Source organism: Neofelis nebulosa, chromosome 2 (assembly GCF_028018385.1).
Source record: "Neofelis nebulosa isolate mNeoNeb1 chromosome 2, mNeoNeb1.pri, whole genome shotgun sequence".
In the NCBI taxonomy this organism is placed as follows: Eukaryota; Metazoa; Chordata; class Mammalia; order Carnivora; family Felidae; genus Neofelis; species Neofelis nebulosa.
Window position 1 is genome coordinate 107,266,838 of NC_080783.1, and position 72,089 is coordinate 107,338,926.

The window sequence follows — 72,089 nt, forward strand, 5'->3', positions numbered from 1 at the left end:
TACATTTAGGTTAAGTAACCAGAATTTAAATAAAAACTTAAAAATAAAGCAAATCAGGTTGGACAATATGTAAATTATAGGATTCAAGGGGAAAGAAGGGTGAAAGAAGGTCTTTCATGCAGAAAAAAGACAGGCATGTGCTGCAAACACTCAACTGAAGAACATTTCTTTCTAGCATTTAATAGATAACCAAATAAATTCCAGGTGTATATGTATGTGATGTGGTCATGCCGCAAAAGCAGGAGGGATCTGTGCTCAAAATTTATCAACACTGACAACACACATGTACCAAGGGACTATGGAAAGTTTACTACTTATGTAAGTGAGACCTTTGGGGAGAACAGGGCAAGCCTCTCAAGCCATTCCAGAATAGCTGGAGAGGGCAAGGGAAGGAGACTGGCCTGGGTGCCTACTGTGATTGGGGGTGGGGATGGTGTGAGGGTTCTCGTGTGCAGTCAGGGACTTGTGTTGCTAGAATCTTCCACTGGCATCGAAAGAGTGAGAACTCTAAATAAAAAAACAAACAAACAAAAAAAAAAAAGGGGCGCCTGGGTGGCGCAGTCGGTTAAGCGTCCGACTTCAGCCAGGTCACGATCTCGCGGTCCGTGAGTTCAAGCCCCGCGTCAGGCTCTGGGCTGATGGCTCGGAGCCTGGAGCCTGCTTCCGATTCTGTGTCTCCCTCTCTCTCTGACCCTCCCCCGTTCATGCTCTGTCTCTCTCTGTCCCAAAAAAAATAAATTAAAAAAAAAAAAAAAAAGAAAAAAAAAAAAAGAAAGAGTGAGAACTCAGGCTTTCTTACCAACTTGTCCAGATGCGGGACCCAAGGAGATGAGGAAGGGGTGAGAGTAAAAGCTGACGGCAGTCACAATATCAAAATATGGGGTTGAACTCTTCAGTGTGTTATGTTGGTGTGTGTTTGATTATCCTCAACTACTGTCAAGTGCAAGTTCTCTTCTATATACTGACAAGTAACTCTCACCTTTGTGAAAAGGCATTGTTTGCTTTTGGCTTCTGATTCTGTAGCTGTAGCAGCCAATTCTTGGTTTGCCTCCTCTTTCCAACTTCCCTTGGTCACAGGCGTCACCAATGCCCTTGAAAACCCTTTTCATGTTTGCTTTTTTTTTTTTTTTTTTTTTTTGAGTCTGGCAACTCTCAAAAATTTTGTGATGCTTAGAGTTTTTCTAAAGCTCATATCCCAAAAATCTAATGAAATGTGCTTTGCCTTTAAAAATATAAATGAGTCATTTTTGGGTCACTAGCACAGAGATGGTTCCCAACTCCAATTTCTATTACTGGTTCTAGAAATGTCTGCCTCATGGAGATGATGTTGATGGGGTCTGCTGAAGGCAATCCTAGGTGTCTTATGGATGGAAGACAGGGTTCTAAGATAGCGTCTAAGATTCCTACCCTGTGGGATACACACCCTGCATAATCCCTAGTTTGTCAATATGAATGATAATCAGCTCCGCCTGGGTGGTTCAGTCCATTAAGCATCCAACTTTGGCTCAGGCCATGATCTCACGCAAGGTTCATGGGTTGGAGCCCCACGTCAAGCTCTGTGCTGACAGCTCAGAGCCTGGAATCTGCTTCAGATTCTGTGTCTCCCTCTCTGCCTCTCCCTCATTGGCACTCTGTTTCTTTCTTCCTCAAAAATAAATAAACATTTTTAAAAATTATTAAAAAATACAATTGATAGTCATTCCCATGAGGAGGTTATGTTCAATGACACAGCAGACATCAAGAAAGGGAAATTAGCCCGGGTTGACATAACCTAACTAGATATGCCTTCAAAGGGGACCACGGTTTTCCTAAAGAAGGAGATTCTCCATTGCTGGCTTTCCAGACAAAAGGCCTACAAGCGTCTAAGGAAGTTTGTGTAGACAGCTCGCTGGATCTCCACCAATTCTTCCTGCTGCTCCCCCTTCTCTGACTGTGACTCCAGTGACTCAGAACAGTTAGTGTTTACTGAGAGACCCTGCTATGTACCATGAACAAGGCTTTAAATAGCCACAGTAAAAGACTGAGCTCTTAGTGAAATATTTTTGTTATGGTTGAAAATGTTCTCAAACTCTTTAAATAACTTCAGTCAGGCGAACCCAGGCATACATTGTCCTCTTTACTTTAGTCAAAGCCTCATTTGTTTCCCCTAAATGATATGGCTCAGTTGATTATTTACCATATCTCTCAAACTTGTCCCCCAAGGTAGGGGCCAGAAGGAAGAAATTTGCCAGAGCAAAGAATCTGTCTGATCCTATGAAAGAGAAGGTATCCAGAATAGCTTCCAGCATCTGAATATTTTAGAAACCAGCAATACTCCTTAATTCACTGGCTTTCAAATATACGCTTCCTTGGATTAGTGAAAAATATTGATTTCATGTCTTGAGAATGGTTAAAAAGGTATGTGGTTTATTTACCATAAGTCTCCTCTAAACTGCTGAAAAAGCAAGGGTCAACCACCAAAAAACATAAACTTAAATGCCAGCTAACATTTTATGCTTTTAACGTATTATTAACTGTATCTCTGATTCTGAAAAGGAAGTGTGTATAACTTTACTCCTTTCTGCTTTATAATTGTCCTAGCAATTTCCATCCAGGTTAGACCAATGCTTGTGTCTTTTTCCCCAGCCCGAACTCCTCTCTGTGTGTGAACGTCAGTGTTTCTTACATATCATGGAGAGAGAATTAAAGAAAATACATTTGCACTGTCAACCCATGTACTGTGCCTCTGGCATTCAAGGCCACATATCAATACTCACCAAAATGTCTTACAGTAGACATGAATATTACCATTTCACAGGAGCAGAAAAAGAAGATCAAAGAGGCAAATCACTTGCTTCTGCATTGATTACCCCCTTCTCCCCAATTATCCATTACTAAATGTCAATTATAAGTAGCCACGGGAAGAGGATTGCTCCTCTTCTGACTTTGGGATGGGCAGGAAGGCTTGGTTTTCGGTGAGAGGGAAGAATTTACTTCCATAATCCTACCTAGGCATTTCTTCATATGGATTGTGCATATGAATTGTGGTCACCACAGCAAAACCACAGAAGGAAAAAGATACCACCACGTCCGTACCAATTCACTCCCTTTCCAAATGAATTAATATCTCAGAAGTACTAAAAGAGCGAAAGAAGAAACTCGTAAGTTAACGTCAAGCACTGATGAGAATAAACAAAGGGGAGAGAAGATGAGGTTAGCGTCATTTGGTTTCTCAAACTGAGACCGCATGATTGAGGTGACAGATGACATACTGATAAGATGCCGCGTGAAACTTGAATCCAATGTCAAATGGTTCGTGAAGGCAGGTGAAATCAGTGTTCTTCCCTCGATGTGGTAAAAATAGAGCCAGACTTGAGCAAAATCTACACAATTGTTTTTATTTTTTTAATGTTTATTTTTGGGAGATGGAGAGACACACACACAGAGCATGAATGGGGGAGGGACAGAGAGGAGGAGACACAGAAACGGAAGCAAGCTCCAGGCTCCAAGCTGCCAGCACAGAGCCCGACGCTGGGCTTGAACTCACAAACTGCAAGATCATGACCTGAGCCAAAGTCGGACGCCCAACCGACTGAGCCACCCAGGAGCCCCATCTACATAATTTAAAAAAATGTTTACTTTTTTTATTTTAGTATATATATAGAGAGAGCAGGGCAGGGGCAAAGAGAGAGGGAGAGAGAGAATCCCAAGCAGGCTCTGCGCTGACATGGGGCTTGAACTCACAAACCCTGAGATCATGACCTGGGCTGAAATCAAGAGTTAGATGCTTAACCGACTGAGCCACCCAGGTACCCCAAAATCTGCATAATTTAAGCATTTTTTTATTTGTGAGATATGAATAGATAGTCCAACATAACCCCTTAAAATAAGGGAAAAGAATTTTTTTTCTTATCCAAACTCTGCAGAAGTGTCCAAATCTCATTTTAGCATACATTAAGCCAATTGTATATTCATCACTAATTTGGGACTTTTTAAAATTGCAATTATTAGAAAAAATGGAATTTTGCATGTGTAAAAAGGTATCTTCTGACCTTTGGAAACCTTTGTTCTTTAGCTAACTAATTGTATGCAAATGAAAAATCAGCTAGCACATTTAAATGTTAATTTTACATCTTTTCTCTCATTTTTTAAAAGTAGTTCTAGTTCTTTCATTGGTCTTGTGCCAAGAGCTCAAGAATGTGGTTTCTTTATGTTTCCATTTATTTCTGCTGTGTACCTAAGATGTGAAAACAGTTTGCACCATCGTTAAAAAGTCATTTTAACAAATGACCGTAGAAAGCCTCACTGCTTCCACCCACCCTCAACTCTCTCTCCAAAGGAGCCAAGAGCACTTGGGTTCACACTTCTGCGGAAGCCAAGGCGCCCTGCATCCAAATCTGACTTGCTAATAGTATGATCTCCACCATGCCCTCACCACCCAGCAAGATCTATGAGGCCTCCACCTACAGACACCACTGAGTCTGTCTAGTTTCTGTGTCAGCTGCACAATTCTCAGCAAAGTCGGCTAGGAGGCTGATACCGATGCGCTGGACAGAGGGGCACAGGGAGAAAAAAATGAGGATACGTTCCTCCTGAACGTGTGGTCTGTGCCCCACGCTGTGCAAGTTACTTTACATGCTCGGTGTCATTAAATACTCATAACCCTACAAAGTAGGCATCGTTGGATTCATTTCCGAGTGAGAAATATTAGTATCACATCGGAGTAAAAAAAATAGCCCCAAGTAGGAATAGAAAGTAAGAGGATTCGATTAAGATCTAGGTTTTTCTGAATCCAAATTCCTTAAGGGTGTATGATTTATTTTCATTTGTCTGCTTGGTGGTTTGTTTCAACTACCTCTGTGGTACAAGCCCCTCCCTAAGGAAGGTGGGGGAATAAATTATATAGAAAATGCTCTTTCTCATGCTGAGGGTGTATTCATTGAGTTTAGGCATTGTATTGTTGTTAGAGTACAAATTCCATTTTAACATTAAAAATTGGCTGCGACCATCCCATAGGATTAATTAGTCAATATCTATCTAATCAAATAATGAAATACACAAAAGACAATTAGTAAACTAACAGATGCATATCCGTTTGTTAAATGTTTAAATAGTGCTTTGCACATAGCAACCATTGTATATAAATATATATACATATATTTATATATATGTATATATAATATATATATGTATATATAATATATATATATATACATATTTTTCTAAGTTTATTTTGAGATAAAGAGAGACAGCACAGATGAGTGGGGTAAGGGCAGAGAGAAAGGGAGAGAGAGTATCCCAAGCAGGCTCAGTGATGTCAGGGCAGAGCCTGATGCAGGTCTCAAACTCACGAACCACGAGATCATGACCTGAGGCAAAGTCAGACACTTCACCGCCTGGGCCACCCAGGCATCCCATGTCACTTTTAAATTGGAAAAAAGACTGTGAATTTTGTCTCTTGCTCTTTCTTTGAGCTTCTAGCTTGCCAATTCTAATGAAGCCGGCTGCGGTGTAGACAGGCTCATGTGGCAAACATTTGAAGGCAGCTGACGTTTGGCAGCCAAAGAAATAAAATCCTTAGTTCAACAGCTCCGAAGAAACTACATCTTGTGGATAATCACGTGAATAATCTGGAAAGCAGATCCTTTCCCAGTCAAGCCGTACTATGAGACCACAGTCCCTACTGGCATCTTGATCACAGCCTAGGAGGGATCCTGAAGCAGAGGGTCACAGCCCGAACAAACCTTCTGTACACCTGATGTACAGAAACTGTGAAATAATAAATGTTGTCGTTTCATGCCTCTGCATTTTGGGCAATCACATGAATAGTGATAGATGACTAATACATTGTGCTATGAGAGTTTAAACTTCACTGAGTTTGTTTTATACAGGTACACACACACACACACACACACACACACACACACACACACACTGTAGCGATCTTATTACTTTTCATGATTTGGATAGACCTAATCAAATGTAGGTATATATTGCTGAAATAAGACACATCCTCAGTTGTTGAAATGAGTTGCATACTCTCAGGATTTAAAACAGAACCTGGATGTAAAATAACCTTCATGTCTCACAAGCACTGGAAGGCAGATACTTATAAAATTCTAATTCCCACTGGAAAGAGAACCCCTGAAAATCAGACAAATAATTTTTTAAGACATCTATTTGTATTTAACCAGGTACTTGTAATCCCACTTAATATCCAGCCTCAAATCTAGATTGGGACTCTTTTCAAAGTTTGGCTAATCTCAGGCATTGGAAATGAATTATATTCTGAAGACAATATGATACACAATCATAATATCTTTTAATAACAACATTGCAGTGTTGATTCAGTTTATTCGAGAATAATATGATGACATTTGTTGTTATTTGGGCACCGAGAGGTAGTGACAATATTTTCTCTTTCTCTCTCAAAATGCCCAGGGATAACATTCAGTATCTTCAATTAAGGAGATTCAAGAACCATCAACTTGACATCTCTGAGAAGACATGAAAATAACAGAAGGAACAACGGTAACTAGTCAAACAATAAAAAGAGAAGCTAAAGTGTCAGTGAAGCTTTCCCAACGTGCTATGTTTTAAAGACATGTTTATTTTAACAATCACATCTCTTTTTTATCTCTAACTCAAAACTTTACATTGAATTAGAGCTGAGAAATGGAACTTGAAACCACATAAGATGTGGCTATGAAACCAAATACTTCCAGAGAGTCAAACTCACTCATTTCTTCTCAGGGCATGAAGCACAGACAACAAGGTATGAGGTGAATTGTTTCCAACTGCACAGTAATAGCAGCACAACAAAAGGAATTTCTTACCAAAAGATAAAGAGATGAAATTGCTAAATCCAAGACAATAAGTACATTCAAGAAATAAACTTAAAAAAAATACATCTTATTGGAACTGATTGCATAGCATTTTACCACAGACCAAAGTTTATGCAACTCTCAGAAAACATGAGAAAATGCCATATATACTTACAGGAGCAATAGCATAAACACCATAAAAATAAATGCAGTGGGATGTAAAATAATGACACTGTTGACAACTTGAAATGAGGGCTTTTTCTCTTTGAGGAAACCATGAGTGTTCTAGTGATGCCCAAAGAGTGTCAGAAATTCTCAGAATGCAGCCTGAAAGACCCTTCAGACACAGTTGGCAAGCAGTGCACCAAACCCAAATGCTCACAGAGGCAGATAATCCAATCAATTTTAGCAGGTTGGTTGGAGTAAGGTAAATGTAATGGAATCAAATGAGCTGCAGGATACGTGTTCCAGGTGTAAGGGACCACCCCCCACTCAGCTCTGGCCAGTCATTATCACAAAGGTCTTCTGTTACCAGACTTTCTCTTTTTCAAGAGAAGCTGGAAATATATATTTAACGTGAACTTCCCTGAGTTTATGTTGGTAATTCATTTAGGTGCAAAATTCTTTTGTAAACCCAATTGCTCAAATCAGATGGGACAGGCCCATGAGTCGGATTCAGTTGAGAATAACTGGTTTGTGATTAATCATTTACTCCATAGGGCTTGATTAGAAAAAGTGACTGGTTGTTAGATACAAATGGACTAGGGGAAAGGTGCGATGTTGACAATGTTTTAGAGAAAAGTATTGAAAAATAAATCTAGAAGCAGGGCAAGCAAAAAATAATACTGAGACAAGTTTCCAAGGCCTACAACCTTAGATTAGAGATATCAAACTAAATGTTTGCATTTAAGAGGAAGAGTTAGACAGTAGGGAGGAAATCAAGGAAAAAGCTAAAGTAGCAGAATTTAAGGTAAATCTTAAATGGAGAAGGGTCCCCTTATATAGCCCCCTGAGAAGGACTATTGAACTAAGTAACCTACACATGTAGTTCTGCTGCTTAGACAAAAGTCTTGTGAAATTACTTTCAGGTTACTTGGTTGTAAACAATAGCTTCCAAAAAAGGATACATATTTTACGAAATAGAAGGTCAATTATTAAAATGACCCTATTATTTCTGCTTCACATAAATATTTTTCTATTATCACACTAGTTAAATAAATATACCAAGTATAAAAATTTTGACCGCACCCCCCCCCCCCCAAGTATCTGCTACAGATGCCTTTGGGATTTTGATAGGAATTGCACTGAATGTATAGAAAGTTTTGAGTAGTGTTGCCATCTCGGCAATATTGTTTTCCAGTCCATGAACGTGAGATGTCTGACCATTTATTTATATCTTCTTTAATTTCTTTCAACAGGATTTTGGGTTTTCAATGTGTAAGTTTGTCATTTGCTTGGTTAAGTTTATTTCTACATATTTCACTTTCTATTATTCTATTGTAAATGAATTGTTTTCTTAACTTCCTTTTTGGTTTGCTTATTGTAAATGGATAGAAACCCAATTAATTTTTGTGTGTTGATTTTGTATCTTGCAAATTTGCTGAATTATATTTATTAGTTCTAGTAGATTATTTTGGTTGTTTATTTTGGTGTGTAATTTTTAGAATTTTCTACATACAAGATCGTGTCATCTGTGAACAGGGATCATTTTATTTCTTCCTTTCTCTATTGGGTGACTTTTTTTTCTTTTTCTTGCCTAATTGCTCTAGCTAACCCTTTTAGTGTGTTATGAAATACAACTGAGAAAAGCAGTCCTTGTTTTCTTATTCCTGATCTTAGAGGAAAACCTTTTATCTTTCATCACTGAGTATGATATTAGCTGTGGTATTTTTATTTTTATTTTTTTAAATTTTTTTTTCAACATTTTTTATTTATTTTTGGGACAGAGAGAGACAGAGCATGAACGGGGGAGGGGCAGAGAGAGAGGGAGACACAGAATCGGAAACAGGCTCCAGGCTCCAAGCCATCAGCCCAGAGCCCGACGCGGGGCTCGAACTCACGGACCGCGAGATCGTGACCTGGCTGAAGTTGGACGCTTAACCGACTGCGCCACCCAGGCGCCCCAACTGTGGTATTTTTATATGAGGACTTTATCCAGTTGGGGAACTTTCCTTTTTTTTTTATTTAAAAAAATTTTTAATGCTTATTTATTTTTGAGAGAGAGAGAGAGAGAGGGAGAGAGAGAGAAAGAGAGAGAGAGAGAGTGAGAGAGAGAGAGAGAGAGAGAGAGAATGAGTGGGAGAGGGGCAGAGAAAGAGGGAGACATAATCCCAAGCAGGCTCCAAGATCTGAGCTGTCAGCACAGAGCCCAACTTAGGGCTCAAACTCATGAACTGTGGGATCATGACCTGAGCTGAAGTCAGATGCTTAACTGACTTAGCTACCCAGGCACCCCGAACTTTCCTTATATTTATAGTTTACTGACTGTTTTTTAATCATGAAAGGGTTTTGAATTTTGTTAAATGTTTTTCTTCTTTTTGTTAAGATGAACATTTTTTCATTCTACTAATGTAATGTATTACATCAATTAATTTCTATATGTTGAAACTTCTTTGGAATAAGGGAATAAATTCCACTTGCTGAGGATTTATAATCCTTTTACTAAGCTTTAAATTTGGTTCGCTAGTTTTTAAAAATTTTTTAATGTTTATTTATTTATTTATTTATTTATTTTTGAGATAGAGAGAGACAGGGCAAGGGGTAGAGAGAGAGGGAGACACAGAATCCAAAGCAGACTCCAGGCTCTGAGCTGTCAGCACAGCACATTGTAGGGCTGGAACTCATGAACCACAAGATAATGACCTGAGCCGAGGTCGACGCTCAACTGACAGTGACGCCCAGGTGCCCAGGGTTCGCTAGTTTTTTTTGTTTGTTTGTTTGTTTGTTTTTTTTGATGATTTTTGGAATCAATAGTCATAAGGGGTATTGGTCTATCATTTTCCTTCAACATCTTTGTCTAGCTTCGGTATGAGGGTAGTGTTGACTTCGATGAATGAGTACAGGGGTATTTCTTCATCTTCAACTTTTTTTAAGTTTATTTATTTTGAGAGACAGACACAGAGCAATTAGGGGAGAGGGAGAGAGGGGGAGAAAGAGATAATCCCAAGCAGGCTCCCTGCTGCCAACGCGTAGTCCGACACACGGCTCAAGCCCATGAAGCCATGAGAACATGACCTGAGCCGAAACCAAGAATGGGACACTCAGCTGAGTCACCCAGAGGCCCCTTCATCTTCAATTTTTGAGGACAGTATGAGAAACATTGGCCTTAGGTCTTTTTAAACACTTGGTAACTTTACTAGTGAAGTATGTGCTCCAGGGCTTTCTTTGGTGGACAGTATTTTATTGTTAATTCAATCAACTTCCTACTTACAGGTCTATTCAGATTTTCTATCAGTCGTGATTTAGTCCTGGTAGGTTGTGTGTTTCTAGGAATTTGTACATTTCATCTAGGTCACTCATTTTATTGGTGTATTATTTTATAACATAATAATAACAGTATTATTTTATATATTTAATATATAAACATATTTTCATATTATTTTCTAATCATTTTATTTTTGTAGAATTCAGAGTATATTTTCATTTCTTTCTTTTTTCTTGACAAACTAATAGTTTGTTTATGTTCTGGAATTTTTCCAAGAGCCAACTTTTGGGTTTATTGTTTTATTTTGCTGTTTTTCTATTTTATTTTATTGAACTCTGCTCCATTCCTGATTATTTCCTTCTTTTTGCTAGGTTTATGTTTGTTTGCTATTCTTTTCCTAGCTCTTTAAGATGTAAATTTAGATTGACTTGACATCGTTCTTCTTTTTTAACATTACGTTTTTCTAGCTTTAACTTTCCCTCCCAGCACCGCCTTCACAGTATGCCATAACTTTTTGTATGTTGTGCTTTTGTTTTTATTTTTCTCTAGGTATTTCCTAATTTACCTTGTGATATCACCTTATCTTTTTTATGAGCAGTGCCCACCACTTTTCCTTAATGCTTTTTGAGTTATGCAAAATAGAGATTATTACCTTACTTCAGTCCTTTAGGTATCATGCACTCCAGTTAGAACAGACACTCACGATAATTTTCTAATAAGATCTGTTCTGCTCTCCAGCTCAAGGTGGGCATTGAGACCCAGCTACTGCTGCTAAAGACCAACATTGTCACTGCAATGGGAGGAAGTAGGGTGACAGTGGGTAAAAATGCCAGAAAACATTCTGTTTTGAAAACTGCTTTCCCTTGATTGGGCATTTGCTTGGTTGCTGGAAAGTTCTGGATGTTTTCCAGACCTCTTTTGGTTCGGACAGCTTCTGGTTGTTCCTTTGATATTTCTGTAGGGAAACAAAAGCTGAGTTTTTTAGTCTGCCATTTTTCTGAATCACTCCTCAATTGCAGACATCTATTTTTTTTTAATGTTTGTTTCAAATAGTGGATAATAGCATGTCAAAATTATTGCTTTTCGATGGTCAGTGACAGTCCATAGGTTTCATGACTTTATCAAGGAGGTATACTTTACATTTTAAAAGTATTTTGTTTATTGAATTTGCCTCCTCATGTATTAAAAAAATTCTATTAAATTTAGATACATATTACAGGGTAAAAATATTAAACATTCTTATTCTGTTTTTCGTATTGTTTTAAGCTTTCATGAATGAGCATAGTTTTATTGTCTAAAATGTATGATATGGAGCATATGATTAATAACCGATTATAACTTCGCAGAAATTTGTTATCCCGAGAGTCTATATCTTCAGGAAGTACTTTCAGACTATAATATATAGGTTTTCATGTTTTCTTTTCTCATCCTAGAGAATATTAAATTTCACTTTGGTCTCTCTGTTCCTATTTCCTCTATTCTTCTACTGAAGAAGTATACAAATCTATTTGTAAAGAGTGGAAGTACATTTGCATGTTTATTGTTTTCTCCTCTCCATTCATTACAAATGGATGGATTGCTTTTGTGCAGGAAGCATATAAGCTCTTGCAAAGGCTGATAACACACTGTTCAACACCACTGTTCTGGGACAAGTTTGTTGACCAGCATACTGACCTCCTGATTTGATTACTCTTTCTGACATCCTGACCTGTTGAGTCAGAAGAGTTTGAAACGGCAACCCCAAACACTTAATTCATTCAGATGATGTTCACACGATTATATTTTTATAGAGCCCATTTCTATTGCTATTTAGATAAACAGAAAGGACACTTTCAAGGTCCTAAGAAATGTTGGAATTATTTGCAATTTCAAAATCTTGAATCAGAAAATTTTGGAAAAAAGGAGGAACAGAGTCAGAATGCTTCTATCAAGTTAGTGCTGATCAGACCGACCGCTCATACACACCGAGAGTTTTGAAGACCCGGAGAACATGAAGGAGTGGGGTGGTTGCAGGATACTGAGTTCACACTGATCAGAAAGAAATGTTTTGAAGCTATTATTATGCTCACAACTGTCTTACTCACATAAACATGCGCTCACTTATACTTTTATTTATGTCATGCATCTACGAGAAGGTCTTCCTCTCACCAGTTTACCCTTCTCCAGGGTCACCATCAAACTACCAAGAACTAGATTTTAAACAACTGGATAAAACGGTCTCTCGTGTCACTTATTGAAGAGACTATAACTCACTTCAAATCTAATACGTGTTTTATAAATACTAATTTTTTAATTGAAGTGCAGATAAGTGTGAACAGATGGGCAACTAAGGTTTATGATAGACTTCTTCAATGTTACACTAATAATTATATCCACATTTTGAAATAATTTGCAGCTTACAACACGTTTTGATAGATTTCGTATCATTTATAGCCTCATAATAGCTCTGTAGAATGTATGCTACTAATGTTTTTGTTACATTTTCATTTATGACTAAGATTAATGAATTTATGTATCTGATCAAAGTTTAGCAGGTAATAAATCATAAAGTCTGCCTCAAGCCATACCTTTTAATTTAACTTCAGATTTTTTTTCAATACAGCATAGGTCCTTAACAGAAGATGTTATATAGACAATCTGAGATGGAAAGTTTACCAACAATGTTTTCCAATAAATAGTGGAAATAAACTATGGTTACAATAAACATAGATTTCCCATTCTATGTCCCTGCCATCATTTGATGGGTTTTTAGTAGCAAAGCTTTTTGCCATAAGCAAAAATAGGGGAGGACAAAGGGATGGATAAGATAAAGAAAAATTAACCTCTAAGATTTTGCTCAAAATTTAAACCTTTCATAACCAAGATGTGTGTAATTTCTGATGAAATATGAAATATTTCTGTATGTAATGATATAAATGGCATATCAGATACAATCGTGGTGCATAAGTGAAAGTGGCAGTAGATTTTGTAACCTAGTTTGGAAAGTGACAAATTTTTTCTAATAACATTTTCTCTGTAAATGACAAAACTACATAAACATAAAGGAAGGAACAGGGTTTAAAAAGCCAGAATAAAATATTTAGCAGATAGAGTCCATTGCAATCAGTGAAATATTTATATGCATAATCTGTTTTCCTATTTGACTCAAATACATGTTTGTAGGGTATACTATTTTTAATGTTCTTATTTCTTTTATTACAATTTAGAACTTGCTCTGCAGTTCTCTGTGTTCTTGAGTTTTTCTCTTCATCATCTCCTCAAAATAAAATAAAATATGGAGTCTCTGATATTAAATGCCTCAGTCCACCATTTAGAAATTTTCTCTGGAGTGCCTGTGTGGCTTGGTCGGTTAAGTATCCGACTTCTGTTCAGGTCATGATCTCGAGGCTCATGGGTTTGAGTCTCATGGAGGGCTTTGTGCTGACAGGTAGGAGCCTGGAGCTTACCTCTCTCTCTGTGCCGCCCCACCCCCCCTGCTCTTTCTCAAAAATAAATTAGGAAGAAAAAAAGAAAGACAGACAGAAAGAAAGAGAATTTTTTCCTAAAGGAGAAGAAAGAAAGAAAGAAAGAAAGAAAGAAAGAAAGAAAGAAAGAACTTTTTCCTAAGGAGAGAGAAAAAAATAAAGAAAAAAAAGGAAAATCAAAGTTTTACAGAAGTGTGTGTATATTTTCCCCTGAAATTTAATGGAACAAAGCTGACAATATGCATATATAAGATAACTCTGATCTCTTAAGATGCAATTATTCATGTATTTGTCTACTATTTCAACAGATTATTATTCTGATTTCCAATTCCTACAACTTGCAAACCCCTCACAATTATATCTAACACCTTCCAGTTTAGATGCTGGTGTGTGTTAAGAATTTGCATTCATGGGGCGCCTGGGTGGCGCAGTCGGTTAAGCGTCCGACTTCAGCCAGGTCACGATCTCGCGGTCCGTGAGTTCGAGCCCCGCGTCAGGCTCTGGGCTGATGGCTCAGAGCCTGGAGCCTGTTTCCGATTCTGTGTCTCCCTCTCTCTCTGCCCCTCCCCCGTTCATGCTCTGTCTCTCTCTGTCCCAAAAATAAATTAAAAATGTTGAAAAAAAAAATAATAAAATAAAGTCTTCTTTAAAAAAAAAAAAAAAGAATTTGCATTCATTCTGTATTAAATAAAAACCTGATAAAATATGATAAGGTATGTCAAACCTCCCACTATCCATCTCTACAAAATCCCATAACCTCATTAGACATGTTTAAAGGTTAATCACTGATATTCTATCTACCTTAAAATGCTAATTGATAGTTTTATTAAAAAATTTTTGTTATAAAAATAATATTTCTTATGCATACTTTATTCTTTTTCAAATTCTTTTTTTAATGTTTATTTATTGATCCTAAGAAAGAAAGAGAGAGAGCATGAGGGGGAAGGGGTAGAGAGAAAGGGAGAGAGAGAATCCCAAGCAGGCTCAGCATTGTCAGCAAAGCGACCAACATGGGGCTGGATCCCACGGACCATGAGATCATGACCTGAGTTGATATCAAGAGGCAGATGCTTAACTGAATGAGTCACCCAGGCGCCCTCCAAATTCTTTTGTCTGATTCACCTCCACAAACCACTATCTAGGAACTAGAGAAAGTATCTCAAATCCCATTTGACAGAGGCAGAAATTGAGGGTAGGAAAGGGAGCCAGGTCTGTGGCAAAGTTAATAACATGCATCCTGGTATCAGGTTCAATGTATAGCAATCAGCTTGTGTATAAACTATTGGAATGATGAAGAGAATGGAGAAGGAGGAAAAATACTGACAAAAGAAGATGCTGAAATGGATGCAAATGATGATGAAAATTAATTGGAGCTCTCAAATAACTGGTGGGAAAGCAAACTAGTATGGCCACCATAGAAATCAGATGGCTTTCTCTTATGTTTGACTCGCAGTTTCCATATGATCCAGCAAGCCCGCTCCTGGGTGTTTACCCAAGAGAAACGGCGACTTACCCTAGGACAAAAACAGGTACATGAATGCGTGTAGCAGCTCTATTCTGAATCATCCTAAAGCGGAAGGAATGTAAATGGTTTTCGATGGTTGAAAGCATAAACTATGGTTGACCTATACAATGGAATACTACCAAGGAATAACACAAGAGCGAACTATTGTTCCGTGCAACTTAGTTGAATCTCTAAGCCGAGTGAAAGAAGTCCATTTCAAACAGTTACATATTGTGTGTTTTTATTATGTGACAGTCCCCACAATACAATACCCGTATTATGGAAAACACATTAGTAGTTTTCAGGGATTATGAGTGGGAAGGATAAGGCAACGATTAAGGGATAACAGGAGGAAGTACGCTGGGGTGGTAAAAATGTTTTGATTCCTGATTGTACTGGTGGCCACAAGAATCTATAGGTGTGCTGAAATTTATCAAACTATATAAAAAATTCAGTTTTACCCTAAGAGAAGTTAAAAACTATACTTAAAAAATAAATACATTTTTAAAACTGTGAAGGGGTGACGCAAGTCAAGGTAGATTTAACTGATTTTCTAATACCCTTTGCCAGAGTAAATGCCTGTACAATATAAATGACAAAAACAAATTACAGAATTTTTCAATTAAATTTGAAATATTATTTTAAAACAGGAAAAGGAAGATTACCTAAATGAAAGATTCAAAAACATATTTTTTAAATGCGTATTTATTTATTTTGAGAGAGAGAGAGAGAGAGCAGGAGAGGGGAAGAGACAGAGAGAGGAAGAGAGAAAATCTCAAGCAGGCTCCATGCTGTCAGCACAGAGCCAGACGGGGACTTGATCTCACCACTGTGAGATCATGGCCTGAGTTGAAACCAAGAGTCAGATGCTCAACTGACTGAGCCACCCAGGCGTCCCCAAGGAAGTACTGTTTTTAATCACAACCAATATTTTCTTGATATCTTACGTGACTCCAATTGTATCTTTTTAACCTAGATGACTATCACTGTAGGTGTTATACATTCAATAACCCACATTTGGAGGGACTGTGTCCTTCACTTTTTAAAAATCCATAGCTGAACAGTTTTAAGAGAACTTATTTGTCATTGATGCCTGGGGATAAGCCGGGAATAATATTCTTGAAGAAACTGGTTCATAAAAAGAGTAGAAATGCTCTGAAAGACTGTGGACTGATTAAAGAAGAATTATCCCCTGTTCTCCCCTCTAGGATTCTGAAATTTGTAGCAGGTGCCCATAAATATTGAAGACAGATTCATGAATTCCTCAGGGGTCTCCATTCACAGTTCTATATTATTTCCGATTAACATGCTAATGAAAAGTGATCTAATTCAATAGTAATATGTTAACATTCAGAAAGCAAGCTGATAATATTCTGTGGATAAATCCAGATTTCATTTAAACTGTTGCCTTTCTATCAGATTATTTTGGGTCAACAAATTCAGATGGAAGTTGTTTCATTTGTGACTTTTAAATTATAGTTTTTAAATGCACAAATAATTGAGGTGAACAAAATCTGCATAATAATATTGGGTGTTCAACAGGATAGATATTTAATGAATAGATTTAGTAATAAATGATAGAAACGAGTACCCTACCAAAAGGAAACCTCTGTGGTCTTAACAGTTTTATTAAAATGTAATTTGCATGCCATACAATTTACCCATTTTAATGTGCAGTAGATTTTAGCAAACTTACGGACTCCATCACTACAGTTTCTTTTCAGGACACTTTAAATGCTGCAAAAAGTAATGATATGCTCATTTGCTGTAACTTTTCATGCTCCCCACCCTGAGGAAATAATTAATTTACTTTTCATCTCCATCAATTTGCCAGGTTGCAGGCATTTCATAGAAATGGAATCCTGTAATGTATGGTCTTTTATGACTGGCTTCTTGCACTTGGCGTGCTTTTGAAGTTCATCCTTGTTGTAGGAGGTATCAGTACTTGACTGATGGACATTTGGGTTTCCACTTTTTGGCTACTTTGAATAATGCTGTTACGAATATGCATGAGTTTCGTCTGAGCATATGTTTTCGCCCTCTTGTGTGGATACTTAGGAATGGAATTTCTGGGCCTTATTATAACTCCATGTTTAACATTTTGAGATAATGTCTAACTGTTTTCCAATGTGCCATTTAAAATGCTGCTATTTTACAGTTTGCTAATTTGCCAGCAAATTCTAAGGGTAATAATTTATCTCCACATCTTGCCAACACTTTATTATTATTATTATTATTATTATTTAAAATTTATAGCCATTTTAGTGAGTGTCAAGTGGTATCTTATTGTGGAATTGATTTGCATGTCTCTAATAACTACTCATATTGGATATCATTTTATTTGCTTATTGACCATTCGTATAGGCATTTTTTTTTAAATTGTGTTATACACTTTGATATTGTTAAGTTGTAAGTATTCAAGTTGTAAGCATTCTGTATAGATTCAGGATATAAGTTCCTTCATAGATAAATGATTTCCAAATGTTTTCTACCTGTCTGTGGACTGACTTTTCACTTTCTTGTGCTGTACTTGGGAGCACAAAAGGTTTTTATTTTGATGATCAAGAAACTTACGTTGCATGCAGAAAATGCACCTTATGAGCATCATGTAGATTCTACCACTCATTGTAATTTCATATTAGATTAAATTATGAGCGCAAATGTCTAGTCTTTAATACGGATTTTGTGCTGAGCTAAAATGTAGTGTGCAAGCAGTAGTGAGTTGTGCTTGCTAGAGAGCTGATGAGGTTCTAGTCCAGCTTTCTGGCAGCTTTGATTTGCCCCTATGTATCTGTGGGTCCATCTTAGGGAGACTCCTAAAATCAGGGGATGGTGGAGAGAGATGTGGAAATATTTATGGCTCTTCATCCTTCCACAGCTCTGCCCGTGTCACAGGAACAGAAGTGGCTGTTGGTGAATCGTGATTGTCAAGCATGTTTCCTTTTGCCATGGGGGTAGCAGTGTTCCACAGAGATGCTGTGCTCACAGACTGCGTTCCAGAATGAAGATGACATGGGCAGAATTTGACATGACACGTGAGTAAGGAATAATCCTTTGTTGCTTCAAGAAAACTGAAATTTCACACCTGTTTATTTCTGCAGCATGACCTAGTTCCCTGACTTAGCAGTAAGCACCTATCTCCCATGCCATGGACCATATACTTCTTACGACTAAATCGGTATTTTGTCTCCATTTTGCAAGTAAGAAAACTGTCTTCTTACAGGCTATAGTGCCTTGGGAATTTTAGCAAAATTCCCTTAAGCCTCAGAGTTGGGATCCAAACTCCTTTCTGTCTGAATTTAAAGCTTATATTCCAACAACTCTGCTTTCTGGGCCCACAAGTATTTATGAAAAATAACAACAACAAACAAGATTCATCATAGTTGGAAATTCAGGAGCTGTTGCTAAATTTTGTTTTATCTAGTTCTATCTCTTAAAATAACATCTCTGCTACAAATTCTTTAATTAATTTAGATCCAGGTATTTCTAAAACTGGATTTCATACACTAGAGTTATGATCCTCTATCCAGAAAACAAACAAAAGCCAATGATATGAAATAAAGGTTGTGGTTTTATGGTCTTTTTTGATGAATAAAATATTAGATTTAAATTAAAAACACACGAGGGCCTCCTCAGTGGCTCAGTCAGTTGAGAATCCAACTCTTGATTTCGACTCAGGTCATGATCCCAGTGTCTTGGGGATCAAGCCCTGAGTCAGGCTACACACAGAGTATGGAGCTTAAGATTCTCTCTCTTTCCCTCTACCCTTCGCCCCTGCTTGTGCTCTCCTCTCTCAAATTACATATATACATATACATGTGTATATATATATATATATATATATATTCAGTCAAATATATATATTATATATAGAAATACTCAAATATATATATTTTTTGGCTGAATATTTCATTTGCAGACAAATTAAAAAAACATAGAAATTTAGAAGTAAGAGGGCAGCACAAGGAATTAGAGAGACCTGAATCTCATATGGATATAGGAAGCAAACAGAGAGAGCAGGAAATCAAGGACACTTGAAGGATTGAGGCAAAATATTTTGCCGCAAGAAACCAAGAGCAGGATCTATAACAGTTACACAGTTATGCCATGTGATTTGATAAAATAATATTATTATCAGAGAAAATTCTATTACCTGTGTCACGGGACTTTACCGTATCCGGAATTAGATTGTGGGATCTGTGTTGATGTTCGTTTGTTTTTTGCTTATTTGTTTGACAATATTGAAAAAGAAGCTGTGAGGCTGAGATACGTATAAATGCAACAACTGAGCTACATGGGAAAAGGAGAGAATATTCTGTGCATGCGTGTGTGTGTGCCTGTTGTGTGTGTACGTGCGGACATGTTTTCTTAGATACACATTTGCATGCAGAGAGATAAAGACAGAGAGAGAGCACAAATCTAAAGCTATCACTTAAGGCATACACTGGGGATGGAACAGATGTGGGAAACGAGGTGGGAGCAGTTGCCTTAATCCTGTTATTATATAGTTAAGAAGAAGCATGAAACAGGGAAAAAGCATGAGTTAGGAATTTGGCTTACTTAGTCTGAATCTTTTTTGTTTGTTTTTAATTCATCTGGCAAAGTAGTTGACCTCCTTTGAAAGTTTGTTGTGCAAATTAAAGGAGTTCATCTTGTAATATGCTTAGCGTAACTCCTGGCACACAGACATGCACAGAAACACTTGGGCAACCATGACTATTATTCTCGAAGAGAGGACAGTCCCATGGAAAGTTTCATCTCCTCCCCTATGAAGTAATGAAACAGTCTCCTGATTGTAGTGAGAACATTGAGTAATATGTGTAAAACAGCAGACCGCATCAGCCACTTTCCTTTTAGGAACACACGCACACGCACAGAATGTTTTACTTTTTTCCCACATAGCTTGATCACTGAAATGATTCTTATCTCACAGATAGCCACATAGCTTCTTTCAACTTACTTAAGTGTTGCTCCTTTCATACAACAACAAGGAAAAATCCTTTCTGAGGTCCATATTCAACTTTCCATTGCAAATAAATAGTTAGGTCTTTTCTCAGTTTATTGGTAAACTCAAATTTTTTGACAAAACACAAAACAATACATAAATAAGTATGCCTTCTTAGAATAATCTTGGATTTAAGAAATTTTATACAAATTCAGCCTTAGCATTCTGCTCTCCTTCTTTCCCTTTGTGCTAAACTCTGGTGTGAACTTTTATTATCTTTTTTAATGTTTATTTATTTTTGAGAGAGAGACACAGCACGAGAGGGAGGTGAGGGGCAGAGAGAGAGAGAGGGAGACACAGAATTCGAAGGATGCTCCAGGCTCTGAGCTGTCTGCACAGAGCCCGACGTGGGGCTGGAACCCACGAACCATGAGATTATGACCTGAGCTGAAATTAGACGTTTGACCGACTGAGCCACCCAAACACTCTTCCGATCTGAACTTTTAATCCTACTGGCTATGTCTATTTACCTTTCTTATACCCATTGGACCTCAGAATGCAAGCAAGGCTTTGTTGTGCTCTACCCTCTGTGCTTGTAAAGCTCTTGTGTATTTCTGTTTCTTGCTCATTTGACTATACCTTATTTCCCTAACCAGGGAGGGTATGAACAACAGTAGAAACACAGTCACCATTGTATCCTCCAGAGAATGTAGCACAATAATTGACATAACCTACGTGATGAAGATATGTTTCAATATAATTTCATTTTATTTCTGGATGGGGATGCATATATGTTAGTCCTTGTAAAGTCCTGATTACAAGGACTTTGTAATCAGAAACAACTGGGTTTGAATCCCAGCTCTGTCACATATTAGATGTGTGGCTGTGAAGAGTTGCGGAAGCCTCAGTTTACTAATCGGTTAAATAGAGATACTAGTCTTTAGCTCAGTAGTCTATTGTGAGGATTAAAGCATGATTTTCTAAGGTGCCTAGCATGTAAAGTACCATTGAACAATGTGGAATTTAGATTTTACAGAGGAAGGAATGATGATTAGGTAAAATGATTTGGTCAAGGGCACACATCTTGTTATTACAAAGTCAGAATGAGTTTTCTAACTCTCTTCTAGTGACTTATGTGGCTATTACTGACTTTACAAAAGCGAGAAAAAAGATTTTAAAGTCAAATAGTCAGTTAAGAGTTAAATCTTTGAGATTTAAAAATCACAAAACCCAGGGGCACCTGGGTGGCTCAGTCAGTTTAGCATCCAACTTTGGCTCAGGTCATGATCTCATGGTTCGTGGGTTTGAGCCCCACATCAGGCTCTGTGCTGACAGCTCAGAGCCTGGACCCTGCTTCAGAGTCTGTGTCTCTGTCTCTCTCTGCCCCTTCCCTGCTCATGCTCTGTCTCTCAGAGTCTCTCAAAAATAAATAAAACATCAAAAAATTTTTTTAAAAAATCACAAAACCTGTACATAATAAAATCCAGTATTAATAAGGATGAACTAAAATAAACATTATTTCAAAATTATACTAGCAAGATTAATTAACTAACACACTCACATCCACCCTTGTGGGATATATCTTTTTCTAGAAATCAGACGGACATAGGCTTCTGCCTGTGTTTCCTCATTGATGAGGACTGACCCAAAGTCCATCTTACTCATGGTCATCCAAGGTCTTCATCTTGAGAGGCACTTATGTATTTGTTAAATGTGTGAAGAACAAATAAATGAAGTGGGTAAATTAACAGAGCTGCAGTTCCAAACCCATTCCCTTTCCTGTGTAGAAGTTGGATGGGAGTTGCCCTGTGAGTCAGGCCCGAGTTTCTTCACTGTTTTGATTACTCACTAATCTAAATTCACCATTTGTATACTCTTCCTGAACAAGTTACACCACACCTATAGCAACCTATCGCCTGGGCTCTGGGACATGATCTATTACAGTTGGCACTTGTCAATTAAGCAAAAAATAACATACATAGTTTGTGTTCAAGACACATTTAATTGATCCTTGTTTGAAGGAAGGAGAAGCAAAAGAAATAAAATTGAAACAATAGAGAAAACACAAAAGAGCAAATTCTTATGTGACAGGACTTTTGTATATATCATTTCAAAAAATCTTCACAAAATATTATATACTTTTATAATCCTTTTATATATTCAAAGTTAATATTATAAAATATGCATAATAAACACAATATTAACACACTATAAATTCAGTAATCTTCATTTTACACATGAGAAAACTTGGAGTCAGAAATGTTAAGTGATTTGCCTAAGGTCCTGTGCAAGTTTACAATATATAGAAACCATATCTGTCTCATTTAGGGTTCAGGCTGTTATCAAAATCCCACTTTGCTTTTCCCAGGAAAAGGCAAATTGTAGATTAGAAGTACTGGAAGCTTTGGAAAGTGTATGTAAAATTGGAACAACTAAAAGAACAAATGGAGATTTATTGATCTGTCCCACCTGATCCCTCATCTTTTCACTGACAGCACACAACTTGGAAGGTCAGGCAAGATCACTCAGAAAAATAAAACATACATCCATGTGTAACTTTGGGAAGTAATCTCTGTAACTGTCTTTTGTATACATGTATTGGCAATGCATTTGTAACCTGAACAGCTATAATATTTTAAGCTTTATCAAGTTTTGCCCCCCACCAAAAACAAACAAACAAACAAACAAAAAACAAAAACAGATGAAAGAAGGAAGGAAAAAAGAAAGGAAAGAAAGAGAGAGAAAAGGGGGGCAGGCAGTAAGGAAGGAGGGAAGGATGGAGGGAAGAGAAGGGAAGGAAGGAAGGAAGGAAGGAAGGAAGGAAGGAAGGAAGGAAGGAAGTTTCCACTCTGGTATTTCCTGGTTTCCTCCAGAACTTGGAAGCCTTTTTTTCCAACATCTTATGCTTTTATGTTTTCTGCAAAGATCTATATTCTTTATTTGTTAAGTATCTAAGAACATTTGCTTATATAAAGGGAGTCTTAAAGTATTAGATATTAAATGTTTGCCTGGTTTAGAGAAACATGGATCTTTTGGAATAAGTAGATATGCCACCAGCAAAAAACATATTGAATAATAAAATGTTCACGGTGCCCAGTATTTTTTGTAACTCTAAATTTATTTATAGATTTTGACTTTCTAATAGTAGTCAGTGCATCTCTGTTTCATGGCATGCAAAGGCACCCAGAGGGAGAATTCATTCTAATCATATTTAACACGTCAGAAATAACCGCACAAACAAATCAACCAGCCCCTCACATTGTAAACATTGGGTAGACAGATGATTACACTGCTAAGTTATTTTACCTCGAAACTAATGCTCGCTGGTTGAAATGTTGATTTATTTTCTACAAACTGCATTTCTTTCAATGTAGAATACATTTTAAGAATCTACTATCTTTGGGACCAAGTTTCAATATCTTTTACTTTTTACATTATTGATTTACCTATACAATTTCGCTATGAAAGGACCAGATAGTTCACAATAAAATTTCAGGTCAGTCCAAAAAATGTTAATGCATGTAAAAATAACAGAGAATAAAAATAAGGAAGTAAGGAGAAGAAAATTTTTATATGCAAATTGAATCACATACATACATCTTTAGTTATTTATCATGTCAAAACAGAAACCCAGTGGGTTATATCACTCAGTAAAAAAAGTGGATAACTCGGTGAGAGCCTGTATACAAAATCCCTCACAATTTTCTCTACTTCAATATCATTTTTTATTAGTTTTCCCCAAAAACCTATGTTATAACCATATTTAAAATTCTCAAAATTCATCTCCTTAAACAAGAACCATAAAGAGAAAGGTAAATGGTATATTAATTTATATATGTATTTCTAACACTATACAGAAGACTGAGGCTGTGCCCTTTTTTATTTGCTGTTGTAATTATACCTCCAATACAGTTTCTTGAAAGGCCAAGGAGTCGAAACTGTTATTGAACCAACCCCCAAATAGGTAATTATATGGGAGAGATGCTCGTTAGAAACCGAGGCCATAGGTAGGGTGATGCAGCCAAATAATGAAAACCTGAAAACGAGGAAGCCAGGGAAATGAAGAACCTAATTTCACTCACCACCTGCACTCTAATTGGCTCTGTCTCCAAGTGGCTAAAACCTAACTAGACGTTGGATGACCTGGAAGCTTCTGCTATAGTCCATAGAAATCAGCGCACCAAGATACAGGAAAGCACAATCAAGGGTGGAACATGGATCCTTTACAATATGGAAATGCAAAGTTACAAAAATAGCCAAACGATGCATGAAGAATTTCTAGTAGGAAGGATTTTTCCTATCAAATGTGCTGATTTCTTTTTTTTAATTTTTTTTAACGTTTATTTATTTTTGAGACAGAGAGAGACAGAGCATGAACGGGGGAGGGTCAGAGAGAGGGAGACACAGAATCTGAAACAGGCTCCAGGCTCCGAGCTGTCAGCACAGAGCCCGTCGCAGGGCTCGAACTCACGGACCGCGAGATCATGACCTGAGCTGAAGTTGGCCGCTCAACCGACTGAGCCACCCAGGCACCCCTCAAATGTACTGATTTCTTATAAAGCTACAGTAATTAAGACAGAATGGCACTAGCATAAATAAGGTAATTAAACCAATGGAACAGAATTAAGACACTAGAAACATATCCATGCATAAGTAAGAATTAAAATGTAAGTTAAAATGAAGGTAGCTTTTTGGAGCAGTAAAAATAGGATAATATATATTTTTTTCATTCTCAAGTTAGTTAGTATACAGTGTAGTCTTGGTTTTAAGAGTAGAATCCAGTGATTCTTCTCCTCCATACAGCACCCAGTGCTCATCCCAACAAATTCCCTCCTTAATGCCCATCACCCATTTTCCCCAACCCCACACCTCCTCACACCCGTCAACCCTGTTTGTTCTCTGTATTTAAGAGTCTCTTATGGTTTGCCCCACTCTCTGTTTTTATCTTCTTTTTTCTTCCCTTCCCCTATGAACATCTGTTAAGTTTCTCAAATTCCACATATGAGTGACATCATGTCATATCTGTCTTTCTCTTACTGACTTATTTCGCCCAACATTACACCTTACAGGAGGATAATATTTTCAATAAATGGTGTTGGGACCACTGCAGATAGTATAGAAAAAAAAATGAACCTTCTGGCGCATCATGCAAAAATCCTGGAAAGGTTGAAAAATACTCATGTCCAGAATGTATAAAAAATATCTACGTATCAATGAGATATAGACAATCTAATTGTAAAACAGCCAATATACTTAAAAATATACTTTATAAAATTGGATGTTCAATTGGCCAGGCAGTATATGAAAAAAAATCTTCAGTTAGGAGCAAGGCTCATCTACTCACAGGAACAGGAGGGAATAGAGATTTTAAGGATCAACATAGATGTTGGTGATTATATGTGTGGGAGGAGTCGCATAGTCACCTTGTGATTACTTTTATTTTCTCATTGAAATGAGAAACAAGGTTAATGGGTAAGAGTAAGGATAGTGAAAGGAAGTGCTGGACAATCTAAACATATGGATAATTTCCTAGAAATAAGCAACCTATCAAGACTGAATGAGGAAGAAATAGATCTGAATAGATAAATAACAAGTAAGGCAATTAAATCAACAACAAAAACTTCCAAAGAAAAGCCCAGAACCAGATTCTTTCAGTGATGAATGTTAGCAAACATTCAAAGAAAAAATAAAAGGAACCTGAATCAGAAAGTAAAATGCAAAATTGTCTCTGTCTTCAATGACATATTATATATAGAAAACCCTAAAGACTCTACCACAAAAATGTTAGAATGAAAAAGTAAATTCAGTAAAGTTGCAGGATACAGAATCAACATACATAAATCAGTTGTATTCATATACACTAACAACAAGCTCTCTCAAAAAGAAATGAAAAAAATAATGTCATTCACAATAGCATCAAAAACAATAAAGCACTGAGAAATAAATTTATCCAAGGAAGTGAAAAAGCTGTACACTGAAACCTATAGGACATCATTGAAATAAATTGAAGAATATAAATCAACAAAATCAGGACAAAAATAAATGGAAAGATATCCCATGTTTATAGATTGGAAGAATGAACACTGCTAAAATGTCCATCCTAACACAAAACCATCCAGAGTCAGTGTGATCTCTGTTATGATTCAATGGTATTTTTTTATAGAAATAGAAAGAAAACAATCCTAAAAGTTGTATGGAACCACAAAAGATGTCAAATAGCCAAAGAAAGCATAAGAAAGAGGAATAAAATTGGAGGCTTCATGCTATCTGAATTCACACAAAGTTACAGAAATCAAAATAGTATGGTATTGACATTAATATAGACACATAAACCAATAAAACAGATATAAAGCCCAGAAATAAACACATGACTATACAGTATATTAATGCTCAACAAAGCTGTCAAGAATATACAATGGGAAAAGTTAGTGTCTTCAATAAATAGTGTTTGGGAAACTAGATATCCACATGCAAAAAAGTGTGAAACTGGACCCCTATTCTGCACCACTTGCAAAAATTAACTCTAAATAGGTTAAATTCTTAAATGGAAGACCTGAAACCATAAAACTCCTAGAAGAAAACATAGGGAAAAAACTCCTCTGCATGGGTCTTGGAAATGATTTTTGGATGTGATACCAAAAGCAGAAGCAACAAAAACAAAAATAAATAAGTAGGACTACATCGAACTAAAAATCTTCTGCAAAGCCAAAGAAATCAACAGAATGAAAAGGAAATCTATAGAATGGGGAACATACTTGAAAATCATTTTTCTGATACATGGTCAATATCGAAAATATATAAGAAACTCACGCAGTTCAATAGCAAAACCAAATAATACAATTATGAGCAAAATAATTGGATAGACACTTTTCCAAAACAGATATACAAATGACTAACAAGTACATGAAAAGGTGCTTGACATCACTAATCATCAGGGAAATGTAAACCAAAACCGCATTGAGACAGTACCCCACAACCGTTAGAATTGTTATTATCAAAATACAAGAGATAATAAGTATTGGTGAGGATGTGGAGTAATAAGAACTCTTGTGCACTGTTCACAGGAATATAAATTGGTACAACTATTATGGAAATCAGTATGAAGTTTCCTAACAAACTTGAAATGTTACCTCTGGGTGTATATCCAAGGAATTGAAATCAGCGTCTTGAAGTGATATGTGCTCCCTCACCTTCATTGCAGTGTTATGTACAGGCAGCCAAGACATGGAAACAGCCTATATGTCCATTGACAGATGAATAAATAAATAAAATATCATACACACACACACACACACACACACACACACACACACAATGGGATATTATTCAGTCATAAAATAGAAAGAAATTCTGTCATACGCGACATATAGATGAGCCTTTTAGTCATTATACTAAGTGAAAACGGCAGAGAAAAACACTGCTACAAGATCTCACTTATACGTGGAATGTTAAAGAAAGTGAGTCATAGAGAGTAGATTGGTGGTTGCCAGGAGTGGGGGCAAGGAAGAAATGGCAGAATGGGATCAAAGGGTTTAAAAATCTGCTTATCAGATTCTGGGAATAGGTTTCTGGGAATCTATTGCACAGCATGATCATGGTGAATATTGTATTGTATACTTGAAAGTTGCTAAGAGAGTGATCTTAAAAGTTCTCACCACATACACACTCACACGAAAGCTAAGTATGTGAGATGTCAGACGGGTTAACATCCTTACTGTGGTAATCATTTTGCAATATATACATATATAAAATCATCCCACTGGACAGCGGTACACCTTAAATTTACACAACGTTATATGTTAGCTGTATCTCAATAGACCTGAAAAAATAAAAGCAGAGCACTCAGCTTTTGAGGAGGCTAAAGGAGATGTGGTTTCTTCAAGAGAAAGAAATGCAAAGGTACAGGAAATGTTCAGAGCAGTGAATGAAGAAATAAAGCGCGCTGATAACTCGCTGGGTAGAAGGCAATCACATAAGGGCATGTGAGTGTGATTCAGGGAATGTAGCAGTGAATTGATACGTGGTGGAAGCATCAGGATAGAATTTTAAGGCAGAGCCAAAAGGATTTTCTACTGCACTGAAAGTGTCCCATGAATGAAAGAGGATTCCTTGGTGATTCCACGTATTTAAGCTTGAGCGTCTGAATTAATACTGTTATTGATCAAGATTAGAAAGGCTGAGAGAATGACAGATAGAGAGGGGGGTAGGACTAAAGACTTGAACACATGGATTTTTAGGTGACTATTGGCCGGGAGCTGTTGAAAAGCAAATTGGGTCAAAAGATCAAGAAAGCAGGTGGTGGCATCAGCATATACCCTGAGTATATTTTTTACATTGTTCTTATTATATGAAATATACTTACAGAAAAGCACATAAAATAGGCATGTAAACTTAAACAGTATCTGTAAAGCAAATACCCATTTGCCACAATCCAGGTAAAGAAATGGAGCATTGTCCGGACCCTAGAAAACCCCAACCCTTGACACCTTTACATAACATAAACCTCTCTCTGACACCCTCCAGAAAAACCAGATTCCTGAATCATGTGATACTAAATTGCTTGTTTGCTTTATAATGTTCATATCTGTGAAGGCTCTCCTAAACAACACAGGTTAATTTTGCTTGTTTTCGAAATTTGCATGAACAAAATTATATTGTATGTATGCAATTTCATCTTGTCTCCTTAGCTCAGTATTAGTCTAGCCAAGACAATTAGGTGATAGAAAGTATGCAAATGGGAAAGGACAAAATAAAATTATCTCTATTTGCAGATAACATAGTCTTATATAGAGAAAATTGTAAAGAATCCACACAACAAACTTTGAGAAATAATAATTCTGACAAAGTTGCAAGATAGAAGATGAACATACAAATTCATTTGTATTTCAATGCACTAACAGCAAACAATTCAAAAAGCAAATTAAAGAAAAGATATCATTTGCAATGGCATCAAAAAATACAACTATTAGGAAGAAATTTAACTAAGGAAGTAAAATATTTGTGCAATGAAAATGTCAAAACATTGTTAAGATAAATTAAAGATGACCTAAGTAAATAGAAAGCCATTCATATTCATGGATTGGAAGACAATAAATATTATGATGGTAGTGCTCCCCAAATTGATATACAGATTCAAAACAATCCTTATAAAATCCTACCTCTTGTAGAAATTGACAAGCTCTTCCTAAGTTGTACATAAAATCGTTAGGGACACTGAATATTCAGAAAACAAAATACTTGAAAAGGAAAGCAGAGTTGGAGGACTTCTCAATTTTAAACATTTTAGAAAGCCACAGTAATCATGAAAGAGTAATCATGGATATATAAATAAACGGAGTAGAACTGACTGTCCATAAATCAACCAATGCATCCATGGTCAACTGATTTTAAACAAGTGTGCCAAAATCATATAATAGGGAATGAATAGCCTTTTCAGCAAATGGTGCTGGGACAATTAGATGATCCTCATGAAAAAAAAAGGAACTTGGACCATTACCTGACACTTTACACAATAATTAGGTAAAATTGTACCAATGACCTAAATACAAGAGCTTACACTATAAAATCCCAGAAGAAAACATGGTGAATCTTTATAACCTTGAGTTTCATAGTGGATCATTAGATCTAATATGTGAAGCATGAGAAAAAAATTTAAAAAAAGATAAATTGGACTTTAGAAAAATTAAAAACATTGTACATCAAAAGCCACTATCATGAAAATAATAAGATAGCCCACAAAATGGGAGAAAACTTTTGAAAACCACACAGCTGATAAGGGTCTGGTATCCACAACATATAAAAAAAAAAAAAACTTTAATAACACACAAGACAAAGATGGCCCAATTAAGAAATGGTAAAAATCTGGTTAGACATTTCTCTAAAGATGTGCAAATGATCCATAAACACATAGAAAGATGTTCAATACCGTTAGGTAAATTCTGATTGAAACCACATGATATGCTACCTTACACCCAGTAGGGAGGCTATAACTTTAAAAAAAAGGGAAAATAAAGTTCTGGTAAGGACTTTTGGAAAAATTGGAACCCTCAGACAGTGTTCGTAGGAATGTAACATGATTCAGTCATTGTGGAAAAGTTTGGTGGCTCAAAAAGTTGCCTATGACCCAGCAATGGTACTCCAACGAATATAGCCAAGAGAAATAAAAACATATATTCAATCAAATATTTTACACGAATGTTTATTTCAACACTATTCACAATAGCCAAAAGATGGAAACAAACCAAAGGTCCAAAAATGATAATTGGGTAAACTAAGTGTATTTTATCCATTCAGTGGAACATGACTCAAATATAAAAAAAAAAAAATGTAATAGGAACGTGTGCCACAAAATGAATGAACCTCCAAAGCATTATGCTAATTCAAAGAAATCAGATACAAGAGATCATATAGTGTCTCAGTCCATTCAGATGGAATGTCAGAGTAGGGAAATCCAGAGAGATAGAAAGTAAATTATTGTTTGCCATGAGTTGGAGGGGTGGTAATGGGAGGGTAATGAGAGGGACTGCTTGATGGATATGGTTTTCTTTTTTGGGTGATGAAAATTTCCCGGAGAGTGGTGATGGTTGCACAGTGTTGTAAACATTCTAAAAGCCACTGATGTGTACAATTTTAAATGTTTAAAATGTTGAACTTTATATTGTGACTTGTACCTTAATGTAAAAAAAAATCACTTGTCAGCATATTATCCTTATTTACTCGTGAGATCTGTTTCCTAGACATTCATAAGTGAGATTTGCTTGAGTTTTCTCCCCTCCTTACATAGTTTTGGTATTAAGATTACGCTAACCTCATTTTGTGAGTTGAGAAATTGTCTCTTCTATTTTTTTTTCCTCACTCTCTGAAGGAAATGTGTGAATGATTGGAATTATTTTTTTCCTTGACTGATAGATGGAATTGGTCAGAGAAGTCACTTGATCAGCGAGTTTTGTCACAAAATTTCTGACTATGGAATAACGATATTTCATGATTACAGGAAAGTTAATTTATACTTTTTGTGTCCAATTTGGTAACTTCCATTTTTGTGTGTCTATTTTATTACATTAAAAAAAAATTGGGGCACCTGGGTGGCTCTGGCGGTTGGGCGTCCGACTTCAGCTCAGGTCATGATCTCGCGATTCGTGAGTTCGAGCCCTGCATCGGGCTCTGTGCTGACAGCTCAGAGCCTGGAGCCTGCTTCGGATTCTGTGTCTCCCTCTCTCTCTGCCCCTCCCCTGCTCACACTCTTTCTCTGTCTCAAAAATAAATGAAACGTTAAAAAATTATTTTTTAAAAAATTAACTGTTTATCTAAGTTCCAGTTAATTAACATACAGTGTAATATTAGTTTCAGGTGTACAATATAGGGATTCAACACTTCCATACATCACCTGGTGTTTATCACAACAAATGCACTCCCTTAATACCCAGCATCCATTTACCCCACCCCCCAACCCACCTCCCTTCTGGTAACCCTTAGTTTGTTCCCAGTTGTTAAGTCTGTTTCTTGGTTTGCCTTTCTCTCTCCCTATTTTTCCCTTTGCTCATTTGTTTTGTTTCTTAAATTCCACTTATGAATGAAATCATATGGTATTTGTCTTTCTCTGACTGACTTATTTTGCTTAGCATAATACTCTCTAGCTCCATCCATATTGTTTCAAAGGCAATATTTCATTCATTCATTCATTACTCAAAGGCTGAGTAATATTCCATTGTATATATCCACCACCCATTCTTTATCCATTCATCAGCCGACGGACACTTGGTTAGTTTCCATAATTTGGCTATTGTTGATAATGCTGCTATAAACATCAGGATGCATGTATCCCTTCCAATTAACATTTTGGTATCTTCTGAGTAAATACCTAGTAGTGCAATTGGTGGATCATGGGGTAGTTCTATTTTTAAATGTTTGACAAACCTCTACACTGTTTTCCACAGTGGCTGTATCAGTTTGCATTCCCATCAACAGGGTAAGAGTGTTCCCCTTTCTCCACATCCTCACGAACACCTGTTGTTTCTTGTGTTGTGGATTTTAGCCATTCTGACAGGTGCAAGGTATATTGTAGTTTTGATTTATATTTCCCTGACGATTAATAATGCTCAGCATCTTTTCATGTGTCTGTTGGCCATCTGAATGTCTTTTTTGGAGAAATGTCTATTCATGTTTTCTGCCCATTTTTTAATTGGATTATTCATTTTTTGGGTGTTGAGGTTTAGAACTTCTTCATATATTTTGTATTTTATATATATTTTCAAATCAAGTTCACAATACTTGTAATACATTCATTTTAATAGGGAAAACTTTTTTGGTAATATCCTTTTTTTTCATTGCTGACATTGCTTATCTGTGTCTTATTCCTTCTTTATAGAACAACCTTCATATTTAATATCCCTTTTAAATATTTCTACTTTTTGTTTTGTTGATCCACTCCATTGTATTTGTTTTCCATGTCATTAATTTATATTTTTAATTCTATTAATCTCTTATGTTTACTTTGCATTTGTATTGCGGTTCTTGTTAAAGCTTTTAGAGATGGATATTTAGCTCATTAATTTCAATACTTCTTTTTGGATAAATACATTTAAGTCTAATTATTTCCTCTAATTACTTTTAGCTGTATCATATAAGCTTTTATTCATAATATTTTTATCACTCACTTAAACATATTTCCAAAATTTATCTTTTATATATCATTTATTTAGAATTGTGTTTTAAAATTTCCAAATATAGAGATTCTAGGGAAGATGGCGGCATAGGAGGAAGCTGGGCTCACCGCGTCCTGCTGACCACTTAGATTCCACCCACATCTGCCTAAATAACCCAGAAAACCGCCAGAAGACTAGCAGAACAGAGTCTCCGGAGCCAAGCGCAGACGAGAGGCCCACTGAAGACGGTAGGAAGGGCGGAGAGGCGGTGAGCACTGCACGGACTGGCGGGAGGGAGCCAGGGCGGAGGGACAACCTGCCGGCCAAGCAGAGCCCCCGAGTCTGGCTGGCAAAAGCGGAGGGGCCGGACGGAATGTGTTCCCACGGCAAGCGGGACTTGACATCTGGAAGGTTATAAGCTAACAGCTCTGCCCGGAAAGCGGGAAGGCTGGAAGACAATGGGAGGGAGAGTTGCTGAGCCCCAGGAGGACAGAGCTCAGCTTGGCGGGGAACAAAGGCGCTTGCCAGCGCCATCTCCCTCGCCCATCCCCCAGCCAAAATTCCAAAGGGAACCAGTTCCTGCCAGGGAACTTGCTTGCTCCGCACAAACACCCAACGCTGTGCTTCTGCGGAGCCACCCCTCCGGCAGCGGGTCTGACTCCCTCCCGCTGCCACAGGGCCCCTCCTGAAGTGGATCACCAAAGGAAGAGCGAGCTGAGCCTGCCCCTCCTGCCCCCGTGCATCTTGCCTACCCACCCCAGCTAATACGCCAGATCCCCAGCACCACAGGCCTGGCAGTGTGCAAGTAGCCCAGACGGCCAAGCCACCTCACAGTGATTCCTGCCCCTAGGAAAGGGGAAGAGAAGGCACACACCAGTCTGACTGTGGCCCCAGCAGTGGGCTGGGGCAGATATCAGGTCTGACTGTGGCCGCGCCCACCAACGCAAGTTATTCAAGACAACAAAGCGGAAGTGCCCCACAGTCCCACACCACTCCAGGGACTATCCAAAATGATGAAACGGAAGAATTCCCCTCAGAAAAACGTCCAGGAAATAACAACAGCTAACGAACTGACCAAAAAGGATTTAAACAATATAACAGAAAGTGAGTTTAGAATAATAGTCATATAATTAATCGCTGGGCTTGAAAACAGTATCGAGGACAGCAGAGAATCTCTTGCAACAGAGATCAAGGGACTAAGGAACAGCCAGGAGGAGCTAAAAAATGCTATCAATGAGTTGCAAAATAAAATGGAGACAACTACAGCTCAGATTGAAGAGGCAGAGGAGAGAATAAGTGAACTAGAAGATAAAATTGTGGAAAAAGAAGAAGCAGAGAAAAAGAGAGATAAAAAAATCCAGGAGTATGAGGGGAAAATTAGAGAACTGAGTGATGCACTAAAGAGAAATAATCTACACATATTGGTATTCCAGAGGAGGAAGAGAGAGGGAAAGGTGCTGAAGGTGTACTTGAAGAAATAATAGCTGAGAACTTCCCAGATCTGGGGAAGGAAAAAGGCATTGAAATCCAAGAGGCACAGAGAACTCCCTTCAGATATAACTTGAATCGATCTTCTGCACGACCTATCATAGTGAAACTGGCAAAATACAAGGATAAAGAGAAAATTCTGGAAGCAGCTAGAGATAAACATGCTCTAACATATAAAGGGAGACCTATAAGACTTGTGACCGATCTCTCTACGGAAACTTGGCAGGCCAGAAAGGAATGGCAAGAGATCTTCAATGTGATGAACAGAAAATATATATATATATATATATATATATATATATATATATATATATGCAGCCGAGAATCCTTTATCCAGCAAGTCTCTCATTTAGAATAGAAGGAGAGATAAAGGTCTTCCCAAACAAACAAAAACTGAAGGAATTCATCACCACTAAACCAGCCCTACAAGAGATCCTAAGGGGGATCCTGTGAGACAAAGTACCAGAGACATCCCTACAAGCATGAAACCTACTGACATAACAATGACTCTAAACCCTTATCTTTCTATAATAACATTGAATGTAAATGGACTAAATGCGCCAACCAAAAGACATAGGGTATCAGAATGGATAAAAAAACAAGACCCATCTATTTGCTGTCTACAAGAGACTCATTTTAGACCTGAGGACACCTTCAGATTGAGAGTGAGGGGATGGAAAACTATTTATCATGCTACTGGAAGTCAAAAGAAAGCTAGAGTAGCCATACTTGTATCAGACAAACTAGACTTTAAATTAAAGGCTGTAACAAGAGATGAAAAAGGGCATTATATAATAATCACAGGGTCTATCCATCAGGAAGAGCTAACAATTATAAATGTCTATGCACTGAATACGGGAGCCCCCAAATATATAAAACAATTACTCACAAACATAAGCAACCTTATTGATAAGACTGTGGTAATTGCAGGGGACTTTAACACTCCACTTACAGAATGGATAGATCATCTAGACACACAGTCAATAAAGAAACAAGGGCCCTAAATGACACATTGGATCAGATAGACTTCGCAGATATATTTAGAACTCTGCATCCCAAGCAACAGAATATACTTTCTTCTCGAGTGAACATGGAACATTCTCCAAGATAGATCACATACTGGGTCACAAAACAGCCCTTCATAAGTATACAAGAATTGAAATGATACCATGCATACTTTCAGACCACAATGCTATGAAGCTTGAAATCAACCACAGGAAAACATCTGGAAAACCTCCAAAAGCATGGAGGTTAAAGAACACCCTACTGAAGAATAAATGGGTCAACCAGGCAATTAGAGAAGAAATTAAAAAAATGTATGGAAACAAATGAAAGTGAAAATACAACAATCCAAACGCTTTGGGATGCAGCGAAGGCAGTCCGGAGAGGAAAACACATTGCAATCCAGGCCTATCTCAAGAAACAAGAAAAATCCCAAATACAAATCTAACAGCACACCTAAAGGAAATAGAAGCAGAACAGCCAAGGCAGCCTAAACCCAGCAGAAGAAGAGAAATAATAAAGATCAGAGCAGAAATAAACAATATAGAATCTAAAAAAAAACAATATAGAATCAATATAGAGCAGATCAAAGAAACCAAGAGTTGGTTTTTTGAAAAAATAAACAAAACTGATAAACCTCTAGCCAGGCTTCTCAGAAAGAAAAGGGAGATGACCCAAATAGGTAAAATCATGAATGAAAATGGAATTGTTACAACCAATCCCTCAGAGATACAAGCAATTATCAGGGAATACTATGAAAAATTATATGCCAACAAACTGGACAACCTGGAAGAATTGGACAAATTCCTAAACACCCACACGCTTCCAAAACTCAATCAGGAGGAAATAGAAAGCTTGAACAGACCCATAACCAGCAAAGAAATTGAGTCAGTCATCAAAAATCTCCCAAAAAATAAGAGTCCAGGACCAGATGGCTTCCCAGGGGAGTTCTACCAGAAGTTTAAAGCAGAGATATTACCTATCTTTCTCAAGCTATTCCAAAAAATAGAAAAGGAAGGAAAACTTCCAGACTCATTCTATGAAGCCAGTATTACTTTGATTCCTAAACCAGAGACCCAGTAAAAAAAGAGAACTTCAGGCCAATATCCCTGATGAATATGGATGCAAAGATTCTCAATAAGATACTAACAAATCGAATTCAACAGCATATAAAAAGAATTATTCACCATGATCAAGTGGGATTCATTCCTGGGATGCAGGGCTGGTTCAACTTCACAAATCAATCAATGTGATACATCACATTAATAAAAGAAAAGATAAGAACCATATGATCCTATCAATCAAAGCAGAAAAGGCATTTAACAAAATTCAGCACCTTTCTTAATAAAAACCCTTGAGAAAGTCGGGATAGAAGGAACATACTTACAAATCATTAAAGCCATTTATGAAAAGCCCACAGCTAACATCATCCTCAATGGGGAAAAACTGAGAGCTTTTTCCTTGAGATCAGGAACACCACAGGGATGCCCACTCTCACCGCTGTTGTTTAACATAGTGTTGGAGGTTCTAGCATCAGCAATCAGACAACAAAAGGAAATCAAAGGCATCCAAATTGGCAAAGATGAAGTCAAGCTTTCACTTTTTGCAGATGACATGATACTATACATGGAAAATCCGATAGATTCCACCAAAAGTCTGCTAGAACTGATACATGAATTCAGCAAAGTTGCAGGATACAAAATCAATGTACAGAAATCAGTTGCATTCTTATACACTAACAATGAAGCAACAGAAAGACAAATAAAGAAACTGATCCCATTCACAATTGCACCAAGAAGCATAAAATACCTAGGAATAAATCTAACCAAAGATGTAAAAGATCTGTATGTGAAAACTATAGAAAGCTTATGGAGGAAATTGAAGAAGATATAAAGAAATGGAAAGACATTCACTGCTCATGGATTGGAAGAATAAATATTGTCAAAACATCAATACTACCCAAAGCTATCTACACATTTAATGCAATCCCAATCAAAATTGCACCAGCATTCTTCTTGAAACTAGAAAAAGCAATCCTAAAATTCATATGGAACCACAAAAGGCCCTGAATAGCCAAAGTAATTTTGAAGAAGACCAAAGCAGGAGGCATCACAATCCCAGACTTTAGCCTCTACTACAAACCTGTAATCATCAAGACAGCATGGTATTGGCACAAAAACAGACACATAGACCAATGGAATCGAATAGAAACCCCAGAACTAGACCCACAAACGTATGGCCAACTAATCTTTGACAAAGCAGGAAAGAACATCCAATGGAGAAAAGACAGTCTCTTTAACAAATGGTGCTGGGAGAACTGGACAGCAACATGCAGAAGGTTGAAACTAGACCACTTTCTCACACCATTCACAAAAATAAACTCAAAATGGATCAAGGACCTGAATGTGAGACAGGAAACCATCAAAACCCTAGAGTAGAAAGCAGGAAAAGACCTCTCTGACCTCAGCTGTAGCAATCTCTTACTCGACACATCCCCAAAGGCAAGGGAATTAAAAGCAAAAATGAATTACTGGGACCTTATGAAAATAAAAAGCTTCTGCACAGCAAAGGAAACAACCAACAAAAGTAAAAGGCAAGCAACGGAATGGGAAAACATATTTGTCCGACATATCGGACAAAGGGCTAGTATCCAAAATCTATAAAGAGCTCACCAAACTCCACACCCGAAAAACAAATAACCCAGTGAAGAAATGGGCAGAAAACATGAATAGACACTTCTCTAAAGAAGACATCCGGATGGCCAACAGGCACATTAAAAGATCCTCAACGTCGCTCCTCATCAGGGTAATACAAATCAAAACCACACTCAGATATCACCTCATGCCAGTCAGAGTGGCCAAAATGAACAAATCAGGAGACTATAGATGCTGGAGAGGATGTGGAGAAACGGGAACCCTCTTGCAATGTTGGTGGGAATGAAAACTGGTGCAGCCACTCTGGAAAACAGTGTGGAGTTTCCTCAGAAAATTAAAAATAGATCTACCTTATGACCCAGCAATAGCACTGCTAGGAATTTACCCAAGGGATACAGGAGTACTGATGCATAGGGGCACTTGTACCCCAATGTTTATAGCAGCACTCTCAACAATAGCCAAATTATGGAAAGAGCCTAAATGTCCATCAGTTGATGAATGGATAAAGAAATTGTGGTTTATATACACAATGGAGTACTTCGTGGCAATGAGAAAGAATAAAATATGGCCCTTTGTAGCAACGTGGATGGAACTGGAGAGTGTGATGCTAAGTGAAATAAGCCATACAGAGAAAGACAGATACCATATGTTTTCACTCTTATGTGGATCCTGAGAAACTTAACAGAAACCCATGGAGGAGGGGAAGGAAAAAAAAAAAGAGGTTAGAGTGGGAGAGAGCCAAAGCATAAGAGGCTTTTAAAAAACTGAGAAGAAACTGAGGGTTGATGGGGGGTGGGAGCCAAGGGAGTGTGGGTGATGGGTATTGAGGAGGGCACCTTTTGTGATGAGCACTGGGTGTTGTATGGAAACCAACTTGACAATAAATTTCATATATTGAAAAAATAAATAAATAAATAAATAAAATTTCCAAATATATGAATCTTCCTGGTTATTTTTTAGTTTTTGAAATTTTTTTGTTTCATTGTGATCAGAGAATATGCTTTGTATGATTTCAATTAGTTGAAATTTACTGAAACTTGCCTTATGACCAATGCAATAGTTAATTTTTGTAAATGTTCATGCTTGAAAGTATTGTGTTTTCTTCACATTTTCGAGAAGCAAGAGCAAATGGGAAGGTAACACCCCCTGTACTTCTTCTGGGCAACAAGTATTTTAGGTACAGAAGCAACAGATAACAAATATGCATAATTCTCTTTGCTCACCAGATTCAAGGGTCAGTTCATAGGGATCTACTGAGGCCAGATGTCAGACTACATAAAGGAAATTGATATTATATCTATATCTATTATTATATCCAATTGTGTAGGGGTTTGGGGCTGCATTACTGATAAATAATCAAGAGATGAAGTTCCAGTTGGTAGACCTTCAATACAAGGCAGCTAACCTTGGCTCCGAGTTCTGTGCTACCTCCTAAGCATCCATGGTTACATCATCCCTCACGTAATCAAGAAGCTGGAGTTCAAGCCTTGCTTTTATAACTCTTTGATGTATTGAACCAATGGCTTGACCGCTGACCTTAGAACTCTGCCAAGATCAATTGCTTTACAAGTTCAACTGTAATTTATTTTCATGGAACTCTGCAGAAGATCAATCGTATCTATGGATAGCCCACCTAAAGGACTCAGTTTTGAGTAAATTGACCCACATGGATCCACATACAGTAGGTCAACTCTAATTTTGCCTTCCATGTTGATGTTTTCATTCCAAGTGATGATTTTATGCTCAGTCTGTGTGTTACTAAAAGGAGTTTAATGAACTCCACTATGGTAATAAATTTGTCTGTTTCCCCTTGCAGTTTTGTTCAGTATTGGATTAAAATTTTATGACTCTATGATTAAGTAAGTATAAATTAAAATTTGAATATTTTTATTAAGTCAATGTTTATTAAAAAGTGAAAAATTTTGTGTCTAGTGTTCCTTTTTCATGTTAAAGTTTATTTTATTTGTGTTACTAAAGCTATTTAGGTTTATCCTGGTTCATAGATGCACAATTTATCTTTTCTCAACTCTTTTCATTCAAAATTTCAGCCTTCTTAAGATATATCTCTTTTAAATAGCACATAGGTAGCATTTCAAAAATCTAATCTTTGCTATTTATTGCATAATTCACATTTACAGTTGACCCTAGAATTGCATGAGTCCATTCATGCAGAATTTTTAGTACAATACTGTAAGTGTATTTTCTCTTCCCTATAATTTTCTTAACAAAATTTTCTGTAACTTACTTTATTGTAAGAATACAGGGGCGCCTGGGTGGCGCAGTCGGTTAAGCGTCCGACTTCAGCCAGGTCACGATCTCGCGGTCCGTGAGTTCAAGCCCCGCGTCAGGCTCTGGGCTGATGGCTCAGAGCCTGGAGCCTGTTTCCGATTCTGTGTCTCCCTCTCTCTCTGCCCCTCCCCCGTTCATGCTATGTCTCTCTCTGTCCCAAAAATAAATAAAAAACGTTGAAAAAAAAAATTTAAAAAAGAATACATAATATAATACATAAATATACAAAATATGTGTTAATTGATTATTTATGTTATCAGTAAGGCTTCCAATCAATAGTAGGCTATTAAAAGTTAAGTTTTGGAGGAGTCAAAAATTATTCGCAGATTTCTGACTGTGCAGAAATTGTTGTTGTCCCTAACATTATTCAAGGTCATTATTCAAGATCAACTACACTGTCATTATTGATTAATATAAACAGTAGCATAACATTTTATAACATTTGTTCTATACATTTCAAATTTTCCATGTTTCTTGTCTTCTTTGTTGACTTCTTTCTTGCATTAAATGTTTTACCACTCTTTTTCCCCTTTACAAATTTGGAGATTATATGCTAGATATTTTCAGAGGTTGTCTTAGAATATTCAACACACATATTTAAATTACCTGTGTCTAGTTTAACCAATGCTTTTTAAACATCCTCCAGACAGATTAAGGATCTTAAATGATTATATTTGCCTCACTTCCAAATTCTGTTATTATGCCCATGATATCTTCATTATTTTATTTAATTCTTTAAAACACTCCACATGACATTATTTTTACTGCTTAATCCACTCAATATTTATTAAGATTTAATCATAAGTTTAGTTTTTTTCCAAATGGTTATTTATTTTTACCTCATTCATTGTGCACTTGGGATCGCATTCCTTCTGTCTCAAGCATCTTATTGATGCTTATTAACGATCTGATGTTCTCAAACCCTTTAGTTTTCTTGGTTGAAAAATGTCTTTCATTTGTCAGTTATCATAAAGACAGTTTTCCCTGCATATAAAATCCTATGTTGGCAGTTCTTTGTAAGTAAAGATATTTTTCTATTACCTGCTAGCTCCCATCAATGCTGGTATTCTATCATAACGTTAAAATGTTTGTGGGTTTTTTTTTTTTGTTTGTTTGTTTGTTTTTTGTTTCTTGTTTGTTTTTGTTTTAATCTGTAGCTCTAGTTTCAATTTTCTGTCTTTACTGTTGTTTTTGTTTCTTTGTTTGCTTTTTTTTTGTCTGACCCTAGATGTGCCTTATTCTTTATATTTTTCCTGGTTGGAGTGGGTTGTGCTAATTGAAACTTTAGATTAATTTCTTGTATTACTTCTAGAAAACTTTGTCCCATTGTATCTTCAGATATGGCCTCTATCCAGTTCCTTCTCTACCCCAATCATTTTACCCTTGCTCCTCCATGTTTCTGAATCTTTATCCTAACTTTTTATCTCTGTGATTCATCCCTCAAGATTCTTCTGACTTATCTTCAGAAATTCTCTCTTGAGGATTATCTATTCTGCTCTTCAACCTATCCACTGGGTTTTAAATGTTGGCCATTACACTTTTCAAAAACATCAATTGGATTTTTGTTTTCAGAGTTACCTGGTCACATTTTATAGTTTCCCCCTCCCTGGGGAAATTTTCAAGAAAGACTTCCTTTTTTTTTCATTTCTCTAAACAGTAAACATACTTGTTTCATAACCCGTGTGTCTGCAACACTCATTCTTCTGTATATGTGTGTGTAGGTCTGTATGTGTTAATTCTCTCTACTCTCTCTCATAGCATCTTTCCTGTGTCTGCTTAGGTTTGTTTGTTTGGTTTGGTTTGGTTTTGTCCCACGTGTCCTCATTCTCAAAAGATTATTTGTGTGGATCAGGGCCTAGGATGAAAGTTCCTTCTTCTAAAATAGTATCTATAATCTATAAACTATCTGAGGCACTGAAACTAAATGGACAATTTGAGCATTCTTTTAACAAGCACCTAGTAGAACTACCACTTGGAATATTTTAAACTAAATCCTTGGCTTTATTTTTTTGGATTTTGGTTTTGTTTTGGATTTTTATTGTTTTTTGTTTGTTTGGTTGGCTGGTTGTTTTTTTGGGGGAGGTGGGGAGCACATGGGGCTAGATTGCTGTTATAAGATCTCAGAATCGCTGCTTCCCTCCTATCTGATTCTGGGCCATAGTATGTATGCTTTCTAATCCTTGTGATGTAGTGGAGGGAAGTTTACATGGGTTCATCTTTACCCTTATGTTACTGTCTCCTTGTGCCTTCAGCCTACTATGAATGGGTCTCCAGTTGGCTAACGTCCTTGAAGTGGCCTGAGGTGTTTAGCTTTTTAGTTGCTTTTGGTTGAGGTTTAGTGCAAATAACCTGCCCTATATTAGTTTAAGAAATTATATTAGGTGGGCACCTAGATGGCTCAGTCAGTTAAGCATCTGACTCTGGCTCAGGTCATGGTCTCATAGCTCATGAATTTGAGCCCTGCATTGAGCTCTGTGCTGACAGCTTAGAGCCTGGAGCCTGCTTCAGATTCTGTGTCTCACCCTCTTTCCCCCCCACCCCCCATTTGTGCTCTCTCTCTCTCTCAAATATAAACATTAAAAAATTAAAAATATATATTTTAGGAATAATATTATAACACAGCTTATTATATCCACATATTAATTTCACAAAATAATTTAACGTTAGAACTGCTATATCCTATTTATTTTATTATTTTTTTCTTTCTCATAAGGGGCATAATAGCATACCAATTTGATTATCAGTGTGCATTTAACTGGTGGAGTGTCAATGGCCCCAAACTCCCAACTATTTGGAAAAAATAAACAGACAAATGAAAAATCCTAAGTAGCTTATTTTAAGCAAACAGGAAATCAAAACCACTGCTGCAGAATTTACAAAACCTAAATTAGAACATTATATATTACAAATTATAAAAATGTTCATAATAACTACAAGCCCTCTCTAAAGAAAATAATGTTAATTTAATTTTTAAAAATCAGAGACTTCTGCTTCTGGGGACATGCACCGAATGTACTTTCTCTCTTTCCCCCACTAAGTACAACAAAGACCCATGGAATTATATATAAAACAAATAGGTAGAGAGAAAGAAGCTGATTTTCTAGAGACCTTGGGAGTCAGGTAACCACATAACAGTGAGTTTTATTGTTCATCCATCATCCTTAATATCCTACATTGGATACTGGAGACGCTGGCAACCTGGAAACCCCGTGGCACAGATAACAAAAAAAGGAAGACTTCCTTCCACCTGGAGTTTGCTCTCTGCAGCCAAAAACCAGGAAAGGGGAAGAAAATTTTTAGACAATGAACACTCTAGCCCAGTCAAGTGTTACCCACATACAGTCACACATATACAAATGTGGCCTTCACCTTACTCACACTAGCCAAGTCAAAGGGGGAACCTAAATTCCCACCCTTGCCAAGTTGTAATGAGACACCTCTTCCACCAGTGTCTATGGAAACTAGTTGAGGAGCCCTAAATGGTAATATTGAGGTGTGTTTCCAGGTCCTTGTAGGGGTCGTTCCAAGAGAAACCTACTGGAGCCCCAGGACTTTCACCACCACTCAGAAGTGAGACCAACCACTCTGCATTGTCAGGAGAGACCATGTGGGGATGCTGAATGTCCATCCCCACACATAACACATAACTAGTGATATCACCTTCATCCACCTCACTAAGGTGGTGTGAGAGGAGGCCAAAGAAAAGGAATGATTTATACCACCTTTCAGTGGTAACAAGGTCACACCTCAACGATGTCAGGGAAAATCATTTGGTGGGTGGTAACAAGGAGTCCATGACCTTTTGAGCCAAGAGGGAGGCACAGTGAGATGCCTGAACCCCTGCTGTCATTCAGAAGTGGTGAGGAGCCCACCTCCTGATGTCAATGGAAGCTAATTATAAAATCTGGAAATTCACCACTTGCCTGGAAACGAGGTGGAAACTCCCCTAAACGTACCTGAACTCTGACAGAGGACTCCTCCTAAAACATAATATATTAATAGATTCCACCTTAAACAACAATGCCCCTAATGCCCAGGTTTCAGAAAAATATCACGTATTATGCCAAGAACCAGGAAGATCTTAAAGGAGAAAAGATAATGTTAAGATGCTGTCACTGAGATGACACAGACACTTGGATTATCTGACAGTATTAAAGCAGTCACCATCATGGGATGCCTGGGTGGCTCAGTCAGTTGAGCATCTCTTGATTTCAGCTCAGGTCATGATCTCATAGTTCATGAGTTTAAGCCCCACTTTGGGCTCTGTGCTGAGTGTGGAGCCTGCTTGAGATTCTGTTCTCTCTCTCTCTCTCTCTCTCTGCCACTCCCCTACTTGTGCTTTTTTTTCTGTCTCTCTCAAAATAAGTAAATAAACTTAAATAAAAAGAATGCAGCCACCATCTAATGTTGTAATGAGATGTTCCAGACATACTTGAAACAAATGAAAATGTTTAAGTGTCAGCAAATAAATAGAAAGTTTAAAAAATACATAGAAGTTAGATCAACATAGATAGATAGATAGATAGATATAGATAGATATAGATATAGATATAGATATAGATATAGATATAGATATAGACACAAAAGTAGACATTTTAGGATTAAAAATTGAAATAACCAAAATAAAATAGCTACATAGCCTCAACAGCAAATTGTAGAGGACAGAGGAAAGAATCAGTGAACCGGAAGATAGAACAATGGCAATTACACATTCTGATATACAAGGTGGAAATAGTCTGGAACAAATTAACAAAGCCTTAGGGATCTATGAAACTACAAGAACGATGTCAGATTCCTTCCCCCGTCCCATTTCCTCCGTTCTTTCCTCCCTCCTCTCCTCTCTCTCTTTCTCTCTGGGCGTCTCTCTCTTTCTTCCTTTGTTTTTGTTGAGGGAGGAGTTCTTCAGAAGAACTATGCTAGTCCAGGCTGATGAAAGTGTACTTTCCAGCACTACAAAGTCACACAGAGCCTAAACTCATGCAAACGATCCAGGGGTTACCAGGAAAGAATGACAGCAATTGGGACGAATGTAAAGAAAGATGGGAGTGGATTGTTGATTGAAGCAAAAAAAAAAAAAAAAAAAAAAAGAAACTGAAAATTCAAAACACATGCTCTTTCTGAGACTTTGAAGAAAGGACAAAAATGGGGTCCCAAGGTGTGCTGAAGGCTTAAATGGCCAAGAGGCAAGCTTAACAGGACACACAAGACACGTCTCTAATGTTTACACTTCTTTAACATCTTTCCAGTTGCTCTGTTATGAGACTGTACTTCAGTGAAGCCAGATACAAAAACTTGTAAAATCAATGCAAGGCATCAAGAGATGGAAAAGAGCCACTACAAAAGTGTAATTACCTAAATACTTGTCAGTGAGATCATCTTTGCTGCAGCAGTATTGTTCAAGGAGAGGGAAAGGGCCTTAAGAGAGTTCCACAAAACTTGTGAAAAAGGGAAAATTGAGGCTATCATGCATTTTGTTACAATCAACTAACCTCATCTAAATGTAAATAAATAAATAAATAAATAAACAAATAAACAAACAAATAAGTAAGTAAAAATAAGAATATTTGTCATACTATATATAAAAACACAATTCTTTTTTTTTGGAGCATAAAAATGAAAATCATTCATTTTACATTTATTTGTTGAGTGCCTACTATGCACCCGTCATTATTCTAAGCACCAGGGTAACAAGCAGAGCATAGACATCAGTGCCATTCTCATGAGCTTTACATTATAGTGGGAGAAAGATAAGAGTAAATAAAATTAATAAAAAATCAATAAAGCAACAACCAACAAATGGAAAGTCCACTTGCGAAGAACAATAATATGTTTGGAAATTATTCTAAAAATTAGCCTTCCAAGAAGAGATTAATATATCTACTTATTTACATTTTTACCAACTAACTTCTGGGAAGGTGGCAGTGTGTTTGTTCATCCCTGAATCCCTCTCCCTCCCCAAATCTCTACATTATGAAATAATGTAACAAAGGGAGGCATCCAAACCACCCTCAAGTGAAATCCCTCTAGCTCCCCCTGAACTTCCAGACGAGAAAGCAGGGACCAAATTTCATTATCCTTAGTCCTCAAGGAGATCCAGGCAAACAGAGATTCCTAAGTAAAATTGACTTTTTTTTTTTTTACTTGCAAGTGCCAATCAGTGAAAAATATAATGACCAGTAGTACATTTGGGTGCCACTACCTTGATTTTTGCTAAGGCATCACAGTGTTACCCATCATTGCTTTTGTATCATGATTGCAAAAGTAAACACAGTTCTTCCATGAGGTTAAAGAAAAATGAAGAAATTTGGGGGCAATTAGGTGGCTTAGTCGGTTAAGCGTCCGACTCTCGGTTTCCGCTCGGGTCATGAGCTCATGGTACACGAGTTTAAGCCACACATCGTGCTGTCAGTGTGGAGCCTGTTTGGGATTCTCTGTCTCCATCTCTATGGCCCTCCCCCATTGTACTCTCTTTCTCTCTCAAAATAAATAAATATACTTTAAAATGTAAGAAATTTAAAGACATTACTCAACACTGTGAATATTTCAGTTTCATTTGTGCTTGGTGCCAAACATTCATATAAAACAGGATCTTCCTGGCTGCTTAGTTCGTGCCCTTACCAGATAAATACAAACAAATGGGCAAGTCCAGCCATATCTGTAGATTCACTGATTTGTAAGAGAAAAGTACAGTTCTGAAGATATTATCAAAACTCCATTCTAAAAGAAGGTAGTTCAACCTTTCCTCACAAAATCTGGCAACTATGTAACCAAAGCACTTTTTTTTCCAAAATTAAAATAGATACACTTTTCTGACGAAGAGCTTTTACATTTATATTTCTACATGAATCAGTTTCAGAAGTGGAACAGTAGTGGTTTACTTGCCATCATGAAAGATAAAGACATTAACATGTTACCATTCCTTCCACCCTGTCCACCACCCATACCTCTTAGTGACGTGGGTATCCAATAGGGTTTTTCTCCAAAGGAAGAATTTTTACATTATTTTTATGTCACATAGCTATCATTTGAAGAATTATAGTGCTTTCATACCATGTATTATAATGTATCATAGTCGATATAAACTCGATTTCATTTTTAAATGGACAACATGTTCTCTGTAAGTTATTTCACATGCAAATTCATGTTTCCTATGAATAGATTCCTTGGTCAAGCTTGAAGTGCTTGTTTATTTGTTTTCCTCCATTAAATATGAGTGGTAATAAAGCTATTGAATCTTTTCATGTCTGATGTCTTGCTTGGGATTCACACATGTGCAACAACTTAACTGCATGTGGAAATAAATATTAACAGATATCTCTTCAAAGCTATAGATTCTATTATACTTTATTCTGGAATTTGAATATGGTGTAATTGAGTAGAAGTCTGAGAACAGCCTATTTTTCCCCCTTTGGACTTTAGTCCAATCTCAATGTTTGTAGGATTTTTTTCATTATGCTTAAAATTAAATACTTACTCAAAAATATAACCTCATACATGTTACTTATACTTATATTGGAGAATTACTAGACAATGTTAATCAACAAATTCCTTTAGCACAAAAATTTTCCTTCTACTTTATTTCGGGAAATTGCTTTGTTCATTATTATGTTTTCTGTTTGAGAAATCAAACCTTAAAAATTTTACTTGCTATTGTCTGTTTTCCTTGCAATACTTTTCTTGAAATCACTAGTTCTGATATATTAAATTCTGTGATCATATTACCTGTATATGTGAATTGGTCTATTTGCTCGCATAGATACATTTTTAGTCCACATTGTTTGTTTGTTTGTTTGTTTGTTTGTTTGTTTTGTGAGGGGGGTGCAGGGCCGAGAGAGAGGGAGAGAGAGAATCCTAAGCAGGCTTTGCTGTCAGCACGGAGCCCAACAGTAGACTGGATCCTACGAACCATGAGATGTGACCTGAACTAATCAAAAATTGGATGCTTAACCAATGAAGCCACTCAGGTGCCCCTTAGTCTACATTCTTAACATCATAACTTTTATCTATAGTTCCATAGTGTTAACACTTCTGTCATTTTCCTTTAGAAAACAAAATAATTTTGCCTAAAGTTCTATTCTTTCCTAGAGCTGAGTTGTCCCAAACTCTGCATGTTCTCTGAAAAATACCAATTTTTCCAGTTTTCTTTTTTTTTGAAGTGATTTTTACAGCTCCTGTGGTTTGTCTGTATTGTTTGTTCATCTCTGAATAAAAACATCTCTAACCAGTCTTCCTTTTTCTCTGAAAAGATTCTTCCTGGCAACTTTGTTTACCATTGTATCACGTCAGTCACCCCTGTGTGAATAAAGGTAATGGGCAAGTTGCCACAGATTTCTAAACTCTGTAGGGCAACTATATCTCTAACCAGCCGGAAGTCCAGCATTTTCATGGCTTAACATAACAGACATTTGTTTCCTGCCTACAAAACAATCCTGTGTTGGTGTTCCTGGTCTGAGATAATTAGGGGATCTAGACCTCTTCCATCTGATCGCTGTAGGATTCACTAGGGTCCTCCTTTTTTGTTTTCACCTGGCTAGTAGAAGGGTAAGAACAAGAGTATATGGAGAAAACCTTATCTGCTATTTAAACTGCCCTGGGGGAGAGTAACTCTTTGTACTTGTTAGCCTTTAATTGACTCAGTGATGGTCCATAGCCATACCTACAAATGGAGGAGAGGGGTTCCTGGGCAGCTTCTGTATATTTCTGTATACCAAGGTAATGGGAGGGAGGAGGACACATGTTGATGGACGTCTTCCACCTCTGCCTAGTCTGTCTCTCTGACCATTATCAGTGAACATCCTTCTCAGAGCTAGTACACATTCATGCCTCTCCAAAAGACAAGCCAAAGCCCCATCCAGTAGCAATACCCAGCTCAGAGTTCAGGCTCCCTGCCTTCATTTCTGGTTGTGATTTCACACATCATCTTGTCCCTCACCACCGAGCAGGAAAGAGTCCCATTCGGTAAACGGAAGCATAAGAAACCTCGGTTATATGCGTCCACAGTGAGCTAAGTACCTGCTGGGCAGGTGTTAGGAAAACCCCTGCCCTGCCAATGGGGGAAGGTCCTTGTTTGGATGCTGCTTCTGCTCTCTGGGAATAATGACCTTGTCCACGTTTCTCCGCATGCCCTTGGCACGGCCTTCGGGGTTAAAACTCTTTGTCTCTCCTCTAGTGCTTTCTAAGGTGCCACTGGGGAGCGTGCATTCCTTGCAGGACATACAGCTCCTTCCTTGTGCCATCTTCAAACACACCCTTCTACCTTCTGCTTCGTGGTACTGATGCTGGCACTAGTCAAGCCACACTTCTGCTTTGCCCGCTGGCTCCCGCGTAGCTTCTGCCGATAGGGGCACGGAAGGAAAGCTGCTAGGCAGAAGTAGAGAGAAGAAATGTGTTCTTTCCTATCTGCACCCCAGAGATGTTTCTTCACCACAGCTGCAGGAGCGACTGGTCCTTCTTCCATCTGAATCCCAGAATTTGGCGTTCGTCCAACACTTGCAGGGATAGCCAGCTTGCACCTCCCTCAGAGGCACAAATATCAGCCCAGCAGTTCTCAGCATCACAGTGATGGAACCCCTTCTCGAGACATCTAAGATTTAATACTTTCAAATTCTGCTTTGTTCCTCCAGCCCTCGGGATAATAGGTGCCTCCTGAAGTGACTGCCTCTAAAAATATCTTAGTCTTATGTCTTTTTAGCCTTTATAGTTATCTAGTTACCAAATTTATATCTGATCAGCAGTTCTTTATCTTATATTATCTCTGTTAAAATAGCTGTCATGATTTCCAACGCCTGACCGGACCATAGATGATGCCGACATTGCCACCAGCAGGGGTACTGAGAAGTGGAAACTCAAGATGAGGTTTGGGCATATCCGTTGGGTTGTATCTTTGGGTTTGAACACAACATTGGCTACTTGCCAATGGGTAATGGGAGTCTCTCTAATCCATGGAATATCATGGCCCCATGATTAACCCAAATTTCACTCATGGTTATTGTGATAAATTAGAACTAAAGAAATTGTTGGGTGACCAATGAACTGCCACTATTCATTTGTAGTAATTATCATGACTACAAGACTTTGGTATGAGACAGATTTTTATGATTATTCTGGAGCATCTATAGAGAGATTACAAACTAAAGCAATTAGACTCTCAACTCAAGTCACAGAGAACGAAAATACTTCTAATGAAACCTTAAATTCTCTCTTTTTTCTTATAGCCACAGAGATAGTGTTTCTGAAAATAAAACCAAAATTGGATTGTGTGGGTTATAGAATTATAACACAATCTGAATTCACAGACTCACCAGTCTTTCCTGTAGAAGTTAGAACTTACAACAGGGACTTCTGGGGGCACCTGAGTAGCTCAGTCAGTTGAGCATCCAACTCTTGATTTTGGCTCAGGTCATGATCCCAGGGTTGTTGGATCAAGCCCCGCATCAGGCTCCACACTGAGCATGAAGCCTGCTTAATTAAGATTCTCTCCTTCTCGCTCTCTAATAAAATCATAATTAAAAAGAGAACGGGGACTTCTGGTTGGAGTCATATGAAACTAAGAATATTGGAGCTACACCTCACTGTGGGTTTCATTGACATAGAGGGACCTTTCCCTACCCAGTGTGAGAAAACTAACCTTTTTCTTTAAAATCTTATATTAACTTTATCTAGGGAAGATGCTTTATATAAAGATATCAATTATCCCCAAGAGCCCACCCCAACCAATCTTTGCTGCCATTGGACCCACAACTATGGTAATATATTAGCATGTTCCACATGTCAATTACAAAGTCTGATTCAGTAGGAAGTAACTTACACATTCAAAGTTTTGCAGTTTTGTTTCATTAATTTAATTAAGCAGAAACCCAAGGTATGTGTATATTGTCATTCAAAAGCTGTTAGACCAGGGAATACAGAATACAACACCAAATCAGATGTTCTGTTTTGTTGTTTGTTTGTTTGTTTGTGTTTTGGTTTTAGTTTTGGGTTTGTTTTTTTATAGGGGTGCACTTGTTAGAGATTTTAGGAATGTCTCCTATATTTCATTTGGTTAATTGACTGCACTTGGCTTAGCAATGACTGATATATAATGAGTTTGAGATGTCAGAACTTCCTTCTCAAACATAGAAGATCCCTAACAGCTGCATGAGACAGAAATGTCAGAGAGGATTTATCATATGCATTCTTTTACCTCATCCTCTAAGACACCCCAGAGACCAGTATCGTCAGTAAGGCATTGAAAAATCTAGTGAGGGAAAGCTCTATGGTGCTGTCCTGTCTTGGCCAGGAATGATGATGGCAAAGACCACCATTAAACTTCCTGATTTCAGTGGGAATTATAAAATCCCAGAGTAGCAGAGGCCAAATCATAGTGTTTGATTATTAAAGATGAGGCAGGTGCATTTATCCTAATGTTCAGCAGGTACCAAATGGTTATCAGAATGTTTAATTGCAGGATCTTGATCAGTAGCTCATTCATGATAATGTTCCTAGGAATGAAATAAATGGGTGTTTCCTTGTGTAACAGGAAAAAATCCTGTTTGGTGGCCAGAAACATGAACTGATCACCACGATGGAGAGTTGCACCTTCTCACCCTATTTTCAAATCTAAGCCAGTTTGCTTTTTTTTTTTTAATTTTTTTAACATTTATTTATTTTTTGAGAGAGAGAGAGAGAGAGAGAGAGAGAGAGAGAGAGAGAGACAGGGCATGAGTGGAGGGGTAGAGAGAGAGGGAGACACAGAGTCTAAAGCAGGCTCCAGGCTCTGAGCTGTCAGCACAGGGCCCGATGTGGGGGGTCAAACTCACAAGCTGTGAGATCACGACCTGAGCCGAAGTTGGATGCTTAACTGACTGAGCCACCCAGGTGCCCCCAGTTTGCAGTCTTCTTGATTGAAGGAGAGGCTCATTTCCCTTGAATAAACACTCTGCAGTTCTGTCACTGTAAATCATCCTCCAAAACTTCTTCTGAGAAATTGATGACCAATTACTTGAAAAACTGTGTCTTGGGGAGAAGAGATATGTAGATTTTTCAGAGATTACTAGATACTAGCCCTGTGACACTAATTCCTGGGCACTGAGTCCTGGCCACTGTGGTCCATGGTTTAAAATGGGGCATGTGGTGGAGTTTTAACCCAAATTCATAAGAGTGACCCACATACCCAGTAGATCTGCATATCCCTCCTGTGTCTGTGGTTATTTCCTCACTTACTGAATGTATACTTGGAATGGCTATTCTTCTTTTTTTTTTTTTTCAACACTTTTTTATTTATTTTTGGGACAGAGAGAGACAGAGCATGAATGGGGGAGGGGCAGAGAGAGAGGGAGACACAGAATCGGAAACAGGCTCCAGGCTCCGAACTATCAGCCCAGAGCCTGACGCGGGGCTCGAACTCACGGACCGCGAGATCGTGACCTGGCTGAAGTCGGACGCTTAACCGACTGCGCCACCCAGGCGCCCCTGGAATGGCTATTCTTAAATGATGGCAGGATGCTCCCATTAAATCACAGGATTTTGACACGCGGCTCAAGCTCTCTTTGATAGTCTCTTTCCTTCAGGAACAATGTAGGCTTCTGATCTATTTGCATTCTATTCTGTTCAAAATCCCAGGAACCACATTAATAGTTACCACTTAGACTAAGACAAAGTTCTCAAACCCTTTTTTTTTTTTTTCTTCTTTGCCTTATTTATGGAGCTTAAATCATTTAATAGGTGCTACCATAGGGTCATCTGAAAGAAATAGGCTATAATGAGGAGGCAATACCATTAATCTAATCTGGTCCTCCAAGTTATAGTAGGAATATATTTTACCAAATATTTGCCTGTTTATTATTATAGGCCTCTAACTTTTACATGTTTTTTTTCTCTCTGCCTTAGGAGAGGATATGAGAAGAAGGGACTTTGAAGCATACACTTCCCATTACCTAGGGCTCCTGGCTATGCTGTCACTGCCTGAATGAAGAGCTAGAAAGAGAGTGTCATGTCTAAAAGCCAAAGAAAGCTGTGGCCTGCAGGAGCCCACACCTGTAAGGAGGGTCCAGGGCAGACCGCATGATCTGTGGTAGCCTAGTGCGTGGGCTAGTCTAGAACCATGAAGAGACAACCCTTTTTTCCCTCCACGATTCCCCCTGTCCTTTCTATTACAAGGCTTGAAATTGTGCCATTCATAAAAAGAAATATTTGCAGGACCCAGCTTGTTTTTAATGACAAAGCAGGAAAAAGCATGAATTTATAGTTGAGTGGTGATAGGTTGATAACGGGCACAGCTGGTAATAACACAGCGCCTCTGTTCAGGAGACACCTGCATCAGCGGGTCACATGGTAACATTCAGACAGGAAGGGGCCAGGCAAATGGACTTCGTGAAGGAGCCTCCCTTTCTCATGCTGTGTCCAAGGACTGAGAGATGGCATTTTTGTGGCAACCGCCATTTCTGGTACAGTTCAAGTTGTCCATGCATTCAGTGGCTCACGGGGAATCGAGAGAATATGAGGCTTAGAAGTTTTTAATTTACATTCATTCTATTGAAATACAAGATAAATCAACTGTAGGTCAGCTTGCTGGTGTTAAGGAGTTTCAGAATCCCACTGGTATCCATTCCCTGCTTTGGTGTGAGCCTGTCTCATTAGTGCAAAGTTGAGAGAGGAAAAACTCAGAGTCTCTGTATTTTCCGATTTGAAGATGGCATATATTATCCACCATGCAGCTGTCTTTGTTGCTTTTAGTCTATACTTGTGAAAGTAGCTTCCACTAGTTTATCTTCTGGATCTATGAGAGTTCCCCACTGATGCTAGAGTCCCCCGTGTACCATCCTGGACGCCAGTCTTTGAACTTCCAAACTGGGATATCAGTTATTTTCCTTAAATCTGTACACTTACTTCCTGCATATCATACTCCCCCCTAAGAAGAGGAGTTATATTTCCACTAAAGCATAGGTCTAGTCTTTCTTATGTTTGGTCATATATCCAGATCCTTGGGCATTTCCTGTTGTAAAAGTCAGTTGAATTATGGCATTGTGACTAGGAATGATTTACTAACTTTCAATTAAGTAAATGTAATGAAAAGCTAATTGCAGGAGAGACATGTATTAAATGCTGTTAAATCTGTATACAGAAAAAAGTAATCCTCGATGATCTTATAATTCACAAGAATCTATCATTAATTTTAGGGGCATGTCTTTTTAGTTCCTTTACCTGTGCAAGTTTAATATATTTTAATTTATGCTAAAATAAACTTTATCCTTTTAAAAGTAGGATATAATATTAAATCCTTGTGAATGTCGTTTGTAATGTTTGCACAGAATTTACTAATATCAGTGTGCTGTGTTTGAAGTAGTCACTCTACTACATTTGGAATTGGTATTGGATCTGATTTTTCTCTATTATGCCTAGGTTTACAAATAAGCAAAATCAAACACAAAATGGTTTCCCTAAATTTAAATTTTGTAAAAAGAGATTTAAAAAGGTCAAATTTATGGGATGCCTGGGTGGCTCATCAGTTAAGTGTCCTACTTCAGCTCAGGTCATGATCTCCTGGTTTGTGAGTTTGAGCCCCACATTGGGCTCTGTGCTGACAGTTCAGAGCCTGGAGCCTGCTTCAGACTCCGAGTCTCCCTCTCTCTGCCCCCTACCCCCCACCATTCACACTCTTTCTCAAAAATAAATAAGACAAATAAAATAAAAACATTTAATAAAAAAGGTCAAATTTCAAAATTGAAAATTGTGAAATATTAGGTCTTGATATATATTGATAACTGTTTTCTTTCTTTTTTTAAAGTTTATTTATTTATTTTGAGAGAGAGAGCAAACACGAGTATGGGAGGGGCAGACAGAGAGGGAGAGAAAGAATCACAAGCAGGTTCTGTGCTATCAGCGTGGAGCCCCACACTGGGCTCTGTCTCATGACCCTGAGTCATGATCTGAGCCAAAATCAAGAGTCAGACACTTAACTGACTGAACCTCCCAGACACCCATGACAATTTTTTTCCTCAAATAATTTTTCTTCTTAACAAGAATTATGATGACATCATCTTAATGAAATCATCACCAGCACCAACGCATGTTTTTAGTGTCCACATCCTTGAAGGGATATTGTCAACTTTGTAATATCCTTTGTGCCTAATATCATTCTAAACACCTGGTGCTAGAAATTTCTATCATGTGACATTACAACTGTCTGTCTCTGAAAGTCCCCAACTGTCCCCCATATGCTTGGGGGATTATCTCTTGTCTTTTCTTTAATGTTGATATTTTTATTTTCTCCCTCAGAAGTAACTAGGAAAATAAAACTAGTACTTCTGACATTAGGTGTTACTTGGTTTTTTTCACATGTAAAGAATCTTCTGAGTTCTTTTTATTTTATTTATTTATTTAAGTATTATTTTTTAATACAATTTATTGTCAAATGCCTAACATACAGTGTGTAAAGTGCTCTTGATTTTTGGGGTAGATTCCCGTGGTTAATCGCTTACACACAACACCCAGTGCTCATTCCAACAAGTGCCCTCTTCAATGCCCATCAGCCATTTTCTTCTCTACCCCACCCCCCCATCCACCCTCAGTTTTTTCTCTGTATTTAAGAGTCTCTTATGGTTCTTGATATTTATAGATGACCCTACTTCCTATGTGAAATCTTACATAAGAATGAAAGGACTAGCTGTGTCCTGAAAAAAACGTAGAACACATGAAAATGACACTGAGTTTGGTGAGTACCCATTTACCAAGTACTTGGCAGTAATGATCACATTCAAGTTTTAAAGTTAACTTTGAAATAGTGTTAATTCAGGTACTGCATATGCTCGTTTCACACAGATACCAACATTCAACGAACTCAACATGGTGTAATAGTCTTGACCTCCACAGTTGGCTCACACACATGCTATTCTTTCCCTAGCAATGCCTCTTGTAACCCTCAGGGACTCTCTGCTAGGGAATGATGCCACTTCTTTCAGGAATTAACCTCTAGTGCATAATGCCCCCTCCATACATAAAACAAAACAAACAAAACAAAACAAAATTCTTATAGTTCTGTCAGCTGGCTAGGTGGATCCTCTTAATGTTCCTGTTGGCTTACTCTGCAGCTGCTAGAGGGTCAGTCTGGAAAGATGACCTAATTCACATATCTAAAAGTTGCTGCTGGCTGTTGGCCTGGGAGTCTTGGTTTCTTCTTCATGTGGCCTCTCATACTCAATAGATGACACCGGTTTCTTGTTCATGAAAGTCTTAGGACAGAATTCCAAGAAATTGAAAACACAATATGGAAGGTCACTTAAGGTCTGGTTTCAGAAACTGTGTAACATCACTTTTGCTAAATTGTATTGGTCAAAGTAAATCACAAAACCAGCCCACATCCAAGGAGTGGGAAACCCAGTACTCCACCTCTGGATAAGAGGACTGGCCAAGTTGCATTAAAATGGCCATGCATACCGGATTGGGGAGAATTTGTGGCCATATTTTGCAATCTATTTTAGACCTTATCTGACTATAATTATTTACATTTCTCCTTCATTAAAAATTCACTCGTAGTACCCATAAGTTTCACCCAATGATGCCATTAGACTCAAAATTCAGTATCCCAGGAATTGAATCTGGCTCATAAACAGATGAGGCTTCTTGGATATAGCTCCCTTTGATCCAGAAACCTATAAACTAGAAAACTAAGTTATCTACCCCATCCCTCACCTCCACAATGATGGGATGAGACAGGATAACCATCAGACATTCACATCCCAAAAAGAATAGTGGGAGAACACAGTAATTGCCAGTTTGTAGCAATTCTGAAATTCAGTCAAGCACACATATTGCCGGATCTCTCTACTCCGAAAGCCAGGTATGATCCTTTCCTTGATGAAGAGCTTTTCTTCTTTTTTTTCTTTTTTTTTCTCTAGGAGTACTTTTCTAGTGCATTTTTCCACTTGGTTCTTGTCTCTCCCCTCTTGAATAATCTAAAACAGTATTTTTGAAATATGAAAAATTTTAAATTTTAAATTTAAAACATGCAAAGTTTAAAGTTATGACTACATTGTTCTGACATCCTGCTTTCTGACCATATAAATTGAGGGGGAAAGACCTCTTTTTATTTTGAACTGTCTCAGTGTGACACTATTTTTAATAATACAACTCTATTTTGAAGTATGTGGGTTTCCTAGAAATCTGGCTGTAGTTTCCTCATGCCTCAATAGTCACATCTATAATTGTTCTGGAAACAATCATTCTATTTTGGGTCATGTATGATGCTGCTGTGGGGTTACACACAATTATTTCTATTTTGTATGAACTTTTTCTTTCTCAGCTGTAAAGTTTTACTAGGCATTTCTTAAATCTTTGAGAGGGCTTAATAAAGAGTTTTCGGCTTTGTTTTCAAATTTCTGTTCTTGCCTCAGGGTTAATTCTTACTTTGGGAATCTCTTCTGGGCCGACATGAAATGAAAAACAGCTTTATTTCCAATTCAAACATATGCTGGATCTCTCGATTTTTTTCTACATTCTGCTTGAGAACTAAACATTTCCTTCATAAGTTCATTTCTGTTTCACATGCCTTATAATAGCAATCCAAAAAAATTCAACCGCCACTTTCAGTAGTGTGCCTGGAAATCTCCATAGCCAGTTCCATATGCTCGTTAATTACACGTTCAATATTCCACCCTACCACAGGAGAAAATTCACCGATTGTTCTGCCACTATTGAACACCAGTGTCCCTTTCTTCAGTCTCAGAGAACAAATTCTTTACCACTCTTCCTGCCCCGATGCCCGTCCTTGTCCCACACCCAATGGCACATTTTAGGTTTCTATTCAGGCACATTTCCTGATACCAACTACTATAATGTATATACAAACACCTCAAAACTCAGTGACTTGAAACCGTGGCCATAATTTATATCTTCACAATTTTCCATTTGGTCCTAAGCTTAGCTGGGTGTCTTATCTCCGATCCATTTGGCTCAGTCCTGAATTCCTCATGATTGGCCGGAGCACAAATCTCCTATTTCAGCTGGTATGACCGGCATGGTAGGATTTGGTTGTTCCTTTCCATATTCTTGGGTCCTTTTATTCCCCAGGACCTCTCTCTCCATGTGGCTTCTTATCGTCAAGGACAGTTCTTTAAATGGCATGTGAGAGCACAAGAGAGCAAAAGCAGTAACTGCACATGCTCTTTGAGTCTCAATTTGTCTATCTGCACAATGGGACGGGGAAGCTAATAACTGTAACCTAGCTTATAGATAAAATGAAAAAGTTTGTAGAATCGTTTCTGGCATAAGGTAACTTTTAGCGGCTATAGTACGAGTAAAACTGAGAGGAAGCAAAAACAAAATTTTAGCTGATGGTTTAAATGTTTTTACAAATGTATTTTCAAGATTCTAGGGAAGCTGAGAAGTGGGGCAAGCAAACAAAGATTGGGAACATCATTCTAAAATATGAGTGGGAATAGATGTGGTATCATGGAACCCAGGAAGAAAAAGAAGCTTGTGGAAATGCAGCACAGGGAAACTGAGGGGGAGCAGGGTCATGATTCAGCAGCAGAAGAGGATGAGGGATGAAGACAAGGATCAAAAGGGTCTTGTGGTCTACTTCCTATTCAAATGTATGGGGAGCTATGGACATAGCTTACGTAGAGTAATTTAATGCATAGGTTTGTATTTTAGAACAACACTCTGCCAGCCAAAAGATATAAGTTTTAAAAGACCCTCAGAGAGAGAATCTCTATCACCTGATACCTGGTTGGATGATGCCATTTGCACGTGAGAAGAAAGAGTTGACATTTTAATGTATAAGAAAAGATTTTACACACATACTATTTCTTTTTTAATCTTTTTTAATGTTTATTTTTGAGAGAGATCGACCCAGAGAGAGACAGAGCATGAGCAGGGAAGGGGCAGAGAGAGAGGGAGACACAGAATCCGAAGCAGGCTCCAGACTCTGAGCTGTCAGCACAGAGTTCAACATGGGGCTCGAATCCACGAACTGCGAGATCATGACCTGAGCCAAAGTTGGACGCCTAACCGACTGAGCGACCCAGGCGCCCCTATACATACTATTTCTTGATACCACAGTTGCCACATAAAATAAGGTGTATGTGTACACTTATGAATATGAAAGAGTTTTCTAAAAGACAATACAGACCCACAGCCATTTATGCAAAATTCTGAAGTCCATCAAGCTCAAAAATAAAAAAAAAAACTTTTTTGTGTGTGTGGCAACAGAAGCTCACTCTACTTGACATTTATGGCAAAATTGTACCTATGTGTAGCATTTATTATTGTTTTCCCACTTAAGTAATATTTATACTTTTGTGATTTACTTTTTAAATCAGGGTGGATGCATTATAAAATATATACACACTGTATTACCATTTGAAAACACTATTTATATTATATTTATATTTGTGTTTGTATTTATATTTATATTTATTTTTTGTGCATATTTGAATTCTGAAATACTTTTGATGCCAGAAGTTTCAGATAAAAGATTATGTATCTGTGCTACACAACTATAAGAATTTAATAGCATTATTATCCAAGTCAGAGCAAGAAAAGTAGTCAAAATATCTAATTAAATGCATTTCGAATGGAGAAAAGGAATTATTTCTGTACACTTTACATCATCTCAAGCCAGATATTGTTGACTTCCAATCTGGTTGACAACACCATTATCTGCCTAACCTGATTCCATTCAATCATGACTCCAACGAAGCAGTGTGAATACACAAGTCTGTTATGACTGTCATATCTTGTTAAAAGGAGATAAAAACACAGAGCTGGGGGAGACCACTGCATATGGTCAGGAGTCTGTAAAAGCGAGTACTCACTAGAAACCAGAAGAAGAGCCCACAGCATTGTTCTCAAACCATCTGCTTACAAACCAGCACTCCAACCCTTGCAAGATCATTATTTTATTAATTTAGAAAGATCTCTATGTATTTTCATATCATTTAAAATAGTTAGAATGTCATTAAAATGAGAAAGCAGTTTCAATGATTGTATGCCGCCTCTGACTCCTCCAACATTTCAAAGGTCTCAGGAGAATGGACCTAAATTTCCTTCAACCTATTTTATATTTTCCACGGCACCTGGTACGGTGTGATTTGCAGGTTTGGCATCAGCAAACCATTACTGACTGCATTCATGTCTGGCCTTCTTCTAGACCTTCTAGGGATCAGTGAAGTCACACATGGGCTGTTAACTATTGATAATATATGATTTTATATTTCATCACTTAAAATCTTTCTTTGGATGTCTAGAATTAACTGAACATGTCTTTCAAATATAGGCAAAATATAGGCAAAAATATGGGATGACAATTGCATATTATACTCTCAGAGACCAGTCAAATTTGAACATCTTACGTACTTTTCTCATATGAATGACAACTTGGCTAGATAGATAGAACATTTTTGAGACATACTTTTGCTCTCAAAATCTAATTCATTGCTTTCCTGGAAATAATGTTGTAGAGAAGTCTAACATCATGGTGATGCTTCCTCTCTGAGCTTATTTTATGTGTGTGTGTGCGTGTGTGTGTGTTTGCCTCCTGCTTTAAGAACTCATTACTTAACTTGAAGTTCATCGTTTCACCAGGATATATCTGTGTCAACATCTGCTGATGTGTGCCATGATACAATATTTCCAAGAGATATATTTGAAAAAAAGTTTTCATGGTTTCATAATTTGATAAGTGGATTATACTGTATCACCCTTCCTAAAGAGCTATGGTGCACACTAACATGTCAGGCTATGAGAAATCCTGCAGTTAAGAAACCTGGTGAATCATGGCTCTATCCAACGTTCTCCAAACCCATTTAAATATTCAATCACTTGTTTCCTATCCCTTTTAGCCACACCCATGGACAAATCATTCTTTTTTTTTAAATTTTTTTAATGTTTATTTATTTTTGAAACACAGAGTGTGAGCAAGAGAAGGTCCGAGAGAGACAGAGACACAGAATCTGAAGCAGGCTCCAGGCTCTGAGCTGTCAGCACAGAGCCTGATGCGGGGCTTGAACTCACAGATGGAAAGATCATGACCTGAACCGAAGTCGGATGCTTAACCGACTGAACCACCCAGGCACACTGACAAGTCACTCTTTTAAGAAATGGTTTATAAATATTAGTACTTTTAAATACTTTTTGATACCTTGTAAACATTTTCTTTTTTTTTTTTACATTTTTTTTTTCAACCTTGTAAACATTTTCAATATATAAATTCCCATATTACGTTTCAGTAGAAAGGCTTTGTTATACCGCATTGTTGACTATTATTTCTATTTTGTTTTTTTTCTTATCTCTTCAAGAATATTTGACATCCATTCCTTCTCCTTTATTTCTAACATTATTTCCTCTCGGTGTGTTTCCGTAACTTTCTGAATTCATCCCCCAAGTCGCATGAATCAGTCAAAAATCTTGATTGTAGACAACAGAAATGAACTTTTCACAGAACACAGCAGAAAAAAGCATTTGGAGAAAGCATATTCAAATACTCAAATCGCTCCCTGTAGCAGTGAATGGGTGGCATAACTGAGTACAAAGAGTTTGTGGAAACAGATGGAGGGAAAACACAGATAGAGCTTCACCAGAAACCATCTGACTTAGACACTTGCATGGCCACCGTGGTCACTGGGCACTCACCTAGGTCACTGTTGTCAATGCTCCTGGACATGCAAGAGTGTCCACTGGGGCTTTCCTCTCCAGGACCTTTGCTGCCACACTGCCGAATGCCGGACCAACTAGAAATCTCTCCCCCAGATTCCCTAACTTTTCTGTGGAACAGCATTCCATTCAAATTCTTGAGCCATGCTATCAACTTAACCACTTTCGGCCACACTATATGGCAGAGACAAAGGGGGAAATATGGATCCATCTTTAAGGGGAGCAGGGCTTTATCCTTTTCTCATGTTGAGCTATTCCCCCCACTTTAAAGGGTACTTTTTGAGTAGGCTACCAAATACACACACACACAATAATGTCCATTATATCACTAATTTGCTTTTTGATGTATCCTTTTTAAGGATATGTGTAATGTGCATTGTTTATAATTATGTTGATGCATATTTGATTTTATAGCATTCTTTATATTATCTAGCTTATTTGCTTTACATTTCTGCTTGCCTTTCAATTAACTTTTCACCTCACACTGCTATCCTATCTTATCTCTCATTTTGTAGAATCCATGCTCCATAAATTTGACTAAGATAACAGCAGATGCTGTTTAAAGTTTACTCCTCTTCCCTACAGTGAAGCTCTTGAAAAATATGTACTTCTGCCTTTTATTGTTGTGTTTTGTCTCTGGCATAATAGAAGATTTCCTTTGGTTTAATATGATTTTTTTTTCCATCTTTATTCATCCTTTTAAAATGAGATAACTGTTAAGATTTAGTGTCTGCTCCTAAAACAAAGCAAGGATAATTATCTTTGATATGTCACATTTACATTCAGATGTCTCTTCTTGCATCTGGGGCTGGGGAGCTGATTCAGCAACCCAGGACCTGTACAAAGGGCCAGAGTCACAGGAAATTGAGCAGGGGAAATTCATGACCCCTGCCAGGCACCAACTCTCATGAGGCTTATATGCTTTCTTGCTACTGTCATCTTCAGTATCACGGAATAGCCTGTAGTCTGTAAGAAGAAACTCCTGTGATTTCTCTAACCCCCAGTCAAATTTGAAATTTGTTTGGTGGCTTCCTCTCTGTGCTAACACCTGTCCCAACAGCAAAAAACAAAAATACAAAAAAACAAAAACAAAAAAACAAACAAACAAAAAACAACACTGTCATGCCTCCAAAGGTACCACAGGGGGCTATTCCATGCTTTGTGAATTCATGACTTACTGAATCTCAGGTTTACTGGATTATTCTGCACACATTTTCCTAGCCTCATTCTTGAAACTACCTCCTACAATTTAAAGGACAAGGATATCCCACTTTTTCTCCATCAATGGCCATAGCTGATGTCTTCTTTTAGGTGTAGTCCATTCCTTGGAACAGGGGAGGGTACAGTCTGCCTCAAGCTTGACTGGCATTGGTCCAAGTGCTGCCTGCTCACCTGGGAAGCACATTTCTACTCTGAAGAAATTAAATCCTTTGGTTCCATAGTTCACTGATCCTCTGGCTTCCATTCACTGGATCTACATGATATCCACTGATATCTCAGCCTCCATCCCAAACTCTAGAGAACTCATGGAATCCAGAATTTTATTGCAATTACTTCTTACATACATAGAGAAGAAATTTCAGTCCTGTCCTTCTTCAAAGGTTGTGGTAACTTAATATTACCTGTCCTTAGTTTCCATTAGAGAGCAGGGTTATTTTTGTGTTCTTATTTTTTATTGCTGCAGATACGGAAGGAAGGAAAGTCATGTACTTCTACCCAAGCTTTTCCCATATCTGGATATGTAAAAACTTTTCAGCAGTTTGTTTGGATCTCATACCAATCTATTTCCTTACTTGTAGATCAGTTGCAATTTCCCAGCCTTTGGTCCTCGACTTTACTAATTTTATATATTTTTAAAGATTTGCCATTTATTTATGTTTCAACTTTTATGCCAATTCAGAAAATTACTTTTTTACTGTTTGACTTGATTGCAATTCAGTGTAATTCATTGGGTTGACTTAGCTCAGTCTAACAGACCATTGTGACATTTTCTATTCTTTATTTTGGTTGTTCTGGTATTTTTCAAACAGACTTTACTCTTGTATATACAGATATACAGACTCTCTGTATATCCTTCCCACTTCTTGGTGAAAGTGCTAAATATAAAAGTGACAATGGCAAAGTGCAGGCCACCTCATAAAAGCCCCTCTTCCACACATTACATTTCTACCTACCGCCATACTACCTTTATCACCTTATTTCTAGGAGTGATTTGTGGTGTGATGGGTTTTGGTTACTAACAACTATGGCTAAAGTATGGTAGAACTTTCCAAAAAGGTCCCTAATGTAAATTAAGGTATCTGATCACAGAGGAAGAATTGTAAAGACTCCATGATTTGCCTTAGGGAGTTTAACTTTCTTTTATTAGTATGCACAAAAGCAGTATCAGTAATTTGTCTAGAACTCTATACATTCAAATTCGTGCCATGTGTTCCTATACATCTGACTTTCACCCTTATTGTTTTTATTGAAGTGTAATCAATCCACAATGTTCCATTCGTTTCAGACGTATAATAGTGATTCAACCACTCTATACATTATGCTATGCTTGCCTCAAGTGTTATGGTTGCTTAAAAGATCAGGCCTATCATACAGTCATTGCTTTATTCTGTGACCTTATTTAAAGGAACCTAGTACAAAAACACCAGGTTCCTATGTTAACACTGTTGTAATATGATGTCTAGACTATCTAAATGCCCAGAGTTTTTTTTTTCTGTTTGTTTGTTTGTTTGTTTGTTTGGTTTTTGGTTGAACAAAGTCTTCTCTGAACAAAAATTACCTCCCCTAGAAATAAACATTTTTTTTTCCCTAATAGAACACAATAATGAGAGAGACCCGGGAAGATGGCAGCATAGGAGGATGCTGGTCTCACCTCGTCCTGCTGATCACTTGGATTCCACCCACATCTGCCTAAATAACCCAGAAAACTTCCAGGAGCCTAGCAGAATGGACTCTCTAGAGCCAAGTGTAGACAAGAGGCCTACGGAAGAGGGTATGAAGGGTGGAGAGGCTGTGCGTGCTACACGGACTGGAGGGAGGGAGACGGGGAGGTGGAAGGGCAGCCCGCCCAGCATGGTAGAGCCCAGAGTCTGGCTTGCAAAAGCAGAGCAGCCAGACTGCGTGAGTTCTGACAGCCAGCCAGACTTAACACTTGGAATGTTATAAGTCAACAGCTCTGCTCTGAGAGCAGGAGGGCGAGAGGACACAGGGAGGGAGAGTTGCTGAGCCCCGGGAGACAGAGCTCAGCTCGGTGGGGGAACAAAGGTGCTGGCAAGTGCCATCCCCCTCTCCCATCCCCCAGCTAAAATTCCAAAGGGAACCAGTTCCCGTCACTGAGCTTCTTTGCACCACACAAACGTCCAACACTGTGCTTCTGTGGATCTATGCCTCCCACGGGTGTGCCTCCCTCCCAGTGTTGCAGAGCCCCTCCCACAGGGGACCACAGATGGCAAAGCGAGCTAAGCTTGCCCGTCCCACCCCTATGCACCTTGCAGATCTGCCCCAGCTAATATGCCCTTGGCCAGATCACATTGAAGCAGCACCACAAGTCTGGCACTGTGCAAGCATCCCAGACAGGGGCCACACCACTCCACAGTGAGTCCTGCCCCTGGGAGAGGGGAAGATAAGGTACACACCAGTCTGACTGTGGCCCCAGTGGTGGGCTGGGGGCAGACTTCTGATCTGACTGCGACCCTGCCCACCAACACAAGTTACTCAAGACAGCACAGGGGAAGTGCCCTGCAGTTTGGAATCACCACAGGGACTACCCAAAATGACAAAACAGAAGATTTATCCTCAAAAGAAACTCCAGGGAGTAGTGACAGCTAACTAATTGATCAAAAACTATTTCAACAATATAACAGAACAAGAATTTAGAATAATAGTCATAAAATTAATCTCTGGGCTTGAAAAAAGCATAGAGGACAGCAGAGAATCTATTGCTACAGAGATCAAGGGACTAAGAAATAGTCATGAGGAGCTAAAAAATGCTATAAATGAGGTGCAAAATAGAATGGAGGTGGCCATAGCATGGATTGAAGAGGCAGAGGAGAGAATAGGTGAATTAGAAGATAAAATTATGGTAAAAGAGGAGGCTGAGAAAAATAGAGGAAGCTGAGATAAAAAAAATCCAGGAGTATGAAGGGGAGAATTAGAGAATTAAGTGATGCAATCAAACAGAACAATATCTGTATCATAGGAATTCCAGAAGAAGAAGAAGAGAGAGAAAGGGGTTGAAGGTGTACTTAAACAAATCATAGATGAGAACTTCCCTGATCTGGGGAAGGAAAAAGGCATTGAAATCCAAGAGGCGCAAAGAACTCCCTTCAGACGTAACTTGAATCGATCTTCTGCACAATGTATCATAGTGAAACTGACAAAATACAAGGATAAAAAGAAAATCCTGAAAACAGTTAGGGATAAACAGGCTCTAACTTACAAAGGTAGACACATAAGAGGATTGGCATATCTATCTACTGAAACTTGGCAGGCCAGAAAAGAATGGCAGGAAATCTTCAGTGTGATGAACAGGAAAAATATGCAGCCAAGAATCCTTTACCCAACAAGTCTGTCATTCAGAATAGAAGGAGAGATAAAGATTTTCCCAAACAAAAACTGAGGGAATTAATCACCACTAAACCAGCCCTACAAGAGATCCTAAGGGGGACTCTGTGAGTGACATGTTGCAAGGACAACAAAGTACCAGAGACACCACTACAAGCATGAAACCTACAGACATCACAATGACTCTAAACCATATCTTTCTGTAATAACACTGAATGTAAATGGACTAAATGCTCCAACCAAAAGACACAGGGTATCAGAATGGATAAAAAAAAAACTAGACCCATCTATTTTCTGTCTACAAGAGACTCATTTTAGACCTGAGGACACCTTCAGATTGAAAGTGAGGGGATGGAGAACTATCTATCATGCTACTGGAAGTCAAAAGAAAGCTGGAGTAGCCATACTTAGATCAGATAAACTAGACTTTAAATTAAAGGCTGTAACAAGAGATGAAGAAGGGTGTTGTATATTTAGAACTCTGCATCCCAAAGCAACAGAATATACTTTCTTCTCGAGTGCACATGGAACATTCTCCAAGATAGATCACATACTGTGTCACAAAACAGCCCTTCATAAGTATGAAAGAATTAAGATCATACCATGCACACTTTCAGACCACAAGCTATGAAACTTGAAATCAACCAGAGGAAAAAGTCTGGAAAACCTCCAAAAGCATGGAGGTTAAAGAACACAGTACTAAAGAATGAATGGGTCAACCAGACAATTAGAGAATAAATTTAAAAATATATGGAAACAAACGAAAATGAAATACATCAATGAATGTATTGATGGAAAATGAATACATCAATCCAAACGCTTTGGGATGCAGCAAAGGCAGTCCTGAGATCCAGGCCTATATCAAGAAATAAGAAAAATCCCAAATACAAAATCTAACAGCACACCTAGGGAAATAGAAGCAGAACAGCAAAGACACCCCAAACCCAGCAGAAGAGAAATGATAAAGATCAGAGGAGAAGCAAACAATATAAAATCTAAAAAAAACAGTAGAGCAAATCAACAAAACAAAGAGTTGTTTTTTTGAAAAAAATAAACAAAATTGATAAACCTCTAGCCAGGCTTCTCAAAAAGAAAAGGGAGATGATCCAAATAGATAAAATCATGAATGAAAATGGAATTATTACAACCAATCCCTCAGAAATACAAGCAATGATCAGGGAATATTATGAAAAAAATTGTATGCCAACAAACTGGACAACTTGGAAGAAATAGACAAATTCCTAAGCACCCACACACTTCCAAAACTCAAACAGGAAGAAATAGAAAACTTAACCAGACCCATAACCAGCGAAGAAATGGAATCAGTTATCAAAAATCTCCCAACAAATAAGAGTCCAGGACCAGATGGTTTCCCTGGGGAATTCTACCAGATATTTAAAGCAGAGATAATACCTATCCTTCTCAAGCTGTTCCAAAAAATAGAAAGGGAAGAGAAATTTCCAGACTCATTCTATGAAGCCATCATTACTTTGATTTCTCAAACCAGACAGAGACCCAGTAAAAAAAGAGAACTACAGGCCAATATCCCTGATGAATATGGATGCAAAAATTCTCAATAAGATACTAGTAATCAAATTCAACAGCATATAAAAAGAATTATTCACCATGGTCAAGTGGGATTCATTCCTGTGATGCAGGGCTGGTTCAACATTCACAAATCAATCAGTGTGATACATCACATTAATAAAAGAAAAGATAAGAAACATATGATCCTGTCAATTGATGTGGAAAAAGCATTTGACAAAATTCAGTATCCTTTCTTAATAAGAACCCTCGAGAAAGTCGGGATAGAAGGAACACACTTAAAAATCATAAAAGCCATTTATGAAAAGCCCACAGCTAATATCATCCTCAATGGGGAAAAACTGAGAGCTTTCCCTCTGAGATCAGGAACACAACACGGATGGCTACTCTCACCACTGTTGTTTAACATAGTGTTGGAAGTGCTAGCATCAGCAATCAGACAACAAAAGGAAATCAAAGGCATAAAAATTGGCAAAGGTGAAGTCAAGCTTTTACTTTTTGCAGACGACATGATATTATACATGGAAAACCTGATAGATTCCACCAAAAGTCTGCTAGAACTGATACATGAATTCAGCAAAGTTGTAGGTTACAAAATTAATGTACAGAAATCAGTTGCATTCTTATACACTAACAATGAAGCAACAGAAAGACAAATAAAGAAACTGACCCATTCACAATTGCACCAAGAATCATAAAATACCTAGGAATAAATCTAACCAAAGATGTAAAAGATCTGTATGCTGAAAACTATAGAAAGCTTATGAAGGAAATTGAAGAAGATATAAAGAAATGGAAAAGCATTCCATGTTCATGGACTGGAAGAATAAATATTGTCAAAATGTCAATACTACCCAAAGCAATCTAAACATTCAGTGCAGTCCGAATTAAAATTGCACCATCATTCTTCTCAAAGCTAGAACAAGCAATCTTAAAATTTGTATGGAACCACAAAAGACCCCAAATAGCCAAAGTAATATTGAAGAAGATGACCAAAGCAAGAGGCATCACTATCCCAGACTTTAGCCTCTACTACAAAGCTGTAATCATCAAGACATCATGGTATTGGCACAAAAACAGACACATAGACCAATGGAATAGAATAGAGACTCCAGAATTGGACCCACAAAAGTATGGCCAACTAATCTTTGAAAAAGCAGGAAAGAATATCCAATGGAGAAAAGACAGTCTCTTTAACAAATGGTGCTGGGAGAACTGGACAGCAACATGCAGAAGAGTGAAACTAGACCACTTTCTTACATCATTCACAAAAATAAACTCAAAATGGATCAAGGACCTGAATGTGAGACAGGAAACCATCAAAACCCTAGAGGAGAAAGCAAAAAAAAAACTTCTCTGACCTCAGCCACAGCAATTTCTTACTTGACACATCTCCAAAAGCAAGGGAATTAAAAGCAAAAATGAACTATTGGGACCTCATGAAGATAAAAAGTGTCTGCACTGCAAATGAAACAATCAACAAAACTAAGTCAACCAATGGAGTGGGAAAAGATATTTGCAAATGACATATCGGACAAAGGGTTAGTATCCAAAATCTATAAAGAACTCACCAAACTCCACACCTGAAAAACAAATAATCCAGTGAAGAAATGGGCAGAAAACATGAGTAGACACTTCTCTAAAGAAGACACCCAGATAGCCAACAGGCACTTGAAAAGATGCTCAACATCACTCCTCATCAGGAAAAAAACAAATCGAAACCACACTGAGATATCACCTCATGCCAGTCAGAGTGGCTAAAAGGAACAAATCAGGAGACTATAGATGCTGGCGAGGCTGTGGAGAAACAGGAACCCTCTTGCACTGTTGGTGGGAATGCAAGCTTGTGCAGCCACTCTGGAAAACAGTGGCTTTCCAGTGTGAAAACAGTGGAAAACAGGAAAACAGGAGATTCCTCAAAAAATTAAAAATAGATGTACCCTAGGACCCAGCAAAAGCACTATTAGGTACTTACCCAAAGGATACAGGAGTGCTGATGCATAGGGGCCCTTGTACCCCAATGTTTATAGCAGCACTTTCGACAATAGCCAAATTATGGAAAAAGCCTAAATGTCCATCAACTGATGAATGGATAAAGAAATTGTGGTTTATATACACAATGAATACTACTTGGTATTGAGAAAGAATGAAATATGACCTTTTGTAGCTACGTGGATGGAACTGGAGAGTGTTATGCTAAGTGAAATAAGTCATACAGAGAAAGACAGGTACCATATGTTTTCACTCTTATGTGGATCCTGAGAAACTTAACAGAAGACCATGGTGGAGGGAAAGGAAAAAAAAAGTTAGGGAGGGAGATAGCCAAACCATAAGAGACTCTTAAAAACTGAGAATAAACTGAGGGTTGATGGGGGTGGGAGAGAGGGAAGGGTAGGTGATGGGCATCGAGGAGGGCACCTATTGGGATGAGCACTGGGTGTTATATGGAAACCAATACGACAATAAATTTCATATTGAAAAAAAATTAAAAAAAAATAGAAAATAAAATTTGATAGAACGTATTTCCTCATCAATATAAAAATCTTGCACTTAGAGTCGTACTACTTAATAAATTATATAATATTCATCCAGTGCTTTCCAGACTTAGACACACACACACAATGTATAAATACATGAGAAAATCATAAAAAAAGAACACAATAATGATGAGGAAGAAGCAAATTCAGTAGTTGCTTTTCATGGCAAAATGGGACAAATTCCAATGATTCTAAAATTTGACCAGATCATTCTGAACATAATTTATAATGAAATATCACTTTAGAATCTTTTGACATTTTTGAAAATGTACAAGATGTTCTTATTCTAATAGCCACTTGTCCCTAAGGCCCCAAGCACCATTTCCACTTTAGCAGAAAGCTTCTTCCATGAATAGAGTCATTCTGAAGAAGTAATCCTTGAAAAAAAATCAACTCGTAATTCTAGGTCACATTGGGAAGAAGCAGGAGAAATAGGATGACTGGAGAAGGTCATTAACAAAGGTGTCATTTCTAGGACTTTAAGGAAAAAGAGGTTTATACATTACTTATTTGCCTGATTATTTGTGTTCATTTTAAATTGGCCAGTGAATGAATATGAGGTTTGTTATAACCTGCAGTCAAACTTCACTATACTTCATTGAGTGTGCTTATTGGAAACTTGTTTTTTATTTTATTTTCGGTGAAGGAAAACCCCCAAGTAGGTGTAGCCATAAGCAGCGACAACACACAGGCTTCCCAGCATTAGGTATCTCTGGTGCAATTTAAAGGCAGTCCACCCTTAGCCCACTTTCTGCAAAGTTTCCAAACTAAGACAGTGGTGTCCTGAAATACACAAGGGAGTGAGGCTTACCTCACTTACTCATTTTTGTAGAAAATTAAACAGATTACCGTATTTAGGAAAATGTATATGTTCTACTAGGATACTAGATCCTTCTTTCAGAAGGAGAATAAGTAGGGGTGTATGCTCTTGACTTTAAAAACTAAATGAATTTAGCACATAAATAGTAAAACCTTAAGGATCTAGATAAAATACTTAACATATCAAATGTTGAAAGCAATTATTGAATACAGAAAAAAAAGACAACAAAACCATTGCTAAAATACTGACCATTGAAAAAATCAAAGTCGAAAATGCGTTTGGGGTCAAACGTAGTTATTAAATTAGACATATCATTGGAAACATCGTTGTGATCTAGATGTGAAGAATGGGCAGAAAATCAGGAATTTCTGAGAGTGGATTTCTCATGTAGATATGGAGAAGGTGTGGAGAGAATGGTATAGGCAGCAAGGAAATAATTCTGAAGGACAGGGGTTTCCCATCCTCATCACTTTCACTGGTTTCAACAGTAAGAGTCTGCAACCTAAGCTGACATATCCTCAGAAAATGGTGCTTTAATTATGTTTTATTTTCCTATACATAAATACATTTATTCATATCAACAAATGTTTATCTTGTTTAAAAAAATCCCAGGAAAATTGAAAATATTATTGGTAATAGTATAAAATTAGAAATTATCTAAATGACTGACAATAAAGATATATTACAGCATATACACTCAATGAACTATCAAGCTGCTGATTCAAGTGATTGTTCATATCTGATAATTGTATGTAAAATAATTATGCGGGATAATTA